General features: G+C 42.8%; 3 protein-coding genes across 4 annotated transcripts; 2 read left to right on the top strand and 1 right to left on the bottom strand.

The window, feature by feature from the left end:
- The first annotated feature begins 12,343 nt into the window (after window positions 1-12,343).
- GJA8 (gap junction protein alpha 8) lies at window positions 12,344-13,537 on the top strand. Its single transcript, XM_009954530.2, has one exon. It carries the CDS (start codon window positions 12,344-12,346, stop codon window positions 13,535-13,537), a length of 1,194 nt encoding a protein of 397 aa, XP_009952832.2.
- Window positions 13,538-22,369: 8,832 nt separating this feature from the next.
- On the top strand, window positions 22,370-41,982 carry GPHRB (golgi pH regulator B). 2 transcript variants are annotated; one of them, XM_086462981.1, is made up of 14 exons: window positions 22,370-22,435; window positions 25,794-25,853; window positions 26,728-26,831; window positions 28,323-28,429; window positions 29,328-29,429; window positions 32,913-33,033; window positions 33,288-33,368; window positions 36,709-36,818; window positions 38,125-38,213; window positions 38,607-38,699; window positions 39,713-39,808; window positions 40,376-40,465; window positions 41,113-41,178; window positions 41,324-41,982. In XM_086462981.1, exons 1-14 carry the CDS (start codon window positions 22,394-22,396, stop codon window positions 41,528-41,530), a joined length of 1,368 nt encoding a protein of 455 aa, XP_086319107.1. In that variant the 5' UTR covers window positions 22,370-22,393; the 3' UTR covers window positions 41,531-41,982. The 2 variants fall into 2 exon arrangements, with proteins under 2 accessions (XP_086319107.1, XP_086319112.1); XM_086462986.1 differs by having other exon boundaries at window positions 38,116-38,213.
- A 1,338-nt stretch (window positions 41,983-43,320) lies between these two features.
- Window positions 43,321-49,990, bottom strand: PDZK1 (PDZ domain containing 1). The gene is made up of 8 exons (XM_009953656.2): window positions 49,781-49,990; window positions 49,218-49,470; window positions 48,120-48,256; window positions 46,657-46,852; window positions 46,195-46,391; window positions 45,523-45,717; window positions 44,414-44,713; window positions 43,321-43,395 (listed from the first exon to the last, which is right to left on the bottom strand). Exons 1-8 carry the CDS (start codon window positions 49,988-49,990, stop codon window positions 43,321-43,323), a joined length of 1,563 nt encoding a protein of 520 aa, XP_009951958.2.
- Window positions 49,991-70,590: the final 20,600 nt, after the last annotated feature.

The raw sequence follows: 70,590 nt of genomic DNA, 5'->3' as shown, positions 1-70,590 counted from the left end.
GATTTGTCAGTCTTTTTTTTCCCTTTCACTTCCATCATAATTTTTTTATAATTCCTGTCTTCTAATTTATATTCGGCTTCTGCTCTCTTACTATTTGTAATACATGTTTTACTTATTTAAAAGCATTCCCATTTTTAATCTGGTTGTGTTTTCTTTAATTACACTATTCTTTCTTTACTGGGCAGTTGTGTATTTCTGGTGCCTAGTAAAAATTTTCTAAGCAGTTCTCAATGCTTATATGTATTTTCTTATTTTAATCCTTTCTTTGTGTTGATTTACCCCAGAATTCCTCTCAGGGCTGGGAAACAGGACTTTTTAAATCATCATGCCTTTCAAAGCATTGCATGACCACTTTGGACCTTCTTCTGCTTTCATCTAACAGTGGAGTTAATTGGCAATCAGTAAACCTGCTACCAATCTGTAATTTCTACCATTGCTTTACCAATCCGGATGAGGTGAAATACAGGTTTTGTTCATTTTGGATTTAAGATTTGGAAAATGAGGAAGCTGTTCAGAACATTTAAAAATCCCCAAGGCTTTTTTTGAGTCAGCAACATCAGCGTGTGTTAAACTAAGCAATAACTTATGTTTATTTTTTTTGTTTGGTTAGCACTTGAATAGCCAGTGCTCCCATATTCCAGTGTTTCTTGGCTATCTGTTGCAGACCCAAATAATCAATCCAGTTACTAGAACACCAGCTCACAAATACTGAATATTGTTAACTAGGAAATTGCGATTCAACATCACAAACAAGTGAGCAGGTAATACTTTTTCTTTTTACCTCACTTCTGCCCACTCAGTCTTTCTTAGGACTATAGCCATTAATTCTAACATTCAGTCATATAAGCCATCCCAGCATCTTTTCCAATGTCTTCTAGCTGTAGTCTTCTGGGCAGGCAAAGCCTTGATGAATATAAAATGGAAACAGATGCCGCAATTGTATACAGCTAAGGAGGATGTATTAGAATGAACTTGACTTCTATATTGTGCCTCTGTAAAGGAGGGCACGCTTTTGAAAGGAAGAGCCAGGGCTGCAGCTGAATACACCCAGCACTGGTCAGTAGAGCTGATATGCAGCAGAGGGATTAGAAACCCACCAAACTTACTGCACCCTGGGCCAAAGCAGGGTGGCCAACAGAAGTATGAGAGTTCATGTCTTCGCTTCAGAGCTTCAGAGACTGGAGAGACACAGGCCATTAAAATACACGCCTGTATTTTGCTGAGGAACTATCTGTAGTAATAGTTGTGTTCATTATGACTGTGTTTATCAATATCAGACAAGATGGGTCCTCGTAGTGCAGAACATGTGGAAGAGTAATTGACGGTTGCTGTGCCAAGGTAGGACTTGCCATAGAAGTAGTTGCTGAAAGTTTTGCTAGCTCTGACACAGGACAGGGGACCCCCAAAGAGTCTTAATGCTTCTCTTACAAGGATTCTGATAATGCTTTAAATCATATTGCTGTTAAGAATAATATATTCACTGAGCAGTAACAGGACTTTGAGGGATTGAAGTTTGCTGGAAATAATGAAGAAAAAACCCCAACAGGTCTCTCCAAACTGGAAGCCCTTCAGCCCTACCACTTATGTTTTCTGGCAGGTTTGTACATAGATAATCCTTGCCTCCCTCCACTCAGCTATTAATTAGTTTGAGGCCAGGTTGTCTCAGGGAATGCTGAAGAACTTTGGATGGATGATTTATCTATGGACGGGTTATCTCCTCGATCAGGAAAAGAGAACGACTGGCTCAACAGCTTCCAAGTTCAATAACCTCCTTTTCTTCTTAATAAATTACTGAGGCATGAGAGGCTTCCGTTCCTTGCTGGCATCTTTTACACTGTGCCCAAAGAAACAATCATATCAGGCTCAGGAAGGCAAATGACTGAAAGGGCAGGGAAACAGGAACTGTCCCCACGGATGTCCTCCCCAGAGAGGCTGGGAACATGCTCTGCTGTGGGAAATGGGAAGGTGAGGTCAGCCAAAGTGCACGGCAGGTACGCACATCTCTCGGGACTGGAAGAACAGATAATGGCCTGTTTTGCTGTCCTCATCACTCCCCTGTCCTGCTTATGAGCTCTCCCAGGCCACCTCCACACCTTGTGTGCACAGTGCACTTCCACCACGTCATTCTGCAGTGTGGAAATGAAGGCAGGGAGATAAAGATGGAGAGCGGGTGGTGACAACACTCCCGAGAGCCCTGAGCCTACCACTCAGCAAGGCAGGCCTTGATGGTGTTAGAAGAGCCCAGAAGGGAGAAAGGAGTAGGGAATGAGCTGCCATCAGAAACTGGAAGGCCACAAACCTCATAGGCAGTGAGGTAATAGGAGACATTTCCAGACATAACCACTTGTTCAGAGCTTTCAGAAACTTTGTCCTTTCCAGCTTCTTCTGCCTGAGGATGTTAAAAGATTGTATAAAAAGTCTTGATAAAACAAACAGAGATCCCCTCAAGAGGCCGGGAGGTATTATTAGTCCCTCTTTTACTGGCAGGCCTGGAGCAATTAATTATTACCAGAAGTATTATCAGGTGCTTGTCACTGCTTTCCTTGGTTCCACTTTACATAGTCCAGATTGGCTGTAAGCAACATGTTCCCAAACTGGTCTGATACCTCGTAACTCCTGATAGCAGTTAATCCATTTCTCTGAGGAGGATCTCAATAGTGGGTGAAGGGCCATGATCTAGAATATACACACAGAGAAATTTGTGTCTATGAGCCACTTAAGTATGCAACATGCCTATGTTCTCAGACCTTCTCTGTGATGTCCTCCAGCTGATGTGCTCCACCTCCATGTCCAAGCAGGTGGTAGGTTCTAGGCAGGGGGCAGAGAAAGAGACAGGTAAGAGGATGGTATAGATAGATGGACCGAGTAAAGGCATTTTGTATGTGATGGCTCCATAATGCATGTGGTACACGTTGCCTGCAAGCTCTGGGTTCTTTCCCAGCACACCTCCTCAGAAATACCATCTGCACTGGCATGAGAACTTAAAATTTCTAACCAGCACAGCGTTATGAAGGTCTGCATTTCTAGAAATAGCCTGGTCAAGTTTTAAATGAAATCTTGCTGATCCATGAAATCATGTGTCTAAGAGTATTCTTCTCTTCCTAGCCTTGTTTGTGCTGCTGCTGCAGTACCATAGCACCTACCTTTGACATGTGAGAGTTCATCTCCTTTGCCTTACACGTTCTTTGTAAGTTTCGTGCAGTTTTTATTATTAAGCATCCTGTTATTAAAGGGTGACAATCATGCAAGTCAGCTGGTATACATGAGACATATTTGCTGGAAAAGCGATGCAGATTCAAGTGAAAAGAGATTATACTAGCAAAAAGAGTGCTTTGTCAGCGAAGTTTACACTGATGCTATAGGTAAAACCAATGACATAAAAGTGATCTTCACATCAGTTTAAGTCCATCTATTTAACCATTGCAAAACTACTATTAAAAAAATAGTATTCACAATAGGTATTACTGCATTGCCCCAGCTTTCCTGTTTGCTTTGTAGTTTTTATCTACAGAAGAAGTTCAAGAAATGAGAGATGAGAGAAGAGAAATGTAGGGTTTAGATGCAGCATAACGGACATGCTGTGCCTTCTCCTTTCTCATTCATAGTATCCCTCGGTCTCCCCCGGTGCTGTGCAGTGCATGAATGAGAAAACACCGCCCGCTAGTGGTTTAGGCTGCAGGAGCCCGAGACACCGCTTGGCTGCTCCCTATTTCTGCTTTGCTCCAGCAATTGTACTGGGACAAGGTGGGTGGCTCTCATTACTTCTGCCCTCAGATAAAATCAGCATCTCTGGAAAAGGTCAGTGCTGAACTGAGTGAGAAAAGAGGTTCTTACTGGAAGCGCCATGGGTTGCTCGCACCCTGTTTTTCATGGTTAGTGTCAATGTTCAGATGGAACGTTCTAACTAAGCTGTGGCATTTAATCTTACAGTTACTACAGTATGAGAACAAATTGGTTGAAATGTGGTTACAGTGAGCAAACACCTCTAAATCTGCAGCACGTTCAGAGCCATGACTGAAGTCAAAGAACAAAGCAGTGACCCTCCTGAAGCTTTCACAGGACAGCCCTCCTTGCAGGCCAGTGTGGAGATACCCGTGGTAGCCTGGGGTGAGCTAGCACCAGCACGGGAAGTGGCATAGCACCACTGTGCTTTACAATGCCCCAGCTAATTAGCCCCACTCCAGAGGAGATAATTAACTCAAGTGAAATGACACAGACAACCTGCTCCCAGGCCTGAGCAGGTGTCTCCTCAGCTCAGCATTGCACTGAGTGGTGTAGACAACCTAGGATGTCCAGGCTGATTTTTCAGAGTTGATGGCAAGATAAGTTTTGGGGTTTTTTTAAACTGAAATATTTCTCTGAGGTTTCTTTACATCTTTGTCCCTACACAAAACTGTAGAGCCAAAGACCTCAGAAAGCCTCCCTCTCCCCTCTGATTGTTTTCCTGCATAAGAGGTAAGATCATCCTTAACGGATGTTTGTTTACCTCTTCATAAAAACCTCCTGTGATTCTACAGCCTCCCCAAGCAGTATGCTGTGGTGCTTTGCTATTCTTACCATTTCAAAGCGTTTTTCTAATGTTTAGCTATATCATTTTTATTGCAAATTAAGCTGCTTATTTCTTCTTCTACTTCTGGTGAATGTAGAGGACAACTGCTTAGTCTCTCTACTCATTATAACAAATGTTTATGTGCTGGAAGACTGTTACCATGCCTCCCCTCCTGTTGTTCTTTTCCTAGAGAAAACAAACTCAGTTATTTTATCCATTCCTTATAAGTCATGTTTTTTTCACATCTCTTATCATTTTGTTGTCCTTTTTTGGACTGTCTCCAAATTGTCTACATCTACTGTAAAATGTAGTGCCTGGAACCGGACACACTGTTCCTGCTGAGAGCTCAGCAGTATTGAGTAAATGCACAAAATAATTGCTTCCTTTGCCTTATGCACAAAACTCCCCTTAAAGCATCTCAGAATGAGATTTGTCTTTTTCTGCACGAATCTCACTTAATAGACTCCTATTCTGTCCCACCCCAGCTCTTTCTTCCTGCACTGCTGCTGAAATGGTTACAATCTAGTTTGGACCACTGCATTTGGTGTCTGTGCAGTCACCTTTCCCAAACTGTATCTTGGTAGAGTCACCTCTGCAGAGGGCAGCCCAGGTCTCCAGTGTCTCACGTTCCTCTCAAATTCTGATCACCCCAGCCCCCCTGCCTTCAGGAGGGACTGCCACCCCCCCAGCCCAGCTGTCATCCTTTCAGTTTTGTCCTCTAGTCTGTTGTCCAAAACATGCAAGGAAATACTGAGCAGCCCTGGAGGCAGAACTTCAGGGATATGATCCTCCCAGCTGGAAAAGTGAAGCCCTGATAATTACCCTTGATTATGGTACTTCAACCTGAGTAGCCTCTGAATGGTGACTTTGCTCGCTGCTCTGGGAGCCTTCGATCTAGGTATTTTCTAAATGCTCACTAAAGTCAATGTATTTTATATCTACCATTTCCTCCTCATCCACCAGGCCTGTTAGTCGAAGGAAATTAGCCTGGTTTGACAGGATTTGTTCTTCAAAATTCCCTGCTGGTTGTTTCTTATCACCTTATTGTCCTTTAGCTACTTATAAATTGATTGTTTCATAATTGGTTCCAGTATCTTCCTCGGTATCATGGTTAGGCTGACTGGCCTGTAATTCCCCAGGTCCTCTTATAACAGTAATTTTCAGAGAAGAACTGCATTTAAGTTAAATAGATACTGAAAGACATTCCGCTTTTGCCCTGCTTATCTTTATTCGTTGTCTAGTTTTTTTCCATCCCTTAAATTAAAAACACGTTTCCTGTAAGTATTTATCCTCCACTTGAGGCTCAGCACAGTCCAACCCTGCCTTCACCTCTTCTCCTGTGTTCTCGCCCAAACCTTCCTATTACTTATATACTTCCCCAGTTTGCCTCGTTCTTGATGGTTTATATTTTTCTCCCTCTCTTTTCTTTACTGTTTGTTTGCAGTTCCCTAGCCAAATATATTCCCCAGCAATTTATATCCCCCAGTGCCCAGAAGGCTCTGAAGAGAGTCCTGGAAAAATCTCAGACCTCTGCCCTTAAAATGTGGACAGTGACATTTACCAGTCTCGTAGGGACATGGCAAGTTCTGCCTAAAGATTTGCCCAGGGCTAGCTACATTTAAATGATTTCTGAGACCGGTAGGTGGCAGAGAGAAGATGGGAGACTCTGGTCCTAGTGATCAGACGGATAGATTGCTTTGGCTCTAGGATGGACAAAGACACGTGTTACCAGAAGGCAGGTGTCTGCTAAGTTGGGTAGCGTCTAGCAAACAAGAGCGTTAGGTAAAGCTCCCAGCTTCTTGTAGGGAGTCTGAATATATCTAGTGTTCAGCTTCAGCCATGAGCAAAAGGTTTTTGTGTTCAGCAGAAGAACAGGAAGCATCTGCCACTTTCTAGCTAAGCAGATCAGGAGAAGATAACTTTGTTTGAGGGAGAGGTATCGTTATCCAGGGTTGTGCGCTATATAATTGCACAATCTGCTATCATGCATGAACAGAGCTGTTCAATAGCATGGCCCTGCCTTGTCCTGACATCATGTCTGTGTTGGAAATCCGTTTGGAATGAAAAATCCCACATTCCCCAAGTGACCTCGTAGTCTCTGAGCAAAAGGCTGAGTTGCAGTGGAGACTTCACATCTCGGTGGTGCCAGAGACAGGAGTTCAGTCACCAGCCTCAAAGCAGCTAAAGGATGAGAAATCAGCAATGAACCAAACTTCTTTCCAAAGAAAATAACATTTTTAAAGTGCAGGAGATGCCCATGGTTCTTTGAAGGCAAGGAAAAAAGTCACTATGAGTAACAGTGTTACTCTCGGTAGCTGCTACTATTTCTAGCACTGCTTTTTGGAGATGGAAGTACTCAGCACTTCTACAGGTTGCCTAATGAAGGCGTAAATGCTAGACCAGGTACACAGGTTGGAAATGTTGGCCATTATCAGTCTGACACTGTCCGTGTTGCAGTTCTTTTGCAAATGTTGCGTGCTGCGTGTTAGGTCCAGTCTTCTAGACCTTTGGTTTTATGGTCTTTACTCCTTCCTTTCACAGCCATTGCTTTCATAGTACAAAGGCAGCCCTGACTTCCAGCATTACCCTGATGCCTGAGAGAATCAAGTCCCATCCTTGCTCTTCTCCTGCTCTGCCCTCTCCTTTTCAACCCCATCTCAAACAACCACTTCCCTGTGTAGCTCCAGTACCAGAGGAATTCCTCACTGGCCATCTTCATCTTCATTTAGGCCATTTTCTGTGGCCATTTTCTTCAGGGGGAGGAGGCCCTAGTGAGCAGGAGAATCTGGCCCAGAGCTCAGTGATGCCTTTTTAAAGGGCATCCAGGCCAAGGGACTATGTGGCTTTCCCCACACCAGACATGTCCAGCAAACCCAGTGTGCCCCATGCTAAAGGCTCTGCACCCTCGTGGTAGCAAAGAACATCACCCTGATCATTCAGATGGAGGTAACATATACCAAATGATCAGTGACTTGAATATAATTTCAGCATCAGCTGCATCTTGCAAGCTGCTCTGTAACTTGCCAGACAGTATTTGATATTTGGATAGTGTTTGCAAATGGCAGATAGAAGGTTAATGGGAAATGTCTCTGACAGTAGCTGGATGTAATTTAAAGATGGACTACAGCCATGTAGTTACATACCAGATTTGTGTTTTGGCTCGTTGTATTAGAGAGATAAGGTCCAGAAAGGGATACGCACATTCAGCCAGAGCTGAGTTTTCCAAAAACACAGTTTCAGTCTGAAAAGGGATGGGCAGTTTAACATCTGAACCATCTGGCCTCTATCATGCACCAGCTTGCAGGCACTCTTAAAAAGTGTTAGCTGCTGGTGGTATCATTTAGTCCTCCCTCTCTTACTGCTTCCCAGAGACAGGATGAGGGTGGCAGTGATGATCAGGCACTCATATTAATCCTAGTTTATCTCAGTAGCATATAGCAAAACAAAGCAACACGGGTATTCCTTACTTTTCCTTACTGTTCTTATTCCTCTTGTTGGTTAAACTACGTATGTCTTATTTCCTTTGTGTTCTTGGGACTTGTGTCTTCTCCTCTGTGTGTCCTCTCTCCAGGAAGACTATTCCCATATTTTATGTAGCATAGGCTTAAAAATGTCATATATAGACCTCTACTACTTCTCTATTAAGAGTGATGTATTAAGGTGTTCAGAATATGACCTTCATTCCAACTGCATGCATAGAGATTGATTTTTCTTTTGTGTCTCCAAACTGGTCCCTCTTCCCTCTTGCAAAATATGATCCTTTTCCATCTCTCACTTATCCTTTAGCTCTTTTGAAATCCAGTTTGAAAAACATCATCTCTGCCTCCAGTTGTGCTTTGGTCTTTAGGGCTATGCAACTCAGCTTAAAAGCTGTTTGGGAAGACAAATGCTGAAATAAGGCTCTGAACTTACATGGGCACGAATGGCCAGAAACATCGAAGAGTAGGCTGAAACCATTGGTTTGAAGATACAAATATTTTGTGGCCCTCATATTATAGTATGTCATTCAAATGGCAGCTTTTCTAGAGACAGAGCATCTCCCAATGCCATTCTGGGGAATTAAATTCAGTGTTGAGTCTGCATAAAGAGAGAGGAGAGCTACTTGCTGCTTCATCATTTTATGAGCCTGGTATCTGTATCATTGCTTAGCAGATCTTGCTTCCAGTAATCCTCTTTTTCTTCAGAGCTAAGCAACAAGAGCACATTCTGAGAAATTCATAAAGAAAGACTACAAAAATAACACATCAGAATAAAGTCATATCCTTTGGCTTATAATTAAAACTCACAGGGCAGTTAGTTGTACTTGTGGATGCATTACTGCGCCTGTGATTTTTCTCTTCTGCCGGCTCTCCAGCATTTTTGCAGATGGCTGAGGGTAGGCGAGTGCGCCTGGGGTAACATTCCTGTTTGCTGTACTGCTGGAATTCGGCTGTGCTTCTTAACAAAACAGTTTGGTTTAGACATTTTTGATGCATGTGCAAGATGCATTTGGAGGAAAAACTAAGCAGAACTAAGATGCTGAAAGGCGAGGTTGTAAAGTTGGTATTTCTCAGTCTTGATTAATATTGACTGATGATCTCATTTTCCCATACTGTTTTTTTTTTTTTCCCGGTAAAAGATGTTAAAGAGCAGTCCAAAGTACCTGACAAGGCCAAATACAGACCCGGTACCTCAGTGACTGCCTGTGGTGGAAATCAGCAATGCAACTTATCTGCCAGAGCTGGGTGTAGGGTTAACAAATTAATTCAATTAGTTCTGCCACCATCACAGATGTTGGCACTTCCTTTTCACCTGTCACACCACAACACCTAAAGACTAGCGAGTGGGGACACACACAGAGCTGTGCTGAACCATAGCACAATTGCAGAGATGCTTCGGTCCCTGCTTAACTGTGCAAACTCCCATTTATGCATGTATTAGGCTTTCACTGCCTGTCGCCTGTTCCTCTCCCCCCTCTGCTTTTTCATGTTCAGTGGATTCTCCTCTCTGTGTCTCTGCCTCTCTTTCTCTATTTTTTTCTCCCTATTGTTCCCCACGTCACTAACTGTCACTCACTTCATAAAGCCGTCTGGCTCGGAGCTTAAATATTGCAGGGCAACTAAAACCCACCATCAGAGCCAATTCAGTCATATCTGCTCAGTCGTGCGACAAGATTGGGACTTTTAGGGTAGGGAAGAAGAGAGACAAAAGTTCACTCTTCCCTGCAGAGTGCCAAGAGAGGAGGGGGACACATTTCTTCGGTGGAGCCTTTCACAGCGGCAAGTTGCTTGCTCAACGTCCTTAACCTATACAGTCTTTTTTGCTGGTAGTGTGCTCAGGTTGCAACGTCTGGAAGCGCAGGGTGGGGGTTTGAAACAAGCCCATGTGAGTTAAGAACATGAGTCTGTTGACTCTTGAGTGGGCTTAGGCAGTCTCCTGCTCTTTCCTCATGACAGGCAATTTAAGGGAAAAGGTGACTGCCTGAATTCATCGCTTGCACCTTTTTTGAGACTTGAGGGGCTGACTGCTTACAGGTGGAATCCTAGACATTTGAACTGGTTGTACCACTCATCTTCAGTCCACCCAAAATTGCTCCTTGCGGTTGAACCGACTGAGCAACCTTGAACCACTTCACTGGCAGAAAACAGGGAGGATGGTCATGGTAGGGTTTTGAAAAACGTGACTAGTTCGGAAGTGATCTCAGGAAGAGTTTAGCCAAATGTAGCAAGCTGCAAGCGAGACATTTCACGGAGTTAGACAGGAAACATTTTTCCTTCTCTTGTACAGTGAGTTTTCCATATTATAAGGTTTATCACATCTAGAATGTTGCTCTCGTGTGCTGCAGTGGAAATGTTCAAATGGTAGCTGTGGATATCAGCGTGACTCACAAAGAAAGAAAGGGATGGAGTTAACTGCGGTGCCTGAGGGACAATGAAGTTTATATTGTGTGTAGTGGTGTTTTTTACAGAGTTGCACATGACTGGTAACTGTCGGTCGTACTTTGCTCTGTGAATCTGCAGGAAGAGAATGTTTAAATCAGTTTAGATAATGTATGTAAACAGCATAATCTTCTGCTAGACTTGTTAATGTAAGTGCTGACATTAACACTCTTTTATACAACTTTAATGACTGAGAAAGTAGCAATTTTCTTCGGTGATTAAATTATATGTTTGCCTCTTACGCATGCAAGGTGCTTGTGCAAGCTAAAGGACTGCGTTGTGATCTTTGTTTTCTAACATGGGTGTCTGGGGTTAAAATTTTACAAGCTTTGAAGGCAAGGAAAAAGAGTCCATCTTGTTTTAGAAAAATGACATCAGAAGGATTTTTTTTTTTTTTTTGGTGAAATTGTGAATTTGTGAAATTCCTCAGAGCCACAGAACTCTCAATATTTTCTGTGTTTGTCTATGTGTGAATATGTACACACAGTAGTTGAAACAGACTGGTATGCGTTGGTGTGTCATAACATATGGCATTACAGATATATCCCAGTGGTATCTGAAGGAGGAGGGAAGTTTAGATACTCAGATTTCCATGCTGTTGACTGTACCTGCTTTTTCTCAGCACTTGTGTATGTGTGTCTGCATTTAGGAAACTATAGGGGTAGTATCTAAGTGATGAACTTATAGATCCCTGTGAACAGCTAATTTATGAACAGTGTTCCCTGTTTCACTTGTCATGGCCCACAAGTTGGTTTTTCTGCATCACTGTAATATTGTGTATTCCTCCGAGACTTCAGACTGCTGTGATGTGTTAAATCAGCCCACACTGACAAGTTTCCTCTTTATTTCCGTCATTCATAGATTTCCCCTTACCTAAAATTTTATAGTGGGAAGTTTAGGATATGCAGGATGAAGTCCTGGCCTAGGAATAATTTCTTATCATGCGAAAACAATAACAGATGTAATGTTTGACTTGCATTACTTGAAAATTAACCTCTTTCTTAGCTTTCCAATATGATACCTGCAGCTGGCTTCCAGCTCTGTGTTAGCCTAAGAAAGCCGCACTGACATTTTAGAGGGAGAAAATAGCATTTTAGGTCCTAGTTATAGACCTTTGTGTTTTTCTCCAGCTTGGTTTCAATGTCAGTGTGGCAACTGACTTCAGAAGAGGATACAAAAAATAGCACCAAATAATTATATTGTATATAATGCATGCCATATAGAAAAACTATATATGGTAGTTATTAAGCTTATACAGCATTACTAACATAGTAATTGTGTTTCAATTGTTATTCTTACCTGATGGAGTGATTTCTAATGTAGAATTAATATATGCAACCTAGAAAGAACTCAGGTTTGTGCAGGTGCAAGATGGGCACCAATCTGAGATCTGTTTGACCCGTGTGTGGCTCTGGTGCAGAAGAGCTTGGGTGCTTGAAAGCTTCATTCTCATTTCTAACCACTGCAGCTGCATGCTGATAAATCTGTTCTACTGTACTGCTGGCAAGTGTTGGTACGTGTACAAAATCTAAGTAGGCTCACGCAACTGGGCCTACAAGGCACCACAGAAGACTCTTACCTGGAAAAGGAGTTAAATATGTTCCCCACCTGAAAAGTAATTGCCCATTTAGAACCAGGGAAGAAAGAATTTAGCAAGCAGTTTGCTCTTGCTTCCCAGCCCTTCTCCTGCTAATAAATCATTGTGACCAGGCAAATAAGCAAGCAAGGAATCTTCTTTCTGTTCTCAAAGAAAGCATATTAGGGAAATACTGGTTGAAAGCAACAAAAGACATCAGTGGGAAAACCTGAAATCTTTTAAATTTAGCATAATTTGTGGTCATTCTCTTTCTTTTTTTCTTTCCTTAGACAGTAAGAAATGGGTGACTGGAGTTTCTTGGGGAACATTTTAGAGCAGGTGAACGAGCAATCCACTGTCATCGGGAGAGTCTGGCTCACAGTGCTCTTCATTTTCCGTATCCTGATCCTGGGAACAGCTGCTGAGCTAGTGTGGGGAGACGAACAGTCAGACTTTGTGTGCAACACCCAGCAACCTGGTTGCGAGAACGTCTGCTATGATGAGGCCTTCCCCATCTCCCACATCCGACTCTGGGTTCTGCAGATCATTTTTGTATCCACACCTTCGCTAATGTACTTTGGGCATGCAGTGCACCATGTCCGCATGGAGGAGAAGAGGAGAGAGAGGGAGGAAGCTGAGAGGCGTCAGCAAGCTGAGGTGGATGAAGAGAAGCTGCCCCTGGCTCCAAATCAAAACAAAGGCAACAACCCTGATGCGACGAAGAAGTTTCGCCTGGAGGGTACCCTCCTGAGAACCTACATCTTCCACATCATTTTCAAAACTCTCTTTGAGGTGGGATTCATCGTAGGTCAGTACTTCCTGTATGGCTTCCGAATTCTCCCCCTTTACCGCTGTGGGCGGTGGCCCTGTCCCAATCTTGTGGACTGTTTTGTCTCCAGGCCCACAGAGAAGACCATCTTTATTATGTTCATGCTGGTGGTGGCTTCCGTGTCCCTCTTCCTCAACCTGGTGGAGATCAGTCACTTGATCCTGAAAAGGATCCGGAGGGCTCTGAGAAGACCAGTGGAGGAACAGCTGGAGGTCCCAGAGAAGCCCCTCCCTGCCATCACAGTCCCTTCCATCCCGAAGACCAAAGGCTACAAACTGCTGGAAGAAGAGAAGCCGGTGCCCCACTATTTCCCTCTCGCAGAAGTGGGGGTTGAGCCCAGTCCCCTTCCATCAGCTTTCAATGAGTTCGAGGAGAAGATTGGGATGGGACCATTGGAAGATCTCTCCAGGGCATTCGATGAGAGGCTACCATCGTATGCACAAGCGAAGGAACCAGAAGAGGAGAAGGTAAGAGCGGAGGAGGAGCAAGAAAAAGAGAAGCCGGGACTTCCGGAAGAGCCAGGGGTGAAGAAAGCAGAGGAGGAGGTAGTGAGCGATGAAGTGGAAGGGCCTTCAGCACCTGCTGAACTCGCCACTGATATGAGACCCCTCAGCAGGCTAAGTAAAGCCAGCAGCCGGGCTAGGTCAGATGATTTGACTGTATGAAGGTGAAGGGTACAGGGAGCACATGAAAAGGTAACGGTTGAAGAGAAAAGGAGAGATAGAGAAAGAATCAAAAGATATTTTTGAGCAAAGTGCTAAAATGGCCATTTGAATATTATTTCCTCTTGAGATTCTCAACTGGAAAGGTACTATCATGGTAACTGTGCCTTATTTGCCCTGTATGTCCATTTGAAAAGGAACATTTTCCCTGTTTCCACATGCTAGCTCACTCCTTACAGCAATATCTACACTTTACACATAACCGATGTCTTTTAAAACCTAACGTCGCAGTGAAACCCGCATGTCACCACTGTGAACATATTTACTGGAAGCTTTGTGTTCCACATTTCTCTAAGAATGTGGGGAGGATCTGTCTCTTCAGCCAGCGAGGGGGAAGACTGATCAACAACTCTATCTAGTGTTTCTTTTACTGTTTCCACCTATGGCATGCTAAGCAGATCTCCCCTTCACTCTTGGCATGGAATTGCAGTTATTTAATTCACAAAGTGAATTCTGTGCTTAGCATCCACACACTAAAATAGTAAGCACTATTTCCACTTTCTATTCAGAAAAAAAGGCCAAAATGTCCCCAGTTTCTCTGTGAATGCAAATCTGAGTTAGGTAAAAATATTTTGTGAAAAATATTTCTGCTCTTCTAATGACATTGACAGTGGGCAAGGTTAACAGTAGCTCTCTACTAGGATTTAGCAGATGCCCACAGATTAATTATTTGTACCAAGAGGGTCATCCAGCCCCAAGCCTATTTCAGAGCACTGGAAAGAATAAATTCAAGTGATATTTTTTACTTGTAGTCTTGTGACTTAAAAGATCTGAAACTCGATTTAGCAAAGCAAGCGTGGGAAGGCTTCTGTGAAATGAGGAAACAGCTATAGCTCTCAGAGCATGAAACCAAATATAAGCCTTTGTGGCATGATCCTGACATGTGCTCAGTTCCTGGAGCTCCCAGACTTACAGGCACTCAGCAAATCTCAGGTACAGAGTCCTGAAGGCACCTGTGAACCTAAACCAGGGGTCTGGGTAACTATGTGACTATTTAAACCTCTGAATACAAAACTGTTCAAGTTTGAAAAGTCTGATATGATAGCAGACTTTTGACATGCTTTGTTTTTAATTTGACAGACGGGAGCCATCCAGTGGTCTACTTCTCTATTAAATGCCAAAGTCTCAAGTAAAACAAGGCCTTTCAAAAGATGATTTAGACCTTGTCTGCCAACAGGTCTGTACAGAACTCTCAGAGCCTCAGCAAAACCTTTTTTGTTCCAAAAGGCAGAAAAGCATGTGCTTGCAAATGTTTAAATGTCTGTGGATTTCTAACTTTAGGACTACAGCAGCACCTTTTGGCTGGGACAGTGCAGCAATGTGTTCAAAAGCTTCAGGTTAACAGCTATGTCCCCCCAAAACTGAGCCTCATGCCAGAAAAGTGCAGGTATGCACTCTCATCTGCTCTGCTCTGCAAACCTCAGACCCTGCCAGCTCAGCAAATTCTTTCTGCTGGGCTGCAGCCCATCCCATTGTTCCCAGGGCAGGCTTTAATCCAGGTCAGGAAAAAAAAAGGTCTTTGGCATAATGCATACAACTCATCCCGCCATTAGCTAGAAAAGAGCCCCTGTGGTCTCCCATTGTAGCAGGGCTGACTCCAAGCCCGTTGAAGCCAAATGGGCGTCTGAGAGAGCTCTGGGTAGGCCTGGGCTCACACCTGCAGTCCTGCTGCCCCACATCCCAGCCCAGGCAGCCACCAGTACAGTTTGTTCGGTCACTCGCTGATCTAACCTGTTGAGTGGAGTTCCCCTGCCTTGTTACGCAGCTGCCCTATACGAGCGTGAAGGTGGCTACGCTTCACCGCTGAGTGAAGGAAGCTGTACATATGTAGAAAGTTTGTAGGGTGCATTGGGATTCTTCAGCACCATAGCGGTGCCACTTTTATTATTATTTTTTTTAAATTCTGTTAATCCTTTTGCTCCTCTTAGGCCTGTGTATTTTCCCAAGGTTTGCAGCCTAACGTCAAACTCTTTGCTCCCTGGACAAAGCCTGTTAGGTTGTCCTTCCTTGTGAAGAAAGACTAGGAGGTACCTCTTCAGTTTTGGGAAGGAATATGACAAAGCAACACATGAGAAGGAACATGCAGAGAGAGAATCTGGAGGCTACCATTTATACACTCTCTTAGTATAGAAACAGGAGAACAGTTAACACAAATTAAAGGCAACTGAGGGAACAGAATGTTTTTCAGCAGGAAAAGAGTCCACTGTGCCCCATTCAAGGCACCAGAATTCAAGAAAGGGCAAAGATTTAGACGAACAGCAAAATCACCATACTTATACTAGATGGGATCTATTACTTTTCATTTTCTCAGAAAAAGATATGAGTTTTAATGGTTCTAAGCATCAACCAGTCCGCTTGTTGAAGGGGGGTGGAAACACGCTTCCCTGTAGGTAAAAAACAAAACCCTGTAACGGTTCAGTATGAGGTATCTTCTACCTTCTTCAGAGCATCTGACCCTTCCAGATACCAGTGTATTGGACTAGACGAATCACCCCCACCCTTGTTGACTTCTAATTACTTGACAAGGCCTTTTACATACAAAGTATTTTAATAACCATTCCTGTTCCTCACCTCTGACACGCATACCTTCCTTAGGTTACTGGACTACTGAAAGATGAGCGCTTATTCATCGGAGGTTTATGGTTCACAATACGGTTGTCAGGCGGTCCAGTCTTTAATTATCAGGTGTTGTGTATGTCATTCTTTTTCACTGGAGTGCCTCAGTAAAATGCAGTATATGCAGCGCACTCAATGGACACTAGTTCTTTCACAGCTGCTGCAGGAAAGCTCATTTCTTCCTCCAGGTCACGACAGCACAATGAAACAAGACAGAGTTTTCCTCCTGCATCCAGTCAACTGCTTGTTGATTTCTTTTCAAGCCAGTTTTCAAGTACCCTGCCAGGCTGCTAGCAAAGCTGTAGCCACGAAATACGAGCCACGGCATCAAGACAGCGCTTCCCGGCAAACTGGACAGGGAACCATCCGTCTGGTCTGGCATTCTGCCTCATCTCTGCAGGACTGTCAGCAAGTCATTCTTCCTTCTTGCATGATTGGGAATAATTTTCTACCTCACAAAGACGATGTGAGGCTCAATATATTGTGTTAGTAATAGAGTGGGAGGTCCTTGGATGGAAGGCCCTACAGATGAGCAAAGGATTATTGCTATTTCTGGATGTGATAGCATATAAACGTGTTTTATTCCCTCTCAATGAGACAAATTTAATAATTTATTCAAGAAATTCCTAGTGAAGTTGCATAACAGCCTCAGAGCTGTGAATTCAGTGTATGATTCTACTTGAAAAATAATTAAGCCAAACATAGATCTACATGTAAAGAACAGGAATAATTATCTTTGTGGGAAGGGGGAAATCACTGGACAATGAGAGCCATGCCTGGATCATTTAAAGGTGTGTGTACCCCTTGGCTCCCTGTGCAAATAAATTACTAACTGGCTCTCTGCAAGGAGCATAAGATGCAGGTGTCAAAATCACCAAAGGAGGTGAAAGTAGAAGAGAAAGGTAGTATCTTAGCTTACAATAGCATGTGGGAGTTGGCGTTCTCTAGTGTCTAGAGCAGTGGACCTAGGATAATAATCTTAGACTTATTTCCAGCTCTGCTTCTGACTTGCTGTGATAATCACTTTACCTCTTGGTGCCTGTTTTCTCCCCCTGTAAAATGGGTGTAAGAATTTCCACCTACCTCACAGGGATGTTGTGAGGCTTCCTTAATTCTGTTTGTAAAGTAGGAATGATCTGATGAAAAGCACTGCTGAAATGCATGGTATCCTTGTTATTTCCTGGCAGAACTGCTAACTTGGTTAATATATGACTCCTCAACCGGAAGGGCAGTAGTTTGAAAACATGAACACTGCGTTGCACCACCACCAACACAGATGTGGATTTGCCATGAATGAAAGAGACTCCATTGAGTCCCCCACCCCTCTCTCCCACCTTAGCCTTGTCCTGGCCATATGAAGCAGAGGTGACAGCGTGGTTACATGGGCCTCTTCTTCTCCATCCCCGGCATCCAGTCTGGGGCAGCATTCATGCTTAAATAAGTCTGTTTCTGGAGGCTGGTGGAGGTCGGTGGAGCTCCAACAATTTTCAGGGCCTTGCAAGGCATGTGGGAGAGGGTTGTATAATGCACAGTATTGCTGGGCTTCTGTTTTAAACCAGTCAGTGCAAACTCCCAAGTAAATTTTCCAGAGTCTCCATGGAAGAATTTACAACTGCTTATGGCACACAGAAAAAAAGCCACCCTTCATGAATGCAAACCCACAAATTATCATGTTATATTGATTCTTTCCTCTAAGTGAGATAAGATACCAATGATCTCTTAGTGCTGAAACACAATGAGGTACAGATTCCTCCCACTGTAGGAGGGGAGAGATTTGGGGGGAATCTCTGCTCTCTAGGTCTGTGTGGGCATGAAATCTACTTACTGAGGGAGGCAAGTCCAGTCTCTCCTGCCACTCAGTAACTCACTGACTGTGCAGTTTTACATTTAAAGAGCGGCCGTGTCACACAATGCTGAAAAAAAGTGGCAGTTTGCTGTTTTGCATAGAAAATGGCTTTTCAGGCTGACAACTGAAAGTAATCCTAGCCTAGGCATAGTTTTGTTTAGTAAAGACAGGAACATCCATGAGAACTAGACTAAAGCCTTCCTGTAAGCCCGAGGCAGTTGTGATAAAATGGTATATGGTGCCAGATTTCCTGAGGGCCAGCGTCGGACAAGCGTACCAAAATCAGGGGACTTGTCTAAGTATTGGAAGAATTTTTTTCCCCAACAAAATGATACTACCATTTCTTAGGCTCTGTCTGTGCTACACTTTTTAACATGGCTCAGGAAAAGCTTTTTGCCAACACCAAATGTGCTCATACAGTTGAGTAGCAACCATGGCAAATAAATGTGTGTTGACTTGCCAAGACATAGCCTGGCACACAATCCTTTCCTTGCAAGTAGCTTGGCATGCATCTGTTTCAGTAGAACCGGCAAGACTCGTGTCTCTGTCAACAATTCGAGTTTTTCTCTCAGCAGCTTAATGTACAAAGAGACACTGAAGGTTTGTTCAACCCGGAGAGGAGGGGGCTAAGGGGGTGGGGAGGTCTGACTCTGTCTTCAGGTAGCTAATGGCAGTTACAGGGAAGATGGAGCCAGACTCCTGACAGAGGTGCACAGCAGAAAATCAGAGGCAACGATCACAAGGAGCAGCAAGGAAAATTTTGATTAAAAAATTCTGACAAAGAAAAAAACTGTTCAAATGGAGAGTGGTTCAGCACCAAAGCAGGTGCCCAGGGACACAGTAGGATCTCCATCCTTGGAGGATGAAGCCTGACTGGGAAAAGCATTGAGCACCCGGCCAGACTTGGACGTTGGCCCTGCGCTGAGCTGAAGGTTGGTCCAGCTGGTCCTTTCCAGCCTGAACTATCCATCCCGTGGGAGGCTGAAAGCTCAGTGCAGCCACTCTGTGGTGGACCAACGAGTGTGTGGGGCACTTTCTGCCTCTCTGGGGTGTGCTGGTAAAGTTTGCTTAGACTGTCTCAGCAGGCAACACCAACTAACCAGGCTCTGCAGCAGAGGCCGATGCACAAACACAGTCAACTGACGTTTGCTAGCTAGGAAAGCTGCTTAAGGCCAGAACCATGTGTTGTGTAACTGGTTTGGAAAGAGCATTACAAATACAATAAAAAAAAGAAAAAGAGTATGCTTGTCAACAGAGAAAATAACGAAAATATAAGGGGCTTAGGTCTTTCCAGCTCCCTTTAATTTCAGCATCAAGTGTGCCTTTAAATCCATCTGAAAGTGCAGTGGGCTGCATTTTAATGTTCTGTCAACAAAACCCTGTGTATTTTAAAGCTTGCTGATCTGGGATGAAGCAGAACTGAATAGAAATGGTGATTACAGGGCTACTGACAGAACGTTTTGAAAGAAAACAAAGACTGTTGGCCTTTGCCTTGCTAGATCCAGCCTGGCACAGTAAAAGCAAAACAAGCCATTTATTGATTTCCAAGGAGGAAAAGCTATATTGCTTAGAAATGTCATGGAGTAGCCTACTGAAAAACTTTTAAGTCAACACAGCAAAGAATCTGTGGTGAAGCATTAAACAGAAAAGTTGGCTCCTATGGTGTTTCCCTGAAGCTCAGGGGAGAGCTGGATTGAAGGATGATCGTGATAAGGAAACCCAGTTACAAGTAAGCACACCAAAAAGTCCTGGATTACAGGCAGTTGCGGGGCAGAGGCCATGCAGGAGGGCAGCAGGGAGCCCCAGGTGCTGGCGCAGCGTGCCAGCTGATGGGCAGGCTGCAGGCGAAGGCTGAAGCGAAGAAGCCTGCAAGTTCATCGGCTGCATACCTCATTGTAAGGATAAGGCAAGACAATCTGAAACATGAACTAAACTCAGTCTGTTACCAAATCTGGTATTTCTGGGTTTTAAGAAGGTTAGCAACTTTAAAATAATTGAATTGAACTTTTATGCACTGGTTCCTCTATTTACCTGATAGAATTGAGAACCAGAACTAGCACAGGCAAAGCTTTTTCTCCCCAATCCTTCTCCATAAGTATATGAAGAATTACTGGGACAAAAATGTTCACATAAGTTTCTCAGTACATACACACTAGTTCAAAGAAACGTCAGAGACAACCCCCTAAAGGAATTCATCTATTGCCAGTGAGCATCATCATCTGAACTCACAACAAATAAATTCAAAAGAAATTCAGGAATCAGACTGATGTCGGATTACTCCCAGATTCAGAGCTCCTGTTTACGAAAACCTCTGGCGAGAAAAGAAAATGGCTGGCTGCCTGCCAGCTAAGCCTATTTGCCATGAATATGCCCCGTAGCACCTTCTGGAAACCTGTGCTATTTCTAAATATACTCTTGGCCAACAAACTGCTTTAATTCAATATGCTCCACCTTTCCGTATTACTTGAAAGACTTGACTTTCGTTCCCTCTACAAACTGAACATAAAATAGACACATGCACACTTTAATATGTGGAAGAATAAAACATGGAACCGGGCGGAAACCTGCCGATGTACTGACGAGCCCTTCTTCCTCGTGTGCTGCCTCTCCTCTCTGGGCAGCTCCATCTATATTGTGTTTAATGAAACTACCAGCCTCTCACAACTGAGAAGTTGCCTTTGTACCTGTGGAGTGCCATGGACCCTCCTCCCCTCACACGCACATCAGCGGCTATCTAAGGAGGAACACCACAGAATAAATTTCCCATTTTCTTTTTAACACTTTTTATCTTCCCTGACGAAGAAGTCCTGGGGCTGGGGAGTGGATCTGAGTTTTTCCAGTAGGAATCATCTTCTTCCCTGTGTGTTGCTCCCAAGGCTCAGAGATCAGTAACTTACAGCTAAGCAGAGGGATGTTTCAAGCCTATTTATAAACACATGCAAACAAGAAAGTTTAAAGAGCTACGACCAAACTCTGCCTTGTTATTTAACCTTGTGTTGAAGTGAGTGGAGTTGCCAAGGTGTAAACGAGAGCAGAATTTGGCTTCATACAATTTATTTTTAAAGGATTTCCTGTTAACATCTGCCTTTAAAAAGCAACCAACAACTAACCTTGCCCCACAACCTTCCAATGCAGAACAAAACAACTCCAAATCCCTCCAAACTTGGGAATCTCATCACTTTAGGAAAGAACAGTTTCTAAGTAGCAGATACAGAAAGGAAAAACAGGGAACTCCTGGTCTCAGCTCTGCATTAATTGGCAGCAATACCGGAAGCCGTAAAAAAGAAGGCCTCAGATCAGATACGCTAATCTGCTCCCTCAGTTCATTTCCCTGTGAAAGCTGAATGTTTTTTTTTTCTCTTCGGATGCTGTAGACAAGGAGACAAATTTCAAACCAAGATGACTGACAGCAAGACAGAAAGCCAATCAATCAGACAGTGGGACTAATACGGTGACTCGGCATAACCTAATGTAGATTTGTTTTCCTAGTGAAATGAGTTGTAATGAATAAAGGTTCCTGATTTTCAATCACCAGGGGCTCTGTGCTTTGTAAAACTCCCAGCTAACCCCACTTGATTCTTTCTCCTCCCATATGATTTATTATTCCAAATATAGGTTTTGAGTGGCAAAGGTTAGGTGTGTTTTTAAGAGGGAAAAAAAAAAAATATAGAGACACCATTAAGTTCAAGCGGGGACACAGATTGTGACATGAAGGATGGATCTCACACTGATAGGCATCAGGAAATTCCCTGTTTGAACTTCTAACTTCCCTTCTGGCCCCATTCCTTGATACACCACAACCGCAAGGCCTGAAAGGTACCCCTCGCCGGGCTCCGGACAGACAGGAAGGGCCCCGCGCCTGACCTCGATCCCCGCTTGGGTGGGGAGGTGGGCCTGGGGCAGCCCAGGCGACCGCGCTCTGCTGCCGTGCGGCTCTTGCGCGGGAGTGCGAGGGGTGATAAAATGGCCGAACGGTGCCTGCACCTCCAGCCGGCCGCCAGCGGGTCACGTTCCCCCTGCGGGCAGAGCCGGGGCGGGGGAGCAGGTTTCCCGCAGGGCTCCCGCCCTGCAGCCTGGCTGCGGCAGCAGATCCCCGCCACCGGGCCCGCCCCTGCTCCGCGCAGCGGGGCGAGGCCACGCCCCCGCGGCAAAGGCGGCCCCGCCAGCCCCGCCTCCGGGCGGAGCGTTTTCTCTCGCCCCGGACCCAGTCCCGCGGCGGAGAAAGCGTCACGCCGGGCTGAGGCAGGCGCCCGTGCGCCTGCGTATTGCATCCCCCGACGCCAGCGCGGGGCCGGAAACGGGGCGGGCGGCGGCCGCCGGCCGAGCTGGCCGCCGCCATGAGCTTCCTCATCGACTCCAGCATCATGGTCACCTCCCAGGTACCCCGCTGCTGCGCGGCGCGATCCCGTCCCGCTTTGGAGGGGTGAGGTGGGTCCCGCCACGGCCTGTCCCGGCCCGGCCCGGCCCACCCGCTGTCCCTCCGGAAGCGGTCGTTGGGAGTGCGTGGGGGCGGTGCCTGCGGGCGCGCATGCGCAGCCGCCGGCGCGCCGGTCCCAGGGGCGGGAGGAGGCAAGTGGCGCCGTCCGGCCGCTCCCCACCGTGGCCCCGGCGCCCCCCGCAGCAAAGGCGGAAAGAAGCCTCGTGGGTGCGAGCTGGGGGGTGCGAGGCTGCGGGTGTGCCGGGTTGGGGCCGCCCGCCCTTTTTCCGTGGCCTGAGCCCCTCCTGTGGCGGGGGGAGATGGGCGGTGCGCGCGGCTGGGTGGCTTCCTTCCGTGTGACGGTGGCTGTCTTGCCGCTGTCTAGTCAGAGTGTAATGCATAAGAAGGTTCAGTAAATTGAGGTGGAGGGAACGGGGCTTTTCTTATTATTCTGCCCCACTTCTATAAATATAAATTTTCTTTTAAAAGAAAAAAATCTTTTAAAGTTCAGGGAAGTTCATTCTGCCCCTCTCTGTTTACTTACTTTGCTTCTGATGTTCTTCAAGAAGGCTAATCGTAGGCAATTGGACCAGATGGTCGTTGTAGGTCCCTTCCAACGGAAATATCCCCTTGGCTTCCCCTTGGCTTCCCCTTGGCTTCCCCTTGGCTTCCCCTTCATTTTCTCCCTGAGAAGTTTACTTGCACACAACTTTGGAAGATTTTTTGTGATCTGCTTTAAGGAATTTAAAAAGACCTCACTGTTTTATCTTAAATGCCTCCTTCACCGTTGATCCATCTGTGATTCAGCACTTCCTTCAGCTTTTTCTTTCTGCTGACACTGAAGTTGTCTTTCAATTAGTCTATGTTTTACACCAGCTGAATTCACTGAAGAGCCCTTTAAACCTTTCCATGTTACCCTGTTTTTATCATTATGAAGTGGGTTGTGGTCTTAACGTACTTGAAACTGTGCTGTTGTTTTGTGGGAGGACATACTTCCTTCTCCTTCGTTAGCCTCCTTTGCCAGTGGTTTATCTTGTCATTGTGTTCACTTTGACCTTCCTCTCCTGCTTGCTACCCTGCTACCTCCTCAGTCCGCATCTAAACACCCTTTCTTCCTGTCTGTCTCTCCAGCAATGGAGGTGATCCAACTGTTCGCTTCTGTCAAAAGGGGAAGGTTCTGGCCCCTCTTCGCTTCAGCTTTGCTGCGCAGCCATACTTTCTTATTTGTGCTTTCTCCAGTATTTGGTTAAATGAGTTTAACTGGATCACGGAGGGATCTGATAAGCTTCCAAGCTGGTGTGAAATTTTTGTTCTGTAAGAGCAGGGATGAACTGAGGAAAGAAAACCTTTCTCCCCTCTTAACAGCAGTTGGTGATCTTAAATGCACAGCTCTAGTTTTCCTGACAGTTTTCAGGACAGCTTTTGGCAGTTTCTTAGAGGTACAATGCTTTGATTTTTGCTCCTAACATGCTTTTTCACTGTCGGTGACTTGAGTGTAGCTTTGATACTGTTAAAAATTTACCCAGAACAAAACCTTTCCTATTATTTGCTTTGCATTCTAGGATCTAACTTATCAAATTGCCTTTCTTTCATTTGTGATGGCAGCTTTGTGTCTTCTCATCGTCTTCAAAAGTATGAAGTTGGATGTTTAAATTGATGCATGTAATTGTCAAATGCTCAAGAATTTTCTAACTTAACATGTCACGTTCACCTGTGGCATCATAGAGTGTGAACTGTTAATGTCTTTCTGTGCTTTTGTACAGTCCTTAACACAAGGGAAACCTAATCTTCTTATATAATTTTCTCTGTTATTATTGTACTTGGTTATCTCCTTGTCTCTTTCTTTTGCTTTATTTACTTATTCCTTTTTGAAGAGTTTGTCTCTACCTTTTTCCTCCTTCCCACTGTTAAATGTGGAATTACTTTATGTAAATATCACTTGTTTATCATACTTCTTTAACTTTTGACCTGTAGATAGGAAGCTTGAGGAATATCTTATCTTTTTCTTTTTGCTATCAGTTACTTTAAAGTCTGAAGTCCTCCTCAAACAAGTTTTGTCAGCTGTTATGAATCACTAGACCTCATTCCTATTTCAGTTCTTCTTTCGAGGCAAGTATGTTTGATCTTCCTTGCCCAGCGTTCCAGGTATTCCTTGTCTGAAAATCATGTTAGTCTGTTACTTTTGCCACTGCTGAGATCCAGTTGCTCCTGATGCACATTGGAATTGGCCACAATGATTCCTGCATTTTTGTCTTTGAAAGTTTCCCATCTCCACAGGGGAACAGAATGCTCTGGCCTTTCCCATGTGCTCTGAGAAGAAAGACTATCTTTTGTCCCATGCTTTCCGATACATACTGATTTTTCTCTTTGCTTTGGTCAAAGCTACCTTTATAAAAAACATTTAATATCTTCTGAATTCTCTTTTTGCTTGGGTTCTTTTAAATCATTATACTCACTTCCAGTCTTCTGAGGAATAGAGGGGGCTGCCCATGGAAGGCCTGACAACACAGTCTCCTTTTACTGTCCAAAGATGGGTAATTACACTTTTGACCATGTTGCTTAGTTTGTATTTATTTCATTTAAGTCATCTGCAAGATAGCTGTGATATTAAGTTTGTCTCTTCAGGTGTGTGTTGAAACTTAATTAAATTTTGTAAAGTGCTCTGAGAGCCATTGAAATGCAAAGCATTATCGGCTTGTCCTGCTTCACCTACATTGTCCGTGTGACTTTCTGCAACTCCAAATTGTGGTTTGAGGCATTCAATACTGCCTTTTCCCTACCTTAGAGATGCTTTTAACACTGTTCACTCTCATTGCAACAGTGTGTAACCAGATTTAGTGTGAAGACCTCTCCAGAAAAATGAAATGTACTTCTAGTCTTAAAGTAACAGCAAATATTTTTATAACATGTACTTATCCCTAGAAGATGTGTATGTTGCAGGCATTTCAGTGTTTACTTTGCCTCCATTTCTGTGTTTCCTGTAAACACTAAGATTTAACTCTGTAGATTAGAAGAGTGAAACAACAGTGCAAAGGATTCTGGCAGGCCAGGAACTGAGGAGTTCTGAGAACTTGGGAATACAGAAATGGACTGTCTTGACTGGATCTTCCATATTGTCGTAGCCTTCTGTTTCTGCTATGCTTGAATATTTAAAACATTCTTCTCTCCATGGTACTGTGGCAAGTTGTAATCTGTTCTGGTGACTGAGTACTTGGTCCTCTCTTTTCCTTCCATTTGTTTCATCTGCAGTCAGTAGTGAAGTAGCTTTGTACTTTGCAAGTTGCTGGATCCAAATGTTAAGTTCTTCACCTCTTCTGCAGGTGCTGTTCTTTGGATTTGGGTGGCTGTTCTTCATGCGTAAGCTCTTCAAGGATTACGAGGTGAGAAGGGACCTTTCATTACAAGTCTCTAACTTAAAAAATACTCCCAATTATAGATGTATTTTTAAAACTGCATTTGGCCTTTTTCCTTTCTTTAAGCCCTCTTATTTGTATTGTCTCTACAGTTACTTTCTTTTTAATTTCCTTTTGTGCTTCTGTTTGAAAGACTTCTAGATACCTGAGGAAATGGGTTCTTCTGGGGCCAGTGAAAGTTTCCATATTGGCTACTGTTATATAAAAATAAAACAGGGAGGAGGCGCGGGGGTGATAGGAAACTGTTTTCCCTTTGCTTGAGTAAGCCTGCCTTATACAACTGTAAAATTTTTGAAGCAAAGTCAAATTCAGTGGTTAACTTTAAACTCAGTGAGGTGTGTTCATTGTGGCTTAATTGTTTGTGAGGATTGGATGGGATAAAACTGCCACGTTCTCTTATCCCTAGAGGGGTATGAGGGAATATAATCTAGGTCAGAGATGGCGCAAGTGTGAGCCGAATTCAGGCTCCAAAAGGCTTTCTGATGAGGATCTTATTTTTAAATCTGAGGTTAAGATGGAAGAGCTCTGTTAGCAAGGGTCTGTCATTAGACAAGTTGACGTAGAGCATTATATGCTTGACATGGCTTCTGCTCGAGGCGTCTCTGTTACACGTGCCAATAGCTGCACTCACTGTATCCCGAGCAACGTAGGAGGTTGCCCTCTGGTTTCTAGCAGGCTGTTGGTTTCTTCCCATTTAGACAAAGGGCAGGGTGCCTTGAAGCAAGAGACCTAGTGGCGTGCCAGTGTACCTTGTGGTTTGTTTTTGTTACCTGAGGGGTATCAGGATGCCATGCTAGGAACGGAAATGCCTGATGTCTCTGGCTTGTTTTCTCTGTTGCAGGTGCGACAGTATGTGGTCCAGGTGATTTTCTCTGTGACTTTTGCCTTCTCTTGCACCATGTTTGAACTCATCATCTTTGAGATTTTGGGAGTGCTGAACAGCAGGTGAGTCAGGGAGCTCACTCGAGAACTAGCCTGCCTTGTGTTCTGCAGCATCTTCAGTCCAGTCCAACTTCTAAATTAATGGATTAGTCTCGAATTGGGGAAATCATGTCAGAAAATTTTCAAGAACTCAGTGAAGATGTTTGAGCAGCAACATTTGTTTATTTGACAGAACGTGAGACTAGAAGCCATAAGTTCCTGGTTTTCCATGCAATTGCTATTAGTGTGGTCTAGGTCCTCAGGGCAAGGCTTTAGTCTTTGACTTTCTCCATTTGTGAAGTTAAAAGAAATGATTTCTTTTATGGGAATATTGTAAAGCTCAGATCATGCTGAAGAGCACTTTTCAGATGTTAAGGACTATAGAAACTATAAGCATCAGTTTTTCTGTGATGGTCAGAGCAGTGAATAAGATGTGAAGCTAATTAGGGAGTGAAAACTACTTCTGTAATAATGCGGTATTTGTGAATCAAAGGCACATCCTCCCTTGACACAGGGTGAGGACTTCTACATAAAGGGGATGTCGAAAACTGTCTACTTCAGAAGTCAGTAGGAAAGAGAAGATAGAACAGTAACACTTAGAGGCTAGCTGGGTTTCCTATTTATTCTCTCTCATCATACTGGTGTAAGAGAGAGTCAAAGGAGTTGAAAGGCAAGAAATACAAAACTGATAAATGGTAATGTTAGTTCTGACTGTATGCTATTAATCTGTAGAGCTTGCAGCCGGAGAGATCACTGAGGAGAATGCTTTTGTAAGCTTCAGTAAAGGACTGGACATCAATATAGATGAAAATGTTTGCCTTTGAATTAGCTAGGAAAAAGTGACGGGGATCCTCATAATTTCTCCTTCCCCAAGGCATAAAGAGGATATGAGTTAATACTGGGAACAGGACATGTATTTTTCTATTCAAGCTAGGTGAAAAGTCAGTTCAGCCAAGATGAATCTCATCTGCATTTGACTAATCTCCTTTGGTCAGAGGAGTATTGATCATTTATATATGTGTGTGTGTGTGTGTATTTTTAAATTCTTGCTTTGCAATGTCTTGCAGATGAGACCACTCACTTTGAAGTGAAACATGTTGTGTTATGAACATTAAATATTTTTAATCTTTTCAATTTAAATTAGCCCTTTTTTGACTCAGCCACTCATTACAAAATTAATTACTGCTTATACTTAGTTTTGATTTGCTGTTCAGCTAGATGAGCAGTAAATAAAATGAATCATGCTGCAACTGGCATTAGTGACCGTACAAAATAGCCTAGTGTAGTTTTCTGGGTAGTTGTTAATTTTGAAATACATATTCTTGAGCTCTGTATTAAAAACCAAAACGAACAGCCCCTCCCCCCCCGCAACCCAAATAACAAACAAAATCCAGAATATTTTGCGTGCTAGGCCAGTATTATCCAATGCTTGATGTAGTTGAAAGAATGTGATTGTCTCTGAGAAATTTGTTGTGTTATGATAGTGTGCTAATCAGTATTTTGTCTTTGTTTTAGCTCTCGATATTTTCACTGGAAGCTGAACCTGTGTGTCATTTTGCTCATCCTAGTCTTCATGGTACCCTTCTACATTGGTTACTTTATTGTGAGCAACATCAGATTGTGTGAGTACTTGGTTTGTGGCAGTGAGGCTGCTAACTTGAGACCATGCATACAAATAAGAAGTAACTTCTCTGAGAGAGATGTGTTGGTCACTGTCCCTGTAGCTCCCTCCTTCCTCTGGCTTTGTTCTGGCTAGATAACTTCTCTTTGGAACTTAATGCTTTAGCATGACCTGTTTATTGAGCGCTTAGGAGATACTAGACCCCAACAAACGTAGCTTTTCTTTATGGGTTTCGACAAAGTTTAGCACTTTAGAGTAATGTTACTGGAATTTGTTTCTTTACAATTTTAAGCTTGTTGCCAAACCCTGGAACCCTTGGCGAGGCTATGTTGTTCAGCTAGGGGGTAAAAGAAATGAGGCAGAGAAGCTCAATAAATCTTTCTTGAGGCAGAAAAGCTCAATAAATTACTTTCACTTTTTTTTTTTTTGCTTACTGCTGTCTGGATGAGGCCTCTTCTGTGCACTAATAGTCACTTCTCCGTGAGCTATTGATATTCCTGGCTCTCTTGTATTGAGCTTAGGCATGTATGGCATGTATGGGAGTATTAAATGTGTTGGTTTGGCACGAAGATTAAGTTTTCAAGTTTCACATTCAGGGTCACACAAAAAGGACACAGCTAAGTGGTCCCCGGTGTTCACAGTGAAACCCTCATCTTAAGGGAAAAGCCTTAAGTGGTGTGTCACTGCATTAGTTCTGGCAAACGGTGGTCTCTCAAATACCTGCCTCTGTAGGAAGTGCAGGGGTGCATACTGCTAGCTGTAACTCTGTCACTTGACACCTGTTTTGGTCACCTGTGCTCAAAGCAGCCTTTGGACCAATGTAGCAATTTTGCAAGCTAGAAAAAGCCCAAAAGGAAGAAGAACATCTTTAAAATACTGTTTTTTTTCCTCTCTGTTAGTGCACAGGCAGAAACTGCTTTTTGCGTGTGTTCTCTGGTTGACATTCATGTATTTCTTCTGGAAGTTGGGAGATCCATTTCCTATCCTCAGCCCAAAACATGGTGAGTTTCGTATTCTTGCTGATTCCTTCCATCCTGAAAATAGGCTTTCTTACCTCACTTTTAGCTTGGAGCTATTGTTAGTTCTACAGTTGGGACTGTAGACAGTAGTTCTTGCAACTGAAGGTCTGCTCTCCTTTCAAATATGCAGTTTGAAGGTTATCAGCCTGACAGAAATGGGTGGATACATCTGAATTACTTGCATTAGTTTTCTTCCAGTACCACAGGAAAACTTCAGAGAAGTGAATGAGTCGTAACCAAACCTAGACTATAAAAGAACACAGTGTACTTTTTGAGGACATAGAAACTTTGTCTCCACAAAAAGTTGATCACAATTTTTATTCACTTGTTTGCTGCAGAGACCAAAGCTTATTTATTTAAGAAGATAATGAGAACCAATCCTTCCTCTTGACTTTTTTTCAGTCAGATTGTTGTTTCTCGTGACTGAAATCGGATCGGTTTAGCATAGGTGGCTGTCCAGTTGACGAAACATGGCAGGGTGCCTAAACACCAGGGCTATCTAGACTGTAGCCAGCAACACGTCTGGCAGCGCATGCTAGCTTCGGTACAGCTTCATACACCGCCTGAGCCCAGGGGCGGTTCAGTTGGATGTTACTAGAATGTGAGTTGGTAAGTCTTGCTGGACACTAGAGCTATTTATGTGCAGAGTTAGCTTGGGTATCTCTGCTTTGCAGTCGTAAAACCAAGAGTGTTTGTAGTGTGAAGACACTGTGTGCACTTGGGCTAGTTTGGGTCCAATAGAGCTCATTAGCATGTATCTAACTGTACCGAATCCTCTGTACTAATCTGTAAGAGGAAAAACTGAGGGATGCCAATTGCTGTAGGGTCTGCTCACCCTTTCATCTGTGATCCTAAAACCTTCCTAAGAGAAAGTGTGTAGCTGTGTTTTTTGTAATTGGGTCATTTGCCACTGAAGTACAACGGCTAGTATATTGTGCAGATTCCTCTGCCTGGTGTTTCATTGCCAAGAAAAACAGGTATCCACTTCGGGTTGCAGAAGGCGCTTGAGTTAGCAGAATATAATAACCCAGTGGGAACTTAGCCATGGGGTTTAGGTAATCCTCTTCAGATCACTGGAAAGGTTCTGTGAAGCTGTGTACCAACTGCAGATTTCCAGCACTGGTAGTGGAGTGTTTTCTGGTTTTAACTTCTGCTTTACAGGATGATACCTCCACTTAACAGTTGTACAGTGCCTTACCCTACCAGGTGTAGACATAAGGTTAGAGCAAAGGATTCTGTGTTATTTTTCCCTGCTGTCCTGCTGGGGTGCTGCTGTCCTGCACGTACAGACAAGGCTGCTGTGGCGACAGCCCAATTCAGACAGGTGGGATCCTGTTGTGGAGGGAGACGTGACAGGGGGCCATGCTCAATGAGCCCTTCGTGCTGCAGTACGTTACCTGTAGTGTCTTTCTCAGTGCCTCCCACCCTGCTTACCTGCATGTACAGTGGTTTGCTGCAGCTGGCGAACGGTGCTGACTAGTGGGGCACTTTCAAGTATCTGCACTGGCGTCCTGTGTCAGGGGTGCCTTGCCTGGGGGTGGTGATGGCAGCGTGCTGCAGCTGGGAAATGCACCATCAGTCAAGGGCTCAGAGTCAGGAGCCCTGGTTGGTCTGCAGCTTGTTGAATAGACCCGAATTTGGCAGCTCGTAGTAGAAGGAAGGTTATGCTTTACTCAATTACATACTAGTATTCTAATAAACCCCTTATCTTTATCTGAGTTCCTATTGTGTTAGCTGACCTGATCACAAGAGTAGGGTTGCTGTGTTACGGGGAGGCATTGTGTTAACCAGTGGAATGTCATGTTATTTTGAAGGCACCTCTGTTTTAACTGCTGCTGTCTGACAGTGTATGGGGCAAAAGGCCAGTGTATTGTAGCACATTCTGTAGCTCGTGTAAATCTCTATGCAGCTGCACATGACTGGGTGTCTCAGTCTCCCTTTGTGAAATCTTTTTGCCTTGTTTTCATCATTTATTCCCCTTCTCTGAAGCATGAAATGTGGCTTGGCGCTTGGCCATCTCAGCTTTGCAGTCATGCAAGCTCCAAATGTGCTGTGTGTAGCAGCTGCTCTGTAACTAGCTCCCTAAAAAGTGAGTGATGTTTAGTAGCACATGGCACTGTATCCTGAGAAGACAGGTTGAGGTCTATGTTTAATGGGTGAGAAAAATAAATGCAACTTCAGTGCTTGGTGTTGGTTACAGTGCAGATTTGATGTTACAGAATCACAGAATGGTAGGAGTTGGAGGGACCTCTGGAGATCATCTGGTCCAACACCCCCCGCCAAGGCAGGTTTGCCTAGAGCAGGTCACACAAGAATGTGTCCAGGCAGGTTTTGAATGTCTCCGGAGAAGGAGACTCCACAGCCTCCCTGGGCAGCCTGTTCCAGTGCTCTGTCACCCTCAGAGTAAAGTTGTTCCTCCTCATGTTCAAGCAGAACCTCCTGTGCTCCAGCTTGTGCACGTTGCCCCTTGTCCTGTCACTGGGCACCACTGAGAAGAGCCTGGCCCCGTCCTCTTGACACCTGCCCTCTAGATATTTATAAGTGTTGATGATGTCCCCTCTCAGCCTTCTCTTCTCCAGGCTAAAGGGCCTCAGGTCTCTCAGCCTCTCCTTGTAGGAGAGATGTTCCAGCCCCCAATGATCTTTGTAGCCCTCCACTGGACTCTCTTCAGTAGCTCCCTGTCCTTCTTGAACTGAGAGCCCAGAACTGGACACAGGACTCCAGGTGTGGCCTCACCAGGGCAGAGTAGAGTGGCAGGATGACCTCCCTTGACCTGCTGGCTACACACAATGTTCATGCTGTATTATGTGAATATATGTTTCAGAGTCCCCTTGGTGCCCAGGAGGAATGCCTTGTAGGTGGTCGCCTCAACCACATATGTGTGTCCACAAGATGAATACTGAACAGCCAGGAGCAGCATAAGCTTCCCATGCTGTCATAAATCCACTGTCCTACGAGCACAAATTGCATCTGATCCAGAGGGGTCATTTCTAATGACAATTGACAGGATAGGGCTTCCTCTCTATGGTTCAGCCATTTTTGGGCCAATTTGCCAGGACTAACTGGTTTGGTAACTCTAATCCCAGTTATTGCAGAAGTGGCTTTGCGGAAGATGCCTCCTTTATAGTGTGTGGTGGGTGATTTGTGTTCCCACCAAAGCAAAGTGCAATCACTAATGTTTTATTAATTTAGAACCAAAATATTGACTGTTAGTCCCCTCCAGATCTGTCTTAAGCTTCTTCATAGCTAGTTTCCCATCCCTCTTTCTTAGCATGGTAATGTGCTTTCTGAGGGAGACTTCCTACCTCTTTCTTTTTGTATTCCCTGTCTATAGTTCACATGACCTCTGGTCGTTGCAGTGGGAAGGCAGCTGGATTTGTTAAGCAGCTCTGTATGTGTGTTAAGTTGTGAAAGCACCAAGTGTGGAGCAGCGTGAACACTAACGCTGTGTTTTTCCTCTCTCAGGAATCCTGTCTATAGAACAGCTCATCAGCCGCGTGGGTGTCATTGGGGTGACGCTCATGGCTTTGCTGTCAGGATTTGGGGCTGTCAACTGTCCATATACTTACATGTCCTACTTTCTCAGGTAACTGCAGCCTTGTGAAGTATTTTGTCCACCTTTTTGAGATTATTCTTCTGCTTTTCCTGTGGCATTGATTCACGTTTTTTCATAACTTTTTTTCTGAATCTAGCTATTGCCATATCTACACACTAGAACCATTTCCATTGCAGAAGCATATTTTTCTTACAGAGGCTTCCCTCTTCTTTTTTTTTCTTGGGCATGTGCATGTTTCCTCTGAGATGGGATAGTAGGCCTAATTGGGTGTCTTCATTTTGCAGGAATGTGACAGATGCAGATATTCTGGCTTTGGAGCGACGACTCCTTCAGACTATGGACATGATTGTTAGCAAGAAAAAAAGGTGAGAAGGCAGCAGTAGCACGAAATTATGTATTTCAAGGATTTTCAGTCAGTATGGTATAAGATGGTTCTTGAAATTACCAAAATTCTTAGTCCTGTCAGGGTTGTGTGTTCCAGTGAAACCAGTGGCTGAACTGGTTGAGCTGTGTGGTGTTTCATTCTGGCCTGACACACAACTTCCTTTTTTTCCCAGACACGTGCACTAAATCGTACCCTTTCTTACTGCAGTGACACAGGTTAGGCTTCCAAGAGAAATTTTAACTCTCTGATGGCAGCTGGACTAGTCAGTAAGATGGGCATCTTTCTCTCCTGATGAGTAAGTGACCCTTAAGCCACCGCAGCTGGCTCTCTTACTGGTAGTTTCAGTGTAGAAGTTGATTCATACATATTGAGAGCTCTCCTGCTGCGTGGATCTGTTGTTTCTTGGGCAAAGCTGAAGCAGGCTCGTGAGCTGGTGCGGACGCAGCTATGTTCTGGCAAAGGGCAAGGTTTGCATTAGTTAAGTTTTGCAGAACTGCAAAACATTGCTAATACAAATGTAGTGTGGCGCATGAGCGTGCCACCAGAGCGCTGCTTTTGTTGGTTTAGCTTATTCCATGTACCCTCAGTGAAAAAGCTACTTTTGGAAAAAATGTAATTTCATTTACACTGAAAAGGTTTTTGTCTGCTGTTACAAATTGCGTATTGTATGCCTTACTAATTGTGCATCATAAATACAATTACCATAGTCACTTCACAGGTTTGCCTGTCTGACGCTGAATTGTCACAGTGGTCACCCAGAGTTTACTTTTGGGACACTAATGTTTTAATGGAACCTTTTAATGTGTGACAAGGGAGCTTTTAGGTAGTCTAACCTTTCAGTATTAGTCACCAGTGTGTATATCTGCTGATCAGGATTAGCATATGAAAGTGTAGTTAAAGCTTAACTTTTTTCTTCCCCTTTGAAAATGTTAAGTGGCAAGCAAATGTTAACTCAGTTTTTGTGGTCATGTATGAGAAGGTAAGTAGTGAGAGAATTTAATTACTCGGTCTTAATTGATTTAATTGACTAGGAGCATACTAAAATACTCGCTTTGGAGTTAAAAGATACTGTGTAGTGCTGCTTTTGACTCTGGGCTTTTTTTGTTCTGTACAGAGTTTTGGTCCAGGGAGAGTGATGCTGGGGTAAAAGTAAGGATCTCTGGGACTTGTAACTGACTGGCACTTTCTTGCCTTCCCATAGGCAGGAAATCTTCTGAGTATAGCAGCTTTCTAACCATTATGAAGAGCCACATGAAGTGTGTTGATCGCTTGGGAGTTATACTGAAGTTCGTGTATTTGTGTTCAAAAAAAAAACCAAACCAACAAAAAAACCCCCAAAAAAAACCCAAACCAAAAAACCCCCAAAATCTATGTAGTCTCAGAAATGTGCAAGAAATAGCAGAAGCTTGAGTTCTGTAGGTTTTGTTATCTTTTTGCTTTGACAAGGAGCAGTGGCTTGCATAATTGGGCTATTTGCTCATATAAAGCAGAGCTTAAAAAGTTAGATTTCTATCAATCCAAATGCAATCCAAATCATTTGGCAGAACAAGCAGGAATAGCAATATTTTACAGCATAGGATAAACACTATAGTTCCCTAAGTTGTCAGTTACTTGCTGGCCACCTTTTCAGTACTACTGGTAACTTGGAACTTACCAATGCACACTAGGGTTGTAAGGCAATAGAAGATAAAACTTTTTTGTTTCTTTGCTGATCTTGACATTTCATCTCATACCAACCGTTATTCATACTGGCTTCCTTGTCAGCAGGAGGTAGTTGTTGAAAGTTGTTTTTTTTTTTTTTCCCTTGATGCTTTTTGCACAGGGATTATTATTCTCTCCTTCCTGAGTGTAGCCTAGTAAAGCCTTATGGAAGCTCACCTCTAAGGTTGGCAGGTTCTCTATGCTCAGCCTTGCAGGTATGACGTAACTATGCCACAGGTTTGAAATACGTAGATTCTGTGACACTGTTGCTTCATCTTGCTTCATGTTAGAGTCAAATCAGCCTATTTGGCGTAAGTGTATCACATCTCTACACAGGCCAAGCCTGTGGATACTTTCTATGAGGTCTGCAGATCTCCTGACTACTGTGTGGGTACAGAGATCCCTGTCACATCTTGAAAGAAAAGATTTGCCTTTGTGTAATTACAGTCTCGCGCTTCACCTTGACATAGCTGCATTTTTCCTGCAATGCTGTGGATCGTTTTGGATGGAACGTGTGAACTGGATACTGGGAAAAAAACAAGGATTAAAAATGCAATTCTTATTTGGCAGCTGTCAGGATGAATCAAATCATTCTAAGATCTCTGTTACTTGTAGTGTGGCCATACATGCTTTTGTGTGTTACGTAGTGTGCCCCAAGGGTGTTTGTTTTGCTGGATGTGAAGGAGGAGTGATTTTTTTTTTTCTTTTTTTCCTTTTTTTAATTACACTGCTTATCAACAACCTTGAAGAGGGCTTAGTGCCAAATGTAGCAATACTGGCTGCAGCTACAAGAAAGGGCCTAAACACTGTTGAATCATGGATTGCCTTGACAATCCTATGAATAGTTTTCAGCTTAGGAGTGGATATAACTGGCTAATAAATTTCAATGGGGAGAAATGTGAGGGAATGAGGCCAGAAGCCAGTACTGCTCATGGGGATTATGCTGCAGTGCACGTGGGAGTGTGAGGGACAGTATGCAGCTGCTGCTGTAGTGTTGGAATTAGCTTTAGGAGTCACGTTCATATCGCCTGAAGCATCCAGTGGTTCAGTCCAATAATGGATTTGTGCGTTTCTGCTTCATAACAGCTTGTCATGCAGCCCAGTAGTGAGTGACAGCATATCAGAGAGTGCTGCTGCATACCATCCAGCATTCACAGTCTGTGGAGGAGGTGGATGTGCAGTGATAAAGAAGAGGTGTTCAAGGGAGAGGGGAGCATGAGAAATCTTCCGATTCCTGAACTTGAGATAGCACAGTCAGGTGTTTGAGGAAAGGAAAGCGACTAATCATATGACTGAGAAATCCCTGTTTGAGTTTTTATTTTTAATTGGGTTTAAATCCCTTTAAGGATTGAAGCAGGATCCTGAGTGGAAGTCTTGGGAACTATCACTGAATCTCTCTTGATTAGATCTGGGCTCTACTCCAGAGCTAATCAAGATAATGTTATGAAGCTAGATTGGTGCTTAGGGAAAAAAAAGGGGGGGGGGGCATCTGTTTGCAGTGAATTTAGTTTAGCAGTATCTTCTAAGGAACTGGGTTTTGAGGCTTTTTTTTTTTTTTTTTTTTTTTTTTTTAAATAAAATACTTCATTTTTAAGGACTTGTATTTTCTGTTCTTTCAGGATAGCAGTGGCTCATAGGACAATGTTCCAGAGAGGAGAGGTGCATAACAAACCCACTGGCTTCTGGGGTATGATAAAAAGTGTTACAACATCTGTTGCAGGCAGTGAAAGTATCCTTCATCTGCATGCTGGCACCTGCCTTGGGAGGTGTCTCCAGCTTTCTTCTGTTTGAAAGGAAGAGTGTTACTTGGGCCAGTTACAAAGCATTTGTGTTTCAACACATTTCAGCAGTTTGAGCAAAAGGCTTAATGTCTCCTGGGAAATTTGCTCTCTAGCACTGTATTGTTTGACCTTTTGCCCAGGGGTTGGACACATAATTTTACTGTGACACAGTCGGGAGCTGCGTGCTGCTGCCCTGCCCTATAAATGTGCTGTTGCATCACCATGGTTGAGGTGTACAGCTGATGGCAGGACAGATGTGCACACTTACGTTGTCGCATTGCAGATGTCTGCCCCATCACATCACTGATGTGAGGGGCAACTTTCTGTTCTGATGTATCCTCAGCTCATGTGGCTGACCCGCATGCATATTTTTCTTATAACTTGAAATACGCCCTTCTGAGATGGAGAACCTGTGACGTTCTTGAGTAAAACAACGGGGTGGACTGAGGTGCTGGAACAATTTACCTAGCCTATGGCTGGCTTTCTGGCCGTGTTGGAAAGCCATGAGAGAAAAAAGGGCAGGAAGCGACTTGTTGACCAAATAAATTGTTCTCATGATATAGGCTGGCCACTGGTGCTATAGCAGTGTGACAAAAAAGTGGATAGGAACAGGTGAACAGGAGTCATTCTGCCCATGTGAAAGGGGCAGAAGGAATTTGATGGGAATTACAACGGTCCTTATTTCTCTAACTTACAGTTGCCTACCAACAATTTCTGCCAGACCACCTGAAGTGTGCAGTTTGCATATTTAAGGCTGAGGACTTGTCTTCCTCTCCTTTCCCACTGGCTGTTAAAATATCAGAATTTGACTATTTGGCAAGATTCTTCATAATAACCACTAACCTCTTGGAGCAGTTACTCAGCAGTTTTGTTTATGAAGATGATGTGAGTGTGACATATTGTGAGATGCACTTTGGCGACAAGGGACACTGATCAAAGTGGAGCAGCAGTCTTAGAGCTCTGGTTCGATTCTGCCATATGTTCCCCAGGCAGAGGAATATAGAGCTTGTTGCATGACTGCCTAAATACTGTGTACTGCCTGCCTTCTTAAAATGGAGCATGCAATGCATGTATCATTGAGATTTATTTGGGTGCAGTATTAGTAAGGAATGTTAAGACTGAATTAAAAACCTGATCTGGATCAAAAAAGTTGTCAAACGATTAGATGTGGCCCTTGGGCTGAAGGTGGGGAATGTTTTGTTTTTCATTAAGAACATGTCATGTATTCTAGCCTTGACTATGCTGGTTTGCCAGATCTGTCCCTTATCCAGCAAGAAGTGGATGCCCTAGAAGAGCTGAGTCGGCAGCTTTTTCTGGAAACTGCTGACTTGCATGCAACAAAGGTGCTTAGCAAAGTAAATGCCCACATGGGTGTTGTGTTGGGAGGCCAGAGTGGTTTGAAAGAGAATGTATGTTACAAGAAATTGAAAGCTGTTCAGCAGGTAAACGCTGAAATGTGATGTGGTGGGAGGATCTGTTTCTTTAACTTGGGATCTAGATGGCAGTTTCCTTCCAGTTCAGAAGGAGTATGCCCCATGTCCCTGAAGCCATTCAGAAACTTTTGAATTCAGACTTTTGAGTTCAGAAACATTTGAATTAAGAGGTGTAGAAGGATCAAACTGTGTTTGCTACTACTGGTGCTCCATGAAAATGTTGTGTGGTGGGTGATGTGGAAATGATTATTTTTTGTGTGTGTGTGTATGTTCTGTTCCCCCTCCCTCCTTTTGTGTTTCCAGGAGAGAATAGAGTACTCCAAAACTTTCCAGGGAAAATACTTCAATTTTTTGGGTTATTTTTTCTCCATCTACTGTGTCTGGAAAATCTTCATGGTATGTAAATGTTTTACTGCACTTTATGTGAACATACGCAAATGTCACACCCTGCATAGAACCATAGAATACCAGATTGGAAGGGACCTCAGGGACCATCTGATCCAACTTTTCTTGGGAAAACCAGGATATAGACAAGATGGCCCAGCACCCTGTCCAGCTGATATTAACAGTGTCTAATGTTGGGGAATCCACCGTTTCCCTGAGAAGATTATTCGAAGGGCAGATTGTTCTCATTGTGAAATGTTTTCCTCTTGTATCCAGGTGGAATCTCCCCAGAAGTAACTTGTACCCATTACCCCTCATCTTTTTCATGTGAGTCCTTGTAACGAGGGAGTCTCCATCTTCTTTGTAGCCACCCTTTAGATACTGGAACAGAGTGATAAGGTCTCCCCTAAGCTGCCTTTTCTCAAGGCTGAACAAACCCAATTCTCTCAGTCTTTCCTCATATGCCAGGCTTCCCAGTCCTTTGATCATCTTTGTGGCCCTTCCCCGGACCCTCTCCAGCCTGTCCACATCTTTTTTGTACAGCAGGGACCAAAACTGAACACAGTATTTCAGGTGTGGCCTGACAAGGGCAGAGTAGAGTGGGTTAATGACTTCTTTGTTCCTGCTAGTGATGCCCTTGTTGATGCAACCCAGCACCCTGTTGGCTTTCTTTACCACAGCAGCACACTGTTCCCTCATATTAAGCTTGTTGTCCACCAGAACCCCATGTAGATTATGCTGTACATGCAGTTCATCAAGTAATGCTCCTGTTTCCTTAAAATCCTGCTTCTGGAAAATCTGAAGGAAACTGGTCCTTGGCTGAAATAAAGCTCTGGCTCTGTCTTTTTGTATAGAACGTTAGATAAGCAATTCTTACATGCGTCCATTTAGCACCTTTGTAGACAATCTGACCACCCCCTGCCCCTTTCCTTGGTGATAAAAAGTAAGTCATGAGTGTGTCTCACGTGTTGCAGTGAGGTAAGCCTTTGTTTTCTTGTTTGAATGTAAATCCATCTCTCTTGCAGGCAACTATCAATATTGTATTTGACCGTGTGGGGAAGACTGATCCAGTTACAAGAGGAATTGAGATCACTGTAAATTATCTGGGAATCCAGTTTGATGTGAGACTTCATTAAATTCTTACAGCCTTTTCAGCAATTCCTATCTTATCTAAATAAAATCATACTGCTGACAAGGAGAGAGGGACAGAGCCCTGAGAATGTGTCTTTGACTTGTGACTTATTAAGGAGGAGGGGAAAATGCACCATGAACTTTGCGTTCACACTGATTTTATGCTGGGGTGGTAATGTGTTCTTGCCAGGCAGTGATTTGCTTCTTTGTTTTGGGCAAATGGAGACATGTTGGTCAACTTGCTTGGATTAATGCATTTAACTACAGAGTAATTGTGTTTGCTCGTGCACATAGGTGTTCTGTCACTTACACTTTCTAAGTATCTCTGTGTGAATATGGGGTTCTTTGTGATTGGTGTAAGCTAAATCTGTTTTTCTCGTGTGTTTGGAGTAAACAGTTGCTAATATATTTGTGGAAATGTCTGTTACATAAACCTGTCTACAATGGATATCTGCACACTTAGGAAATAGAGAGACCCTGAAGAATTGGCAGCTATACAATGTCATGTAAATGGGGTTAGCATTAGAGATGTAACTGTGTTCTTCTTGTTGATGCAGGTGAAATTCTGGTCTCAGCACATTTCCTTTATTCTTGTTGGAATAATCATTGTTACCTCTATCAGAGGACTGCTGATCACACTTACAAAGGTAGGAGCCAGGGCTCTTATGTGGTTTTGTACCAGGAAAGCTGTTATCAGATCCTTAACTTTAGATGGACAAGTACTGTATAAACTTTCAATACGCATTTATGTTTTAAATATCTGAATATAAATACTTGCAGAGGGAGGAAGGGAGGAAAAATACCTTCTGCAGTACATTTCCCCCCTCAGTCGCTATTGTTATTTCTGTTGGGAAGAGATGTAGATGTTAAATACAAGCAAGGGTTCAAAATGATGCTTTAGCCAGGGCTTATTAGTAAGGTTGATGAGATGGGAATTAAAAGAATTTAGATTGCTTAATTCAAGCTGCTGCTAGGACTAGAAGACATTACCTCAAGAGACTTGTGACTCATTGTTTTGGCCTGGCTTTTGGTACCTTAGCTTAAACTTCAATATATATCGCTTTATGACTTTTTTCACATAGTGCCGCTGGCTTAGGGAAATTCATGTTTAAGACTAAGACTGCAGGTTTCTGAAAGTTGGATACAGGCACCCCTCCAGAAAGCATGCTTTTTATTGTTGTTTTTTTTTTTTAATGAAAAAGTATTGAATGGTATGTACTTTTCATGCTGTCCTAAGGCACATCAGACTTATTTGACTGCTTATTTCCAGTGTTTGTTCTCTTTTTTTTCTTAGTTCTTCTATGCCATTTCCAGCAGCAAGTCCTCGAATGTTATTGTTCTGCTTTTAGCACAGATAATGGTGAGTACATAGAACCATGGGCACGCCTATATACATTTATGCATGCATACATATCTGTGTGTGTACACGTACACGTAATCTTTGTGTATGTTAGCCACATAGCCAGTTGTGAAACAGTAACTACTTTCTTGATTTTAATTTACAGGGTATGTACTTTGTGTCATCAGTGCTCCTGATCCGGATGAGTATGCCTCTAGAGTATCGCACTATTATCACAGAAGTCCTGGGAGAGCTCCAGTTCAACTTTTATCATCGTTGGTTTGATGTGATATTCCTAGTTAGTGCACTGTCCAGTATCCTCTTTCTCTATTTAGCACACAAACAAGCCCCAGAAAAGCACATGGCCCTCTAAGGACTGCAGTCACGCACTGCCCTCTGTCCTTTCAACTGCACTGCTGCAACTCCTGTGGACTGCAAAACTTGGAGAGATGGGACTGTTCCGCATGTTCCAGCAGTGTAACTGGCTCTGTGAACTTACGCGCATGTCGTCGTCAAGTTCTGTGGCTCGTTTTGTTAAGGTTCCACAGCCTGGGGGGGAAGGGGATGAACATACTGAACGTGAGATGCTTCATTGCCAAGGAATAAGGGCACTCCTTGGTACACCAATAGCTAGGGGCATTGGAAATTGCATACTAGGCTGTCTGAGGTAAGACCGCTTACTGTTAGAGGAACATCTTCATAGAAGGCACCAAGGAAATGTGATTTTTCTTTTGAAAATCAGCTTGTAATTGGGATTCAGAGGACGGCAATTCTGGAGTTGAATGTTTGAGTCTGTGGAATTAAATAAGCTTTTGTAATATCTCATGCAAGCATCACAGTTGTTTTTTGTCAGCCCCAAAGATTTGTCTGGAAGTGAGCTAGAAAGTGGCTAGGTTTTGGTGCCTGGCAGAAGTGAAGCAGAGAGAATTTCACTCCATTTCTGTACAGAGTATATGCTCGTGTGTATCACTAGAACCTACTGTCCTTAGGAGCTGGAGATAAGCTTTCTGTTGCTGAGTCCCAACTTTTGTTTTCTCTCCCTGCATAAATGGAACTGAGGTTTTGGATTTCTCTTTGCTAGAGTCCACTGTGAAGTCAAAGACCACAGCTATGCCTTGTTTACCTTATATGTTACAAATTTGTTTGCCTTATATGCTGTAAATTTGGTGTTCCCCACAATCTGTGTGTTCTTCTACAGTAGTCCATTTCCCTTTCTTGATGTAATTCAAGGTATAAAAGTAAATTTTATTCACGTGACTTAAACTTGCAACTTTCCATAGCCGCTCTCCTAGGCTTTGTTTATTTAAAATTGTTCTGGAAAATAAATCATAGGTGGTAAGAGTAAGACCTGGGGGCTAGGGAGGGGCAGGGGCGCAAAAATAGCCACTCTAAACAATTTATTTCTGTGTTGCCTTTGGTGTACAGCAAGGAGGCAAAGTACATAGCAGCAGTATTACAGAGCCATTTATGTCACATTCCAGTCAGTGTGGTGGTGACTTGGAGTTAGACAAACCTGCATGACTGAATTGTGTACACTGTTCTACCTACCGTGATCCACAATGGTGTGCAGAGGAGAGAGAAGGGGGCTTAAACGTCTTGGGTTGTGAAGTTAGGTTAATGTTTGAAAGAAATTTCTACAATGTTAGCAGGAGAAAGGAGTGTAATGCACCAAGTGTATTGGCGTATGCCATTTTGCAGCAGTTGGCTATATACTTAGAGCATGGAAGAGTCACCACAGAGATTGAGTTGATGGACTTGGATTAGGGGGAGAACCGCCTCTCCTGGGAGATGGGGAGAAATCAGTTGCACTTTATGAAGAGCTTATCCTTAAAAGGCTAAGATGCTTACCAATCTAAAAATCATTATTTTCTGCTGGAGAAGCAATGATATACTTCTAGCTTTTTAAGACTTTACAGAAGTAAGTGACTAACTGTCCGCTTTACAAGGCAGAAAGCCAATGGGGTACAACTGCAGTGCGTTAAGTGAATACAAGTTACACCGAGGTGTTTAATTCAGGCAGCTGCATTTCGGCAAGAGATTGCAGTCCTTTACAGGTATGGCACTCCTAGGAATAGCCAAGCTCTGGGAGATGTAGTAGCAAAGCATGATTGAAGAAAGAGGGTTTGGAAGGTTTCTCTTTTCTTCTTGGCATAGTTTGTCTCCTCACAACTTTGTGTCGTCATTGTCACTGTCTGCTTTTGTAGAAGCAGCCGATTGTGAAGAGGAGGATGAGCTTGCCTGCAGAGGAGTAACAAATACGTTCTGATTATTTTTAATTTGTAAACAAGCTTGATGATAGTCTGCAGTGTTATGAAGGACTTCTACTTTCATCTGCACTAATCCTGTACTTGTTTGGATGGCAGAATGAGCCAACAGGTGTGATTTTTTTTTGTTGTTGAAGCGTTTTTTGGTTATGTACATTTAGAGAGAAATTTGTTCAATAGAGGTTTCCTGTTGTTTAATTCCCGTACCTGCTGAATTTGCACCAAAAGTGGTGCTAATGTCAGATCTTCAAAATGTAGCTTGATGACTAAGAAACTTTTGAAAAAACTTGCAGCTGGACATTTGAAGACAAGGCTAATAATGAAAAATGAATAGGACACAGTATTGGTCTTATTCTTCCTTGTCTGTCTCTTTTGTGTGATCAGAAAAGAAGCATTTAAATATTTAAGGCTGACCACACAGAGGGTTCAAAATTACTCTTTCAAGAAGAAATACCTTCCTGCTTTTCTGACTTCTGTCCTACTTCAGATTCCTTCTAATGGCACGAAGTGAGTAAAATCATTTCAGATCAGCACATTTCCTAGAAAATGTCATCATAACCTATCAGTTGCTCTTTCTTCTACAAAATGATCTGTTTTGAAATATTTCACCTGATTGTGCCAGAAATGGTTTATGGTTTTTGGTGTATTTTAGCACTTTTTTTCCCTGCACTTTCAGGATTGCATTGCCTGTTTCCCATCTTCAGTAAGGATTACTGCATTTGGATTATCTTGTTCCTTAAAATCTCTTGTATGTACATCCTTTCTGTGATTTAATCTTGCATTAAACATACTCACCTGTATTATGTGTGAGGGAAGGAAGAGTTGTTTATGATAATCAGACCACAGCTTCCCTTTTAATAACAAAAATTGACTTGTAGAAATCCAGGCTCAAGTTAAAAATCCTAGCTTAGGAATATGTACTAGCTGAAAAATGTTCTTTTTCCTATCCCCTAGATGATCCCTTAACATCTACTTAATGCAGTATTACTCACCCTTTCCCTTGGTTCAGGTGAGTTTCTCTCTGACGCTGACAGATGGTTTTCTGTGTAAGCAGGAGGTTCAGAAGTGTCATGGACTGGATCTGCCATAGAGGCTGTGATGGGAATGTTCTGGCCCTGGAAGTATTTGTAGGCGTCTTTGCTGCACACCAGTAGTGTTAGTCTGTCACCACTATCTTGGATTCTTGCCACCACTTTGTCATAGCATTCATCGATCACATTCACCCCGTTCACTTCCACCAAAAAGTCATTGTTTTCTACACCTGCTGTGTCAGCTGGCCCGTGGCTTTGTACCTGCAAAGGCAAGTTCAGACTGTGATAACTAGCATAAAACTTGGAAAGATGCATTAACAACTGATGGTTAGCTAGGCTACTGTGTTACTGCTTTCCTTACAAGACTGTAAAATAAGCATGGGGAAGGGGAGATTTGTGGGACAGAAACAAATTGGGAGAGGCAATAAGCCTAGACGTAATAAACATGGAACCCGTCAATTTGAGATTTAAGATGCATCTTGACACTCATTATAGAAATGTGGCATGGTAGAATCCTTAAGACAGGTGAAAAACCAATTTTCTTATTATTTGCAGGTCCCTGTCCAGTAACTTTAAAGTTAACTTCACTACATTTCACAGATTCCTTAGTAATGGGTGGAACCCCTCCTCTCCAGAAAGCTAAAGTCACAGACTTAATTTGAGACAGTAGAGGTTGGACTTTTGCCAGGTGTGGAATTCAGAGAAGGGGGGTAGAGTGCAATGAAGGTGTCTCTTACATTTAAGATATTCCACAGTCAAAAACCCCCCATTATTTAAAATACTAGTTTTAGCATGCCAGCCTCGTGAATAAAAGCAAAAATGAGGCAAAAGCTGGATTCCCTTTCCCTGAAGATGTCTTAACAGAATGAGGAGTGTTTTCTGGTGCTTATTTTTTTTATCTTGGTGCTAGAATGTCAGTCTGACTTTAACAATCACAACTCTTATCTGAGAGCGCTGGAGAAGAGACTTGTCTTTTGTGATTTTTCTCGAATGCGTTTGCAGGACAGAAGGGAGGAAGCTGTCTGACAGACTACTGGAGCTTTCCCTTGTTTGTCATTCTATGTTAGTACCTCATTGATGAACAGTCCAGGCTTGTTCTTGATCATGTTTAAACTGAACCCAAATCCACTAGGCCCTTTCACCATCTTGCAGATTCTTGGCTTGTGGTTCACTTTCTGCTCGGTGTGCAGCTCCACTCTTTCCTCTGTTTTAGCTGGAGTTGGATCTTGTGCTTTGTAGTAGTATGAGAAGGGGGATATTTGAGCCTGAAAAAAGTGGTAAATAAAATTTTGTTAATATAAACCTTCTGTTGTGAAATCTGCATTGAGCTTTCATGCTCAACATGTTTTTTCTGATGACTCGGGCTTGAGCTGCAATGAAGAACTCTTTGCTACTGATTTCTGGCTGAGTGGAAAACTGCAATGTTGATCTATGTGAGAAAGGAATTCTGTTACTCATTTTGTTCGTAAGTGGTTACACAGCCATGTAGCTCTGAATTTGCTCTCTTGAACTTCTAACCTTTCTTGTGTTCCAGTTGTTCCAATAGTGCCTATAAAAATCTGGAAGAGGCCAAAAATGTAGGTGTTCAGTGCAAGGAAAGTTGCTGAAATATGGGTGTATCTTAGACATTTCCTGCAAGTTGAAAAAGTGTCTGTCAGAGCAGACTGGCTGTTTTTGTTGCCGCATATGTCTCTTCATAATGATAAATTATCCATTCTTAACAGTAGTTTGGATTTTCTTACCAATTTATACATGGCGTCAGTCTCCTTATCCACTACCAACAGTGTGGTTTTTGCCTCAGACTGCTTGATTTTTCCCACTACACCTTCATGATCCAGACCATCCACTCGCTCGCCGTTGACAGCTACTAAGATATCATTGTCTTTGAGACCCACCTTGGCTGCTGGGCTCCCAGAATCAACATCCTTGATTACATGATCTAAGATCAGATGGAAAGAGAGATTGATGCAAAGGCACATGCTTGGTAAGTTTAAAGACATTAAAATGCATGGCAAAGGCTAACTGTCAGAATTGCACTTCAGGTTGAGACCATTTCCCTGAGGTAGCCCTGTTTGCAACATGTCTATAGAGGACTTCTCCTAGATGACCGGTAAGAGAAGCCGAAGAGAATGAAATCTGCAAACCCTGTACAGGACGAAATTGTATAGCGGATGTCATAGTCTGTATGTTAACTTGGTTCTTACCACCAGTATTTTGTTCCATCCGTAGATAAAAGCCATAACCATTTTTTCCTTTCTGGATCTCAATAAGTCGTGGTTTGAGGGGAAGCAATTTTAGGTTGGCGCTCTCTTTGCTCAGTACCATCTTCTGGCTTGTGTAATAGCGGTCTGTTTCTTCATTTGCAAGTAGGAACATAACACGATTTTCAGACTTCTTTACCTGTGATAGTACATGTACAGTCTCAGATGTCACCCCTTAACATCATTTGCAGATACTTCGCTAACTGATGTACTGATACGTAGGGGTGTGTGGGTGCTGTTGATGAATGAGCCATAAGGTGTAGGCCATGCTACTATAAGAGGTTTTTTTCCTCCAGTCAGAAATTTGGACCATGACAAGATCTTGGGCACGTAAGATACAGCATGTATAGGAGGAAATTTTCTGTATTTCATACGGTGTTCCTGACCTCTAGGGAGTTAGCTGTGGAGTGCCATGAGGGTGGCATACAGTGCCAGTAGAATCCAGTAAGCCTCAGTAGATAGTACTTGGCTTATTGAGATGTGGAACTCTACAATATAGACATATCGTGACACCTATACTACTATTTTGGATTGCAGTGACAAGAGTCAAGTTTCTGTCACTCTTGGTCCTCTTCTGTCTCCCTGTATTACTGATTCTGAGAAATTCTGGGTTTGGGGGTTGTTTTGTGTGCTCAACCTCTCCAAATCCATCCTTCTCTTATTCCTTTCTGATCTTAACAGGTGCCCTCTTTACTCATCTTAACCAAGGTCACTCTGCTGCTGACGCCGTAGCAGCTCAACGAAATGCGGGTGTTGCACGGTTCCGTAGTTAGTAGGGTGCACTGAATTGGGATGCTGGAATACCAGAGCATGTACTGCCTGTCTTGTGGCTCTCTGAAATCTCTTCAGCCCCAGCTGCATTTTAGCTGTGCCAATAGTGGAAAGCTGGAAGCCTCATTAGCAGTGGTCTTTGCAGTTGAGGCCAGGTAGAGGAATTACTTGCACAGTAATTTTCATTAGTTTTGGACTACTTAACAGGATAAAGGAACTACTGTCTAAAATAATGAATTTTCCCTGTTCCATGTTAACTGTTTCATCAGAGAGTTCCCCCTCTTCCTGCCCTGAAAACCACATTTAATGACTTGCCCTTTCACCATGAGGAGTATTTCTGGGACTTCTAGGAACAGAGCATGAGTTAGTAGGGTTCCTGGCAGCAGTATACTTCTGTTATTTAAAATTCTTTGGCCTGTCTTGATGGCAGTATTCATTCAGAGTCAGTTCAAGAGGCTGCTTGACAACAGAGCCGAAGCAGAGGGGTACTGTGCTGTGCTGATGATACACAAACAGTAGCTTCCAAGATTTACTGTGAAGCATTCAAATCAGCCAGATCTGCCTCCTCAGTAACCCTGATAGGTTGCTGTGAAAGTAGGCAAGAGCAGAAGATGAATCAGTATACAAACAAGTACCTTTTCCACTGCTTCCTCATGTGTGTCATTTTCCACGTTTTTTCCATTGATTTCAATCAGGCGATCATTATTTTGGACACCAGCCTTTGCAGCTGCTCCTTGTGGCGAAAGCTCTACTATGAATAACCCCTTCTGTCCTAAAATAAATGAAAACTCATTACACAGGGTGAGTCACTGAAATATGCCTGAATTTAATGGTTAAGGAAACTCAGCACTGATGTCCTCAGAGACCTGATCTATGCTTACGTGCAGATTATAGGGGCACCACAAACCTTCCCCATAGACACACCTCTCTCTCTTATTCTGTCCTGGAAAAATCACTGGGAGGCATTTATTCACTATCTGCAGCACAAACAATCTTATTTCTCTGCCAAGAGTGCCAAAGGGGCTGATTAAGATAGCTGACAGGGGTTTGATTCCCGCCCCTGCCCCAGTTTGAAGTGAGGGGCTGCTTTTATTCTTGTTTTATACATTTCATAATTTCCTGTGTTTGGAAGGCTTCCATGTTTGGTCTTTCAGTTATATTGCATTCCAAAATACCCTCTTTAGAGGTGATGCTTTCCAGAAGATTGCCCTGTTCTGTTGACTGGCCTTGGAAGAAAGGCATATGTGGAAGAGGTTCAAAATGCCTTGCTTTCCAAGTGAAATAACTTACAAATCAGGAAAAGGGTTTATCACAGCTGTCTGGAACCTTGTGTGCTGATTCCTGGGGTGGTTTGGAGGAATGGAACAGGACTTAATGTAGCATCTTAAGTGTATATCTGGTATTTGAGCAGAGACTGCCAATTTGGTTTTGGTAAATGGGCTTAAATAACAAGCAGAAAATACCTTTTTTTTTTTAATATCTTTTCCCCACCGCATAAGAAATGTGGTCCTCAGAAAACCATACACTGCGTATGCTGTAGAGAAACGGACTAGAGATGGATCTGAACTCATCTTGCTGCTTCTCACTTTCTTTCTGTTAGCAAGAGCAGTTTGTGTGTCCCCATCAGCCCCCATGTGTTAACTGTGGTTGCCTCTATCCCTGCTGCCATATATAGATAGATAGATATATGTATATATATACACACACACCATGTCTTCTTCCCAGGCTCTCACCTTCTGTGGTTTTGAGAGAGAAGCCATAGCCTTTCTCTTCCTTCACTAGGTAGCAGAGCCGGGGTTGTGGAACTGCAGTGATTGCTCCGTTGGCCATGGGTGGTGGGGACTGCTGCTCCTGCTGCTGTCCTGTTGACACCTTTTGACCCAGCTCTTCCAAGTTCACTCCCTCCTTTTCTGCCTTTTGATAGGATGCATCGTCCAGAACAAGAAGTACAACAGAGTTCCCACTGTTTTTGATGATCTCCACCACCTGTAGTAGACAAGGTGAAATGGCAAGCAGGTGCTAGAGTGATTGACCTAAAAGCTTTCCCCAGGAAGGGTTGTGCTGTCTGCTCTTTTTGTTGTCTCATCCCTCTGCTTATGCACTGTGGAGGCACCTCAAAGTCATTTCATGCCCATGGTGGGTAATGAATGATGCAGGGAGATACTGAGAGCAGTTGACAGCTCCTGGATTTCCTAGTCAAAGATGCCATAAAAACTGGAAGAGAAAGCTTCGCATAGTGGCAGTGGGTCTGGGTAATGGGGGAGTGGTGTGGATCCTAGACTGAAGAGAGATGTACCTGTGCATGTTCCTCCTTGTCTACCAACACATCATTAACCCTGAGGACTCTGTCTCCATCCTTCAAGCCAGCCTTTTCAGCTGGACTGTTTTTTTCCACGTTGCGGATGAGATGCCCTGCTCTGTCTTTCTCAATACGCAGGTAGAATCCGTAGCTCTCTTGGGGCTTTTTGGTCACTTTACATTCTCGGGGCTGGAGAAAAGAAGTCATCTCTGCCAGACAGGATGGAAAAGATATGTATGAATAAAACCAGTAAGCTTACCTAGATATGTTCCCTCTAAATATATATATTGAGACAGTTTGCTTCAGAATTCTTGGGTTTTGGTTTCCAGGAGATCCAGCTGTGCAAAGTTGATGCTAGTTAACAAGGCTAGCGAGAAGAAACCAATCCCATTTCCCTCTCCCTCCTCACTTTTCTTGTCTCCTTATCTCAAATGAAGTTAAGTAAAATGCAGAATAGGAAGAAAGCAGTTGTCTGCCTGTGATAACATAGGGAAAATTGAGGTGTGGCTTTAACACCAGAATTAAATCTTACAGAGGAAAAATAACAGCCGCACAAAAATACTGGAACACTGTGGGAAAGTTATGTGGCAAAATGGGATTTCACAGAATTGCGGAACGGTTAAGTTTGGAAGGGACCTCTGGAGGTTGTGTGGTCCAACCTCCCTGCTCAAGCAGGACCACCTAGAGCCAGTTCCCCAGGACCAAGTCCAGACAGCTTTTGAGTATCTCGAAGGAGGGAGGCTCCCTTACCTCTCTGGGCAACCGATGCCAGTGTTCAGTCACTCTCCTAGTGAAAAAGTGTCCTTATATTCATATGGAGCTGTCTGTGTTCCAGTTTGTGCCCATTGCCTCTTGTCCTGTCACTGAGCACCACTGAAAAGAGCCTGGTCCCATCCTCTTTGCACCATCCCTTCAGATATTTTTGTATATTGATAAGTTTGCCCTGAGCCTTTGCTTCTCCAGGCTGAACAGTCCCAGCTCTCTCAGCCTTTTGAATATCTCCAAAGACTGAGACTCTATGACTTCTCTGGGTGACCTGTGCAGATGGACAAGCAGGTGGGATCAAGGGAGGACCTCATTGTCCTAACTAGGCTTTCCTGTTCTTAGTTATTTTAGCTAAACCAAGATAAGCTTCAGGAAAAGACCTTGTAACTGGAGTGTTATTGTTAATGAGTGCAGGGTCTGCATCGGAGGGTGGAAGGCAAGGACTATAAAGGAACCAGGAAGACCCTTGTTTCTACTTACAAAGCTTTTTTCTCTTCTAGCTGGTTTTGATGTCTCTGCGACTCAAGTTTTCATACAAAATGCTGCACTTGGTTTATTTCTGTGTCCTTCAGAAGTTACTGGTAGAGTCAAAGTTCTTGGAGCTGTCCACGTTTGCCTCTGAATCCTAAACACTCTTTGATTCTGTTATGAAGAGGAGCTAACAGAGCTATTTCACTTTGGTATATCGTTATATGTGAGACTCAGGTAAGATGAATGCAGGTATTATGAGGTCTAACAAAAGTGTGGAATATTCAGGCATACACCTATATGAATGTGCCATCAGGTAATCACTTGCAGGAGAGGTGATTTAATACTGCCTGGTCTGTGTGGAACAAAACAGAGGAGACAGCATGCTTATATTGCAATTCTCACAGGAATCCTGAAACGACCATAAAGCCTCAATTTGCTGCCTGACTAAAACTTTATCTCCAACCCTGGTGATCTTAGCAGTGACATGAGATGTAATCAATATAAAAATGTGACATTAGGTGAGAAAGGAAAGAAATTAAATTTGGGTTAAAAATGACAGGCTGCTGCAGTAACTGCAGTAGTTTGATTCTAATGATTTCTCAATGAATTTGTGACAACTGGAGCAGAATTTCCCATCAGTGTCTCCAGGGTACTCTGTTGCTTCCCCAGAGAATTTGAGGCTAGCTGGTTAAAGAGTATACCTGATGCTGGGGATTGCTACCAGATTGCTATTAGGCACTGACCTTTGGCCTCTGGAGGTTTTGGATCACATCCTCCTAGAAGCTGTATCAAAGGCACATGTTATCTCAGCAGGCTGGAGAAATGGCCTGACAGAAACCTCATGAGGTTCAACAAAGAAAAGTGAAAAAAAATGTATATCCAGACCATGCAAAACAATAAAGGCTGACTGCTGGCTGGCCAGGAGGCAGCGTTGCCGGACAGCACTCAAGTGCCCAGGTTGAACATGAGTGAGTTGGGTACCTTTGCGGTGAAGCCAGTCAGCTGTACACTGGGTGGTATCAGAATGTAGCCAGCAGGTCAATGGAAGGGATTGTTCCCCTTTCTTTGGCACTTGTGAGACTGCATGTAAGTACTGTCTCCACCTTTGAGCTCCCCAAGTAATCAGCATATTTGAGCTAGTCCACTGAGATGATTTAGGTTTTGGACTATTTAATGTTTAAGGAGGCTGGAAGAGCTGAGTTTGTTCAGTCTTGGGAAGAGAAAGTAAATGGAAGATCTTACTGATGTCTTCAACTGCCCAACCAGATTGTGTGGAGAACACAGAGCCAGACTCTTCTTGGAAGTTAACAGTGGTAGGATGAGAGGCAGCAGATACAGGCTGCATCAAGGGAAATTCCAATTAAAGAGCTGTAAGGGCAGCTTTTCATCTTAGGGCTGTCAGGTACTGGAACAGGTGCCCAGAGAGGCTGTGGAATCTCCATCCTTGAAGACGCTTACCTGGTTGGGGCCCTGAGCAACCCAGTCTAAGTTGGTCCTGTTTTATATGGCAACCAGGCAACCTCCAGAAGTCCTTTCCAACCTAAACTCTATGTTTTCATGATATAATGAAACTCTGGTTTGGGTGATGCATATCATTAGCAGAAATACTGTGTACTGAAAGTAAGCAATAGTTGTGACCAGGGAACAACCCCAAAGATATCTGTCTTGGGAACTCGTGCCAAACATCCATGATGATAGAGGAACAAGACAAATGAAGACAACATCCTGCAGTTGGAAAGTCCAGGTAATTAGCAAACTTCTTTTGTATTTTACTGGAAAGACTTTTTTCTGCCTCTGCTGACAGAAGTCTGTCAAAAGGCCAAAGTTGAGTTGCAGAGATTAGCCATTAATCACAGCCTAATAAATACTAAGAAAGTTCATCTGTTTGCATGTAAATATTTCTTTGCAACTCTGTTTTTTCTTATCTTTATATCACCTGTGTGACTAATGTATGTGGGAACTGGCCTTTTTTTTTCTTTCCCTTTTTTTAGAAGTAGCTGGCAGTCAAATCCTTCCATGACAGCAGCCTACTGCAGAACCACCTCTGTGGCTACCCAGCACTACAGACTGTTTGCTGTTGAAGCTGAAAGTGCATTGTTGAGCTTAGCTGAGCAGCATGTAGAACAGTATGGATGTGTGGTGGGGGTTTGGCACAGATGGCACTGAAGCTAGAGAAAATGGGGAATTTCAGCATGCAGGGATAGAAATCCTGCAAGTCATGATTCACTGGATCCCATTGGTCAGGTGCCTTGTGCTTTTGTGAGTCTCTATAGTTGCACTGGGACTAACTCCATAGGGCAATGGACTGCCCTACTATTGGGACATTGTTTGGAACACATAGGACTGTATTGATCGCAAGTACAACTTAAAGCAGTTTTTCTTGATGAACACTAGGACTCTGTGCTAATTCCTGAAGTTAACATGCAAACCCAGTGATACACAAAGCTGAAGAAACAGTATACTTTTATGGGAAAGATTATTTTTTCATATTTGGAAATGGAGGGGAGGTTAAAGTGCACAGCATGCTACTCCTTTTAATCCATGAAATCTTTATATGCAAAATTACTGGGATCACAAAAAGAAGTTTTCTAAGGGAAGAAGGATTAACAAAAAATAATTTCTTACCTGTATGTCTATGTGGAGCAGCCTTCACAGGAATTTTCTTTTGCTGTCTCTCCTGTAGCTGTACCTATAAGTAAGGCTGGACTTTGATTGGGCAAAGGTTGATTTAAAAGATGATTTATTTAACCAAGTTTCACTGAATATGTTCAACACCTTGATAGGCTGTCTTGTCCTTGCCTGCAGAAGTGCTAATCACATGCATTTCTCAGCAGCTTTGGATTTTGTTCAGCTGATAATTATACTAAAAAACTCAGTCAAGGAGGTCATCCAAGGCAAGTGTGAACTTTGCTCTGGGCAAGAGCCTTCTCCAGCTATAAGAAATGTCTTAAAGGGAGAAGGTTTGGATTGTGGTGGATTGACCTGGGCAAGTATCATTTGACTGCAGATCAAGATGTTACCAGTTCAAATCTCTGCACCCCATGTTAGATACTGAAAAAATGACTGTGATGGGTTAACCTTGGCCAGCAGCCAGATGCCTACCGAGCCACTTTCATTTCCTTTCTCTACAGGACAGGGAGAGAAAACAGGATGAAAAAGCCTGAAGAATTCAAGATAAGGACAGTAACTTGGAGAGAGACAATGAAAAAAAATGGGCTTGTGATTGAGAAGGGTGGCTCTGGCGGTTGAGGCCATCACACATGTGAAACATGCACTGCAATTGAATGACTCGTGAGTAAAGTCTCCCTGGAATAGAGGGAGAGAAGTGGCTGGGATTTTAGTATGGTGAGGGCTGGCAGATTTGCTCTACTGGACCACTACTCTGAACCTGCCAAGGCAAGTTACCATGGTGGAAGCATCTACTGGCTGACTGGACCTGTAAACCATGCCATTGCTTGAAATGCCATCCTGAGCCTTGAAAGTCAAGTTCTGTGTCATGGTACCCCAGAAAGAATTAAGTTAGACAGTGACACTAATTTCTGAACTAATCTCATACACTCCTAGGCCAAGAAACATGTCATTAATTTGGTGCATCGTGTACCTTATCACCCACAAGCCTCTAGAAAGATTGAGAGGTACAATGCACTGTTAAAGACTATGCTAGGCAATGGAAGCAGTGGGACGCAAATTTAGCAGAAGCCACTTGTCTGGTTAACACCAGATGATCTACTAACTGCCTTGGTTCTGCCCAGACAAAGCCCCTACATACTGAGGGAGGAGGTAAGTGGCTGGGGAAGGCGATGTGGGTTGCTCTCCCTTGGGAAAAGGAAAGACTGCTTGTGGGATTGTCTTTGCTCAAGGACCCAGGTGCACTTGGTGGGTAGTGCAGAAGGAAGTGAAAATCTGGTGTGTACCTCAAGGAGATTTATCCCTGTGGCAAAATAATTCATGATTTGACTTGTATGATATAACAAGTAATACAGCAGGAATCACCTGAACCAACGGAGGATGACCCTCACAAGGAACTATGTGAGTGCAGCGCTGACCCAGCCCAAGTGTTCTTGTTGCTCGACAATCCTACACACTGCTTCTCCTGTTCTAAGTGATCTCCTTGACAGATAGGACCAAAGTAACCGACTGTTCTTATGGACATTTGGGGGAGGGGGAGCATGGAATGGGGGGATAATATCTGCATATATGTCAAGGGACAAGGTATAGTGGTTAATGAGGATGTATAAACCTGATCATTGGATGTAAAGATGGTTTAAGTATGTAATATAAGTTGTAAGTGTTGGTAAGAAGGAATTTCAGGAATGCGAAACAGGGTGAAAAGGTTTGAGTAGGATATAGAAATGTTGAGGTGATGCTTCCCCTGAAGTAGCTAAAGATCTGGCTGCTGATAGGAAGTAGTGAATGAATTCCTGCTTTTCTTTGCTTGCATGTGCAGCTTTCCTTTCCCCATAAAACTGTCCTTATCTCAATCCGTCAGTCTTATTACCTTCCTTTTGTTTTTTCCCCATCGTGCAGGAGAGGAGTGAGAGGGAGTCGGGGTGAGTGTTTGGCTCTTGGTTGGGGTCATCCCATAAGCATGTGCAGGGTATGCTTACAGGCATGGACTGAACTGATGGTGGTTCTAGTGAAGGGGGAAGCCTCCAAATTTGAGATCATGGTATACCAAGATACTTAATGAATTGACTGTGTGAAGTTCTTGTTAAAAAAATCTCATTACATTTTAGAAAGCTTTAAAATTACTTATTTCCTTCATTAACTTGCTGTGGAATTGGATTATTAGAAATAATACCTGTGTTTTCCTTGGACGCCTGCTCCAACTGTTTAATTTAAAGGAACGGTAACAGAAATAAGCATAATCTAAATGTGCTGCAACAGAACAGTCATCGATGTTATAAAAGCCTTACTGTAATCCATTTACTCTAAGTGGATTTGCAAGCCTGTCGTGACTTGGAGTTGTTCCTCTTTGTGTAACGTACAATCTAAAAACCTAAGTAAGTGAGCCCCAATGTTGTAAGCACCAGAGAAGTCAGACCCCGCCCTGTCCTCTGCTTGCATTCTTTCAGACAAGTAAAACAAAGACTGGATGAGTACAGATACAGAGAATGAGAATCACAGTGGCTCCTGGTTTTGCAGCTAAGCACAGAGCAGATGGGAACACATACAAGGATCTCAGATCAGCATAAAAGGAAACAGCACAGCATTTGAAGCAAGATGTTTTGGTTTTTATTGTAGTGCCACTGTGATAGTCACTTGAGGTCATTGAGATGCTACACAAATGTAAAATGTTAGCGAAACAGAAACATTCTGGGAATGTATCCTCATGTTCCAAATGGGAAGGAGGTGGAGGCTGTACAGCAGTTTCAAAATGCTTTGAAAAGAAAGTTGAGGGAGAAAGGTCAACAGTAGCAGTCAATGGGCTACTTAAGCTTCTAGCATGGTGAATTAGCAATTAGTAGTAAATATGAATGGTGAGGGGAAGGTGCTTTGAGCTGAGGCTGGTGGTTAGTCTCGGGCCATGACAGGAGGTTGAATGGGATGCTGATGACTGGGCGGACAGACAATGTATCTCCATGTGTGCTCAAGAAACAGGACCCTGCATGTCTTAGAGCTGATCTTTGCATCTGTGGGGCTGAGGTGTAAATTGTATGGAAGGTGTACTAATGCATCCAATGCTGACAAGCCCTTCAGGCCATAGATTCAAAAATTCTCTTATCCTTCCACCAGTAGAGTGAAAATTATTTAAGAATGGGTCAGAGCAAAGGCAGCTTGCAATATCTTCTCTTCTGGTTCTTGAGCCTTTCGGAAGAGTGTTCTCAAGCATATTCATACAGCTACAAAAATGAGGAACCTAACTGAGAAAAAAAAAAAAAAAGAAAAAGATATTTTACCTTTTAACACTTTGGGAAAGGTGATAAAACCTGGGAAAACCTCTGAATTCACAGTATTCATATATTGTGGGTGCTGGCCACAGTGACTTAGGTGGTGTGGTTCCATTAGTACAGGGACTAGACTTAGGGGAGTCTGCTATCTCCAAAGTATGTCCCTTTTCATCTATAGCCTGGTTGTAGTAATATAAGGACCTTTGTTCCTATCCTCATTGCATTCTCCTGCGGGTTAACATTTATAAAATATTTTCAATCATTCTTTTGGCCAAAGTTTTTTTGATGTTCCGTTAGAAGAAATTCTGTCATACCTGTGTTATAAAAAATGATCAGAAACAAGCATTTTCTAGTAGATCTAAGTGATCATGTGGTTTTCTCGGCATGTTGGTAAATGAAAGGAAGCACCTGTGTTCTTAACTTTGGTACTTGCTAGGATCTCTGGCTTTAGTAAATTCACAGGTTTTGGTAAGTCCCAGACTCCTTCCCCCAAGGCAAAATCTTCTGAGTTTCCAGTACTTCCAGCAGGCCACCTGGAATAGTAGCACTGACTGTAGAGATGTTTCGGTATCGTGTGTCTGAGGCACCTTATTTTGTTCCTCTGGAAGGCTTTCAAAGAAGTTTGCTTGAGCATATAGCAGTAACAGAATGCGCCTCAGCGTCCTTGTCCGCACATGCTTCATAACCACCTGAAGAGCTGCCTAACTTCAAGGAAGGGTGATTGTGTCCTCTGCTGGCAAATGGGCAATGGTGACAGAAAGGTGATGGTATTTTTCCTACTTAGCATTTGAAATAAGATGAGAGCTGTGCTGCACACATTCTAGTGGCCTGAAACTGGGGGTGCATGTGGCTTGTTCCTGAGTCTCGCAGTGCTGGCAGAGTGCTGCAGAATGGAGAGTATGTTGGTATTGTGCCAGAGTGTGGTTTCAATAAGTGCTATTTACCACCTCTTTCCCCAGGTCAATTCCTGGCCATGTTTTGGACATGGACATGAAGAGAGTGTGTGCCCATTGGTGCCAGGATGATGGCCCTTATTTAACTTCTTGTTCACATCTAAAGAGTTTATACAGATTTACATCTGAGTTGTTTTGGTTTTGTTTTGGTTTTTTTTTTTAAAAAAAAAAAAGAGGAGGGGGGAAGATGTAGCTAGCTTCTGGATCACTTCTATTTTTTTTCTTAGCAGTTGTGTTTATTTAAATTGTGACTCACCAAGGTTGTGTTAAGAGCTGGTGAAGAAACTGCTTTCACAGCTGTTCCACTGGAGGAGGAGAAGAAAACAGAGCTGTTAATGAAAGAGTGGTGAAGTGGGTCTTTAATGTTTATGATACAAGTGTGAAGTTACAAAGGGCAGTCGACTAAAAGGTGCTTTTTGTTATTAACACAGTGGTACAAGGAGTCCAACCCTAAATTTGGATGAATACAGTTCGTATGTTTGGTTCCAAAAATAAAGTTGTGCTCAAATGATATGTATCACTGCCAGCATTGTTCTATTGACAAACGGTTTATGTGGCTATTTTGCTGAAAAATATTCCCCTTCTCAAATCCTTATGATGGTGACTGTACTGATCATAGTTGAACTTTCTTCCCTGGGAGCATGTACATCCCTTAAAAATTGATATAATGAGGATTTCTAAATAGTGCCTACTGTGTCCTTGTTGACCACAAGCTTGCTAGTCTCCTTGCAGTGCCATCCTTTTCTTGGATTCATGACAAACTAGCTAATGAAAATTTTTTTTGAAATGCAGCATGTTGGGAAGATACAGGCTTATTCGTGTCCTCTGCTGACCCAGCTGGGACAATTGTAAAGCTGTCCCCTGCTCCCTGCAGCTTTCTGGTCTGAGCCACTGCTACCCAATGTATTAACACAAGGCAACATCACTTTCAATTTATATTAATATGCAAGGCTGTGAACTGTGATGGCTGAAGGCTGTGATTTGCAACCTCTGTCAGGTAGAGATGTGCTCCCTGAAGAAGCTGCTGTTCCCATTTGAGGGGGCAGCGGCCTCTTCAGCTAGGTCTTGCCTTCCACAGCTAAGTCTGACAGGGATTGTGAATCAGAGCCTTGGATGGTTTTAAGGTATCCTTCAGTAGAGTAATAGGAAGGCATATTTTATTTGTTCTCATATTTAAGCTGTTCAAAATCAGTACAGCCCTTTCCCTTTGCTCTGTATTTTGCCAATGACAGTTTTCCCACTGCAGTTTGGCAAGTATTATGTAAAGCACCATGTGATTTGGTAATAGGAATATTTGGTTCAGTGAAGTCCTCCTTAATCTTGAGGCGAAGTCCATTTGAGCTACCAAATGAATATTCATCAGTCATCCTGCACATAGCCAAGTGGTAATTAATTCTTTCTCTTCTGGTGACCACATGCTCCTGATATAGCAAAAAGAGTCAGGGGAAAAAAAAAGGGAAGTGAACAGGAATGACATTGCAATCCTGCTGGTTTGCAGGCTTGCAGAAGGGGAGAATACCCCTCCCTCTAGCGTTTTGGGCTTATGGCTTCCTAAAAAAATCGGGGAGGAAAACAAGAAATCATTTGCTGTCCCTGTGTTTGCAGCAAAGAAAGGTATTCTGTTATCCACTGGACCTATCAGTAAGGAATTATAGTACAATCCTCTTCCCCCAGGCTTTACCCTTTGTGTTTTGAATATTGGATTGTCTTCCCTAGTGATCCTTTTACTGGAGAATACAAACTATAAACAATGCTTTCTTGTTTAGCTATTCAACAAATATTCTGTATTGATCATGACTTTGGGCATTTAGATGCAGAATTTTTTGCTGAGTTAACTGCGAAGCATGTCTGTGCAGCTTCTTTTGCTGTCATGTCAGGCTGAAATCAATCTTTAAAAACTTGAAATTTCTGTTGAAGCAAAAATTCAAAGGTCTTGAAAATCAGGAATTATGCGAGCTAAGTAGACTTTTCAGTGGAGCTGTGTGTTTGTTCATAGAAAATGGCTGTACACCTGTATATATATTCACATGCATGCACAGCAATCAGACTGTCTGCAGGACTGTTTGGTTAACAGCAACTGAAGTTGGTTTGATTAATGCCACTAAAATGGCACTACCTTTGGAATTCTCATCTTCTCTCTGGCACTTGTAACATGTGGGAAGATTTTTCTTTCTAGCTCCTGTCAGACATTTTCTGGACATTTATTTCTTCGCTTCTGTCTTTTAATTGCTGTATCATTTATTAGTCTTTGGACATGCAAGACGCCGAGACATAAAAATATGTTATAAATCTACTAGTCTGGCTTTTTCCATTCATTACATAGAGCTTTCTTTTTCCTAGGTTATGTACCCTTATAAAACTGGTTTATTTCTGATCTATGAAAGAACAAAGTTACTTAGATCTCAGTTGCATGTGCATTTCTTGCCCTCTGGAGATGGATTTCTGAATTTGACAGTTTACTGTGTTCCTTTTCTTTTAAGCTTTTGAAATGTATAAATAATAAGTACTATGTCTCCTTCACTATTTTCTTCAAGGAGCATGAGGAAGAGATGCTTATACAATCAACAAAGAAAGCATATAGTCTTCCTCCAAAAATACAGCTCTGTAAGACAAGAAGTATCCAGGCCTAAGGCTTTGACAGCAGCAAGTGTGAATCTGTTTCTCTTCCCACCTTCCATTCCTCTTCCTGCTGCCTGTGTCCCATCTCATCCTATCCCCTGCCCCCGCCAAGTCCGTAATCCATCCAGGAAACGTCCCTAATTTCTGTATTAACCTCTGTATTATTGAGTATTCAATTTCACTTTGTCAGTAAAGAAACTATTTTGACATTTCACTACCCTAAGCTCAAGCTGAACTGATGTCTGGAGGGGTAAGGTGCATTAGCCTCAGCAAATATAAATGACATTGCTTCATGGAAACCAGGAGAATTATTTTAACTCCTTTCTGTATGCCAAGGACCTAACTTTTGCTTCAGATTTCTTACTGGGTGCATCCGCTCCTGCTACAAGAAGGATTTAAATTGGAACAGCATTCATTTACTGCTTTTTCTGAGATCAGTGTTCATAATGGAAACTCTGAGCGTAGCCTTGAAGACAAAGAGAAATACAAACCTCCTGCAGAAGTTTCCATCTTCTCGGTCACTGTGTAATTGCTTTTGTGTTGGGGGAACTATTGTGTTCTGCCCTGATGAGGCTTATATGATGCTTATAGAACTGTTAATAGAAATGTGGGGGTGGATAATGCCTGCTCTTTATTAGTTCTTGTCACTTTGTGGCTTTGAAAGGCTTGTTATCTGTTATCACAAAAAGGAAACGGCTACTGCTATGCTTGGCACTGTGGAAATGCAGAATGCAGCCTTTTTGCAGCATAACTATTGAAAACCATTATTATAAGCTTTGGAAGGAATATAAATCTAGACACTATTTGAACCCAAGATTACTTTAATATGAGAAAAAAAAAAGTTAGTATAAACCCAAATTATTTTAATATGATGTAAAACCAGTAGAGTTGAGCTTATATTTATTTGTTTAAAATCCCCTCCAAACAAGCAACAGATCCTACCAGAAATCCATGCCTAAGTACTAAGGACAGAATAAATCTCCATAAAATGCATACATGGAAATAAGGTTGGCTTGTAAGAGTAAAACTGATTTTCATGACAGCAGAGCTTGTGTCCCTGATTTCAGCTGGAGGATGCCACTCAAACTTTCTAGTTTGACCCACCTATGTCTCTTAGTTTATTGCCTGTCTTGAAGGTCATCCTGAGTGACATGACTGTATCTGGGCCTAAAAAACCTAAGTGATCCTGAAATGCTGAACTGGGTTCAGAGCTGGAGCAAGTGTGACATGCCTTCTCAAGAAGTGAAGATCAGGGAAGGAAAAAGTTCTGTTATCCACAGACATGGCTGAAGTTACATTAAGCTGTTTCCTTGGGCAGGTCATCTAGAGGAGGAAGAATTTAAAGATTTATGTCACTGGGGAAGCCAGCATAAGCCTGAATGACACTTGTGTGGGGGGCAGTAAGCTCCACAGTATTTGAGTCCGTATAGTCAATGACAAGATCCCAAGAAGTTAAGCAGAAGTAGTTTATTCTACTCTCATGCTTTTGGTTTTGCCTTTGTGGGGCAGGGGGTGCTGGAGTCTTACTGTTATCTCTTGGTTTTCATTTGTTTGTGCACATGAGAGATTTGCTACAGTCCTTTAATGATTTCCTAAACTTAAACCACAACTTGTCAGAGTCAGATTCTCTTGTGTTAATGGTTGTACTTTAAGCTGCTGCTATGTGATTTATCTGTCATACCTTCTTTAAAGCCCACTCTGTCCCTTTGAAAGACAGGATGATGGAATAAGAACCCTCCATAATTGTATTTAGTGACAGTAATGTCTAAGGAAAAAGTAGCTAATGGACACTTAAATCAGGTAGGCATTTATATTAAGTAAGGGAATTGAAACTGAAGTATGTTGTCATTGCCTTAAATTCTCCTAGGGTTAACTTTGAGTGGTGATAATCTGTTATATGAGTGTGAGGGTTTGATTACTTGACTATGTTAGTCTATTGATTCAGTGAATCAGATACTGTGAAGTTACATATTTAATCAGCTTAGATAACAATAGAGTGTTGATTTCTCACAGTTTGCTTGGTTTTGTGTTACTTGATTGACATTATTAATTTTATTATTTTGATTTTTAAAAGATCGAAAAAGGAAGGTGCATCTTTTCACTAATTGGTACTTGGACCTGTTCTCTTTACAGTTAAAAAATACGTGTATATTGAGGTACAAACTTTGTAAGCTCTTTGGAAGATAAAAGGGTGCTTTTTGGTCATCACTGAGTTTTAGACCAATGCATCCAAAATGCAGTCCTGCTGTATGATCAGGGCAAAGACAAGTACCTAGTACAGATGACAAGCAGCACTATTAGAAATCCAGAGCGTCTGACGCACAGCTGTGTCATGTCTGTTCCTGGTGCACTTGTGGCCAAAGTGGTGAAAGAGCATTTCCAGACCACCTAGGGGTTACATGCTTCTTCACAGATTTGATGAGGGTTTCCCATCATCTTATTTACAGAGCTGAAAGCTGCAGCTGGAACTGTCAGGATTTGGTTCTAGGACAACTCAGTAGGTCCTCTGAAATGCATTCTTGGAACCTCTGTTGCAAAAAGAGAATATGGTGTTTTCCAGTTATATATCAGTTGGTGTGAACTGCTTAATCTGACTTGGTTATCTTCTGCATATATTTTTCCCCGTGACTATACTGTTTTTCATTTGTAATATGATTTAGGGGAAACTGCACTTTTACTTTCTCTCTTGCTATCTGAATATGATTTGTATACCACTAAGACAAATCCTGGAATTTGCCTTATTTGAAATTTTTCTTTCATTATCATGGGTATGGTGTATATGTGAAGGTGATAGTCCAAAGCAGCCTCAGGACATATTTTTTTTATGATATGTATTTTTTCCATGTTGCCTTTTTTCTTAGTTAAACAAAGTATGATGAAAATATCAGGATTTCCATAGCTGGAATCTATTGCTGGTTTTATCTTTTGATTTAATACAAACACACACAAGAGCTGAAAGCATCTCTTTTTTTCTTTCATGAGGAGTTAGGTTCCTAAAGCAGAAAATACTTAGGATACATGAGGACACCAGAGCATATATTGTCTGTATTGTCTGATCTTGTGATCTGTGTTTTTCCTAGCCCTGATGTATCCTCGCCTTGCAATCTTGTAATGAAAATTTATTAACTGTTGTATTGAATGTGATGGATTTGCTAACACTGAGACATCTGAGGAGTTCTCGCCTTAAAACAAACGGGCACCTATTCAGATTTACTCAAGTACAACTTTGTTACTTTTTTTTTTTTTTTTTATGGTTGAAAAAGCAGATTTTTCCTCTTTTAAGCCCTGTTTGAAGTAACATGGTGGGTGTGCTATGGGGTGTTCCATTGCACCCTCAGTATTTTCCTATGTTACTCAGCTCATGCCTGTTGAGAATGTAGGCACAGCTCATGGTGCTGGCTTAAAGCCTCCCTAGGCCTTTCTCAAAGAAAAAGGCTGTTCACTGCCCTATTTCTGAGGAGAAACCTCAGAGACACATTCAATCTTGTTTGCTCGTGAATATGAATCCACAGGCTGCACCCTGAAGTCTGAGTAACTGGGATTACGCTCCACGGACAGACCTGATGGGAATGGACTTCAAAGAACACATTGCTTGCTCTACAGGAGAAGTGATTTCTTTGGGATTGGCCAGAGATATGAGAGAAAGTGGAAGGAGAAGAGAAAAAGAAATATCTTGCTTTGCTGTCTGAATTGTGCATACTTTGTGAATGGCTGATGTTTGTGTCAGAGCCCTCAAGTCAACATCTTTCACAGATGTGGTAGAGAGTGTACGTTTTCAGTAAGCATGTCTGGGACACTGAGCTACTTTCTGCTAACAGCAAGGATTTTCATTGCTTTAATGAGCTGCAGGGGCTCTGATTATTCCCCTTACATTAACCACTATGTTCTACGCATCCCAAAAGCTCTTAAAAGAGCAACTGAACTCATACTTCTTGTCTGCACTCTGAAAATGATATCTCTTCTAAGTCTTTTAAGTGTCCGAAAAATTACTGGGTCATCCAAGAGAGGAAATGTTAGCTAAGCTGGCCTTAGCTGGTAAAAGCCAATAAAATCTTCTGGTCCTGGGTAACTGACCCATAACTGAAAGCTTGACACCAGAAAGTGTATGAGGACCCTTTTAGAAAGCCAATAAAGGCCTGAAAGATAAGTGAAGAATAGATATTGTAGTTAAAATAACACAGAAACCAACCAGATATTCAACTTCTTGCAAGTACAACCTACACAGGAATTTCTTTGCAGTATAGAAAACTTCAGATAAATGCTTTGTTGTCATTTTCACTCCCACCATTTTGCTGTCCTCCCCTACCAAAAAGAAGATCAAAGCATACTCAAAAGAACGGATTTAATTCGCACAAGTACACAGATTACAAGCACTGGACAATGTAGAACAACCAAAAGTCCTGCCGTAGCTTTCTTCCATATTTTGGTCTAAGGTGGTAGGTGAGAGAGGAAAAAAACCAAACCCCAAGCGAACAAAACCAAAGCTTTTGATTTTTGGTTATTTATTTAACCTCGGAATGTTTCAAGGTCCCTGCCCATTTTTAAAATGGAGGCCAAGCAAACCATTCTTGCATTTCTTCTTCCCAGCAGCATACCAAGCTCCACTTGCTGGTCTGGCACTGAGAGATATTTCTAAAATAGCTTTGTTTTTCTAGGGAAAAGGAGAATCTGTATTCTGAGGTAAAGAAAGAAGCTCTTCAGCCTCTTAACACTAGTCTGAGACAAGGGGATGCGGTAAGCATTTTTTTTTCCTTCAGAATGTCTCTGTTTTTACCTGATGCCCACATAAAAATTCTTCTACTCAGAGTACAAATACAGTCACATTAGTAACAAGAATTGATTTTATTTTTTTTTCATCATTGAAAAGGAGATGTCAGTAGCCTGTTGTTCTGTACGTGCATTTTAATGCCTGTGCTAGCCAAATAATTTGATGCAGGTGCCCTCTTGAGGAGGAGAAACAATTACAGAGGAATTTTGCTCAGTTTTAGGAATTCGTTGACAGTTGTTCAACTCGCTGTGAACTGCAGCAGTAATTGTGTGATTGTGATCTAAGTCCTAACTTTCACCTGGTTTAGCTAGTGCCCTCTGAGCCTCAATAAGCCTATTGCCTGCAACTTGAGTTTACAGATAGTACGTGCCTGTGTGTGTGTTCTGGTTTGTGGCATGTGTCCTCTTGTTGGTTTGTTGGGGTTTTTTTTTTTTTTGGTTTTGTTTTTTTAAGAAAAGGAGATATATGCTTACACGTCTCTGTCTTATTTAAATGCAGCAGGTCACTTTGTCATTTACAAGCTCATCGCTTCAGGGGAAGGTCTGTGCGCTTTTGACTGCTCTGTAAGTGCTATGACAGGCTCGCAGTACCAAGCTAAGTGATCCTAGCTGTCCTCTGTATCATGAGAAGAACTCACGGATAACTGCCTATGATTTTTTTTTTTTCTTTTCTTTCCTTTTTAAGTGCAGAGGCTGACTCTGATCACAGGGTTCCTCACTAGGGCCTGAGGCAGCAGCCTTGTTCTGGTGTTCCAAATGGCAGCTCTGGCAATGCTGGTATCAGGTAAGGAGGAGCCCTGGCAAGAAAAAGCATGCTGTTGGCATTTTTTTAGTCCTATTTAGGAATTACTTGGTGTGGCTGAGAGATGCTGCCTGAGTTGTGAGAAAGAAAGTTTATCTGTTGCAGTGACCTTCCAGTGAGGCATGCTCTGCATGATGTTTCCCAGCCTTTTGTTTTCTCTGTGCTGAATTTTTTGCCCAGGGAGCTAGGAGGTAAAATCTGATCCCAAAAGAGCAATATTCTGAGCCAATTAGTATTTTTATATTATCTTTCTATGGAACAGTTCAATATTTGATGAAAGCAAAAACCTTCAAGTTGAAGAGAAAAAAACAAACACCCCCCCCCCCACCCCCCCTAAATAGTCCTCTCCCCTGATGCTTTTGCTTTCTTTTTTGAAGAAAGGACGCTCTTTTAATCTTGCATTTTTATGGAAAGAGCAAAGCTTATAGAGAGTATTCTGTTCACATAACACCTTTGCTGCAAGATCTACCCTAGGAGGCAGAAGTTTTTCTTCCTCTCACATAAGGGAAAAAGTATGGGGTTTATTGTGGTACCTGTTATCCTGGGCACTCTGTGCTTGCCTGGAGCATAAGATAGCCCCTGCTTTCACAGTGCTTAAACAAATGGAGAAGTATGGTGAGGGAGGGGGAGTTGGCCGGGCACAAAGATCAATTCAGTTAATACCCAGCAATCCCATATGACCTGCTGTAGGTGAACCTGCTTTAGCAGGGGGATCGGACTAGATGATCTCCAGGGTTCCCTTCTAACCCCTATCATTCTGTGATGCTGTAACATCAGCTTTCTTCCACCACAGAACCCATTATGCTGGAAATCATTTATGCATCTACCACGAAATACCTGGAAGAAGGAGAGACCCTGAAATTGAATTGACTCATCAGGCATCAGCAAGATCAGTTGTCACAAATGGAGGCTCACTGGTATAAAAAAGCAAAGAAGTAAAACAAGACTGGGTTTGGAAAGGAGATGGAAAGCTTGCACCTCTCTCAAAACTCAGACCTCAAGATGAAAGTCGTGTCCTCTCTGCTTCTGAAAATTCATAAAATCAACCAGTCAGACAGTGGCCACTACCAATGCAGGGCCAAAATAAAGAATACTGTCCTAACTGCTGTGGGCCACATTATTAAAGTGAATGTAACAGTTAAGAACCGTGTGTCCAGGAGCTTTCTTGCAGAGGGAGTTGGGAGATCACATGGTTGTCTCTGAAGCAAAATTTTCTGCATGATAAAAACTGTGTTCATATAGATGTATCCTCTCCTTCTAGGGTGTGAAACTAAAAATGATTGCTGCCACAGTGTGACCTGTGGAGTAAGTTTCATACTCCTCTGTCTCTTCATCTATGCATGCTAAATGCAAGACTGACATGTGAAAAATGTTAGGGATTTGTTTTAGATTGGCTGTGGATATCTCTGAGCTAATGGGAATAGTTTCCCACGGGATTTCTACTCTGAGCACCGTTACCAGAGCTGAAAGGAACTGGGTGGAAAAACCAGTGTGGGAAAAAATGTGTTAGTCTCGGGTTATGGGTAAATCTGCCCCAGTTTACCTAGCATCTGTTCTGGGTTTATAGCCACAGCTACACTCACAGGTGGTAAAGTTATTTTCTCTAAAACAGAGATCTATATATTTTCTTAAATGGAGAACTTGGTGTATGCAAACAGTCTAGCCATATCACCTCTTGAAGTCATTGTAGTGTGTCTAGACCCCAGGGAGGATTGGTGCTTGAGATATGGCAGCCACCACTGTGAATTATTTTGTTGTTATTGAGGTGAATTTTTTTCTCTTCCTTCACTACTTAGAAGAGAAAAAATATTATGCAGGAAGACTGGGAGGGCTGAAACATACAGAGGCAGTGCCCCTGTGCAATCATTTCTATACAGGTCTTAACTGATCATGTGGTGTGGTGTCCTCTACTTGTGCCGAGTGACTTCAGCTCCAAGCCTCCAGCAGAAGGGAATTTGGCCTAACTAGCCGAGGTTCTCCCCCGGTGCTTGTGGTGGTGGTGAGCTACTAGAGCTCTGTAGGTTGGTCCAGATCAGGGGCAGGCTGAGAAACTAGCTCATATTCCTTCCAAGCTGTTCTCCCAGCTTTGTTAAGACATAGGGATTATGTTAATCTCTTGCCTTCCTAAAGTTTGCTCCACGTGTTTTGATTAAAAATAAAAATTACACCTTCAGTCACCGTTTTGCCACTAGTCTTCTAGGCAAGGAAAGATGCGGTTCTGCAGACTTTTCTTTGCATGTTGGTCATTGTTGTATCACATGCGAGCATTGTCACCACAGAGAGGACAGAGGGTGACCTGGAACAGAACAACGCTCTCAGGGTGGATTCTGAGCTGGAGAAGATCTGGACTGTGGTCGTGACATCCTGGATAATTCTATATGTCAATGGTAAGCAGATATCTAGATATCTTTTCTGAAGCTAGAGTTTATGATTGATTTTACAAATCTCAAGTCTCAAAGGTGTATTTCTGGCATGGCCCTTCTATTTAATGACTCCCCCTTTCCCACTGTAATAATTCCGTAGAGGTTAGCAGGCTAAAACTTCCCAAGCAGGAAGGTGAAATGATCCCAACTAACTTGCATTGGGTTTGGGTTTGAGCGATTTTGCAGAAGGTGCAGCTGAGCTGGATTCCAGCCAACATCCACAGAAGTCACCTGGCTCAGCATCCAATTCCTGGTTGTGCCAAAACAGAGTGCACTGAATGAGCACAGGACCATTGTTTTATGGACTTCAGATGCCTCCTGTATGGCCTTTTGGGAATATGTAGTTGTGTGCTAATGTGACATAAGGTATCTTGCAAATTAAATACTGAGCCTGAGCTCAGGCAGTTGATTTAGATGTGTGAAAGTCTCTTCTTGGCCAGATGACTCTTCAATATAACCTCTGAGATGCGGTCTTGCGTTAGTCACCTTTTTAATAAGCTTGTGTTTTATTAATTTGGATTGGTACATTTTGCACCTGAACACCAGTAGATTATTTTTTTGTCTTTGTGCATGTGTATGTGTTTGTCTTTTTTTCCACCTAAGGACTTGTACTATGATGACACTGTGAAGCCTGAGCTGCTTTGCTTAAAAAAGGTAATATTCCTGAGATGCTGTAAGAACATTTTATTGCACATGATAAATGTCTGGGATTCACATTGTGTTTCATGGCACACTTCGAGGTTTCAGGGGACTTATTTCTGGACTTCCTGGTACTGGTTCCTTGGGATTATTCACTTTACCTGTTAACCCTGTTACCTCCTAGGCAGAGAAGAATAGTTTCTTTAGGCCTTTTCTACTCTTAGAATTGAAATTCTCCCACATCTAATGTCAGTTCTTCCAGGTTTTGCCTTCATTGAGGCAACAGATTTCCCAGTGTTGTGCACTTTGAAATGAAGAGATGGTTTCTTTCCAGCTGTACTTTCTGGGACCTGCCTTCCATGCGGAGACATTTTCCTTTTCTGCTGCAGCTCTCCAGGCAAAGAAGGTTTCCCTGGGTTTTCCTCTCCTCTGAAACATCTTCTGACATATTTCCAGTCTATACTCTGTGCTCTTCAATTTGCTCTGAGAAAGCTCGAGGCCTTTACTCAACTCTCAGCAGTACGAGCTCAAGTGCAGGGATTCATAGGAGACAGAAATTAAGTCAGTGTCAAACTCGCTGTTCTACAAACAGAAATCAAAACCAGGCACAATGTTTTACCCTAACTATGGGATGTTTCAAAAGGGTATTCTGTCTACAGCCTTTTAACAGTGTTGTGTCCCTCTCCCCTTTACCAGTTATTTATGTACATTTGCCTTTTGTGTAAGGGGTTCTCTCTTAGGACTTAAAATTTGGTACCAAGTGACAAACGGAAGATGGTTACATCTGTATCTGTTTCTGTGGATACTAAAGCCTGTCTGATGAGCTCTTGTGACCTCTGCCGTGGTTTTCATACTTGGGCATGTGTGTAATGTTTTTGAATGTCAAAGCAGACACAGCTTCTAAATAAATGAGTCAAGTGATCATTATCTCCTCGTCATTTTCCCAGGTATCTGATTGTTTATCAGCTCTGAAGGGCTGCAATTGCTGCTGCTTTGTGAGCCTTTCTATCACAGGCAGCCTGATTTTGGATTCTTGCTGAAATAAACGTGTATGTCACATCTGACAGAACCAGCTGCTTAAAGGGCATCCTTGATGCTGGGAAGCAGTAACAAGCAGTATAGATGTCTTGCTTGCTGGGGGCAGGGGGAGGTGGGGGAGGCCAGGAAGAGCATTGTATGATCCCGTGTTTTGGGCTCCACTGAGCCAATTCAGAGTGCAGATATTTTTAGCACTATTCTTCAGCAGGCAGCATGCTGCACAATTACACATCAACATGATGCTTCTCTTGTAGGTTCATGTAGCTATGTTTCCACCTCCTGGCAACTGTAAGGAATAGCTGAAAAGAGACTATGGAGAATTATGTTTATATTTTTGCAAGGCACTAGAGGATGAAATACGAATGTGAAAAGAGGCACTTCTTTTGAGGTCTAAGAGATTTTTAACTCTTCCAAGTTCAGTATTGTATGCTATGTAGAA

Source organism: Leptosomus discolor, chromosome 1 (assembly GCF_034619465.1).
Source record: "Leptosomus discolor isolate bLepDis1 chromosome 1, bLepDis1.hap2, whole genome shotgun sequence".
Taxonomy (NCBI): domain Eukaryota; kingdom Metazoa; phylum Chordata; class Aves; order Leptosomiformes; family Leptosomidae; genus Leptosomus; species Leptosomus discolor.
The sequence above is the reverse complement of the archived record's forward strand: the minus strand, read 5'-3'. Positions and strand labels throughout refer to the sequence as shown.

Excerpts from the sequence above, each read along its gene's own strand:
- GJA8 (XM_009954530.2), top strand. The coding sequence starts at position 12,344 with ATGGGTGACTGGAGTTTCTTGGGGAACATTTTAGAGCAGGTGAACGAG.
- GPHRB (XM_086462986.1), top strand. The coding sequence starts at position 22,394 with ATGAGCTTCCTCATCGACTCCAGCATCATGGTCACCTCCCAG. Across the intron at positions 33,369-36,708 it reads ATTGTTAGCAAGAAAAAAAG|GATAGCAGTGGCTCATAGGA; the intron begins GTGAGAAGGCAG and ends CTGTTCTTTCAG. Across the intron at positions 36,819-38,115 it reads ATCTGTTGCAGGCAGTGAAA|GTTTGCCAGATCTGTCCCTT; the intron begins GTATCCTTCATC and ends TTGACTATGCTG.
- PDZK1 (XM_009953656.2), bottom strand. The coding sequence starts at position 49,990 with ATGACTTCTTTTCTCCAGCCCCGAGAATGTAAAGTGACCAAAAAGCCC. Across the intron at positions 45,718-46,194 it reads CTGACGCCATGTATAAATTG|GCTCAAATATCCCCCTTCTC; the intron begins GTAAGAAAATCC and ends CACTTTTTTCAG. Across the intron at positions 43,396-44,413 it reads CACCTGAACCAAGGGAAAGG|GCAAGCTCATCCTCCTCTTC; the intron begins GTGAGTAATACT and ends ACTCCTCTGCAG.